General features: G+C 38.3%; 1 long non-coding RNA gene across 2 annotated transcripts; it reads right to left on the bottom strand.

The window, feature by feature from the left end:
• Nucleotides 1-23,731: 23,731 nt before the first annotated feature.
• On the bottom strand, nucleotides 23,732-44,483 carry LOC141578227 (uncharacterized). Of its 2 annotated transcripts, XR_012508379.1 has the most exons (12): nucleotides 44,303-44,483; nucleotides 42,737-42,822; nucleotides 42,336-42,451; nucleotides 42,143-42,230; nucleotides 40,777-40,842; nucleotides 39,902-39,965; nucleotides 38,490-38,557; nucleotides 36,325-36,529; nucleotides 34,923-35,030; nucleotides 32,944-33,058; nucleotides 32,501-32,563; nucleotides 23,732-30,270 (listed from the first exon to the last, which is right to left on the bottom strand). It is a non-coding gene; the product is annotated as an uncharacterized LOC141578227 (long non-coding RNA). The 2 variants fall into 2 exon arrangements; XR_012508378.1 differs by lacking the exon at nucleotides 44,303-44,483 and having other exon boundaries at nucleotides 42,737-43,440.
• Between the last annotated feature and the right edge of the window lie 27,606 nt (nucleotides 44,484-72,089).

Genomic DNA, 72,089 nt, shown 5'->3' with positions numbered 1-72,089 from the left:
AGCCCTGAAAGAAGACCCCAATCCTGCACCTGCAAGGGACCTAGGACTGGAACAAAATTGACTAGCCCTGTAGAGGGACCCTGAGCCTGCTTCTGCAAGAGAATCAGAGATTTGTCATATTCCATCAACCCAGCAGGGACAGTCTGAGCCTGCTCCTGCAGGTGATACAGAGTAGGGTGAAATTGCAAAACCTTGCAGGGACACCATGAATCTGCTGCTGCAGGAGAAAAAGGATGGGGTCTCATTCCACAAGTCTTACAAGGAGACCCTGAGCCTGGTCTTGCATGAGATCCTGAGCTGGATCCTGCATGAGACACAGGACTGGGTTCCATTCTACCAACTCTGCATGGGAACCCGAACCTGCACCTGCAAAAAACACAGAACCGTGTCACATCCCACCAGCTCTGCAGGGAGACTGTAAGACTAGCCCTACAGGAGACCTAGAGACAGGTTACTTTACCAGTCCTGCAGGGAGACCCTGAGCCTGATCTTGTAGCTCCTCCTGCACCTAAACACACACTTCTATGAGACCCAGAGCCAATTCAGGCATCACCACCCCTACGGGCTGAGATGCCTCTGCAAACACCAACACTGTCATCTAATTCTCAGAATCAACCCACTCCCAGACCCAAACTTTACTTCCCTTCTCCTGGCATCATTTTTGTTTGTTTTTTCTGTAATTTCCTTGTTTTCTTTCATGTCATTTAGAGTATCATCTATTTTTATGTTTTAAGTTTACAATAATAAAATTTACATGTTTTTCCATTTTAAATTGTGCAATTCAGGAGCATTAAGTGCATTCACAATGCTGTGTAACCATCATCACTGTCTAGTTTCAGACTGTTTCTTTCCTCATAATAAAACCCTGTATCCAAACCACACATTCTCTTTTCTCCCTCCCCTAGCCCCTGACAAGCCCTAATCCTATTTCTTTCTGTGTGTCTTTCCCTACCCTGGATGTTCCCTATCAATGAAATCATACAAAAGGTGGCTGTTTGTGTCTGCTCTCATATTTTAACAAGGGACTGTTTTTTTTTTTTTTTACTTAAAGTAGCATTTTGGTTATTTGAAAGGGAAACCCAGGTGGATTAAACATGAGATGTACAAAATGAAAATTTTTAGAAACTATGTGCATAATCTCGAGATAGGCACTGCTATTCTATATGTGAAACCAGAGCCAGAAGGGAGATGCTTAGCTCTTCCTGTGGCAAAACATAACCTACAAAATAAAAAATAATAATATTCAAAAGCCATGAAAGACAAACCACAACCTGGAAAAATCATTTTTCATAACCTAAAGTCAGAGAAAGGTTTCACATCCCTGTGGTCCAAAAACTTCTTGAAACACTGTGTTCTAAACAGAAACAGAACAAACACATGCAATTCCAACAAGAGGCAATGCAGGTGGCCAGTGTATATTAGAGGTGCTTGACCTCTCAAGTGAGGATGCATACAGATGTACACACTTTGGAGACAGCATTGGTCACCATCACACTGGCAGGACTTTAGCCTGGTGACAACCAGCTCTAGTGACAACATGAGGAGGCAGAGGCCACAGTAGATCCCCTGGAGGGAAGAGTGAGCAGACACTCCTCTCTGGGAGAACAGTATGCAGGATGAATTACAGTTCAACAAGTTCACCCCTTTCCGAGTAGTGCTGATGCTTAGTGTTGATCATACTAAAATTCTTGCACAATTTTTCAAAGACGTCTTTTCAAGGATGTTGATCACAGTTCTGGTTTAACTAGTAGGAGACTGGAAGCAACACTAATGTTCATGGAGATGGGGTGGGATTCATCAGTTCTGGTTCACATGGAGGAATGATTGTTGTGCAGCTGGAAAAATGAGTGCTAGGTCTTTACCTGATGTCAAGGAAGCCCTCAGTTTGGATGCTTGTTAATCCATCATCTACATCCCAGATGCCATCTATGACCACATATGTGTCAAATCATCATAGATGTAAATGAATCTTGTGGTGTGTGAGAGACAGAGGCAGAGAGAATAAGAGAGATAGAGACTGAGAGATGTTCACCAAGCCATTCATGACGGTCACTTCTGGGGGTGGGATTTGCAAATCTCTGCACTTTTCCTTTAGGCAACATTTCAAGTGTTCATAATGTATCTATATTGCTTTACTAATTCTAAGGTATTTAAAGCATATGTTACTTGAGATTCATTCATATTGAATCCACAGCATAAAGTTTATTATTTTTATTTTAAAGTATTTGTTACAAGTACAATCAGCATTTATGAGAGTAAAATGATAAATTCTAAAGAATGAAGAATCAGATAAAGAACAAAACCTTTTGGTGACTCAGACACAGGCCAGCTAGTTGGCAGCAAATGGCAGGGTGGGACAGGTTTCTCTAGAAGGTTGTGTATGTTCTGAATCAGCATCCAATAGAGGCAAGGAAAAATTACAAGACATGTACACTGGAAACTACAACAGCTTGTTGAGAGTAATTAAGAAAGACCTAGCCCTATTTTAAAATTTGAAGGAGCCAAAGTGACAGAGTAGACAGACTCACAGCTTGACCTCTCCCACAAATACACAAAGAATTACATCTACAAGAACATTGAATTGCACAGAAACCTCCTGAACTCTGGCACAGTGTCTCTCATTTTGAAATACAGGAAGATTCTCACAAAATATGGTAAGGAATAAAAAGAAGAAAGACAAATTCAGTGCAGGACTGATCCTGCAGGGAAAAAGTAGCATAGGAAGAAAGGCACCCTCACACTGGGACACAACCTCTCTAGCTGGGAGATCAGCTAGGAAAGAAGCAGAGCTTCCAAGGTTTGGAGGAGACAGTGGCAACTGCATGGCAGGCAGAACTGGGGAATACTGACACAGAGGGTCCCTGTGATGACCAGCCCTAGACATGAACTAGCAGGGATGAGCCAGGACTGGCTACTGGAGTCAGTGAAGAGCCCAGGCAGAGGGCTGGGTCACACTGCAGAGAGGCAGCATCAGGAAACTAGAGGTCAGTGTGAGCTCTGGCTGTGTGTGTGTGTGTGTGTGTGGAACAGAACAGACTGAAACTCTCATAAAAAAGCACCAATGTTGGTATAATGGGGGAGGAATGACGCATGGCTGGGCCAAAGTCAATTTCTCCACTTGGCTCCATTGTTGGTGTGTTCTCATGAGAAGAGAAATGGGGCTTGGTCATAGCCAACACTGCTGCACAAAGGCAGAGCTGAATGTTGAATCCATATCCTGTGCCATTGCAACTTCACAGGCGGGACTGAGATTTGTTTACAGCCCCAGGCAGAGAGGGTGGATTTGCTCTCTCTGGTCACTTTGTGGATCCACACCTCTGGGACTTACAGGCAGTGAGTGGAGTTCTGACTCAAGAAGGGTGGCCAGTGAGGGTATTTAAAACGGGGTGGTGTATGGTTCCATATGTGGATGCGGGATTGGGGTTTGAGCTGAACCTGTAGTGGACCACAAATTCATGTGTGTGACTACACACTTGCTAAGGCAGGTCCAAGGGACTGACACTGCTGGATCTGCACTGATGTTTCCTGGGGCTCAGAACCTGAGGGGCACCAGAGTAGGTGGCTGACATTCCCAAAGCTAAAGCAGGGATAAAGCCAACATCAACAAATAGTACTTTGTAAGTCTGCATAACAAGTGACAGACAACACCACAGAGGGAACTCCCCAGTGGAAATCTCCTGCCTATTTTTCTTCACAACTGAAGTGCTCCCACCCTGCCTACTACACACCACAGCTCAGAAACGGGTCTAGAAGAAATACATAGAGCCAGAGAAATATAAGTAAATAAAGAAGCCGAGGAACCACTTTCAATTAAAAGAACAAGAGAAATCCCCTGAAAGAACAAACAGTAAAATAGACTGATAGTCTACTAGACTTCAAAAAGGGAATGATCAACACACTGAAAGAACTAAAAGAGACTATCAATAGAGACAGAAAACTTTGAAAAGAAAATTTAAACTATAAAGAAGAGCTAGTTAAAAATACAAAATTCAACTACAGGCAATCAAAAACAGACTAGATAATGCAGAGGAATGAATAAATGACTTAGGAGACAAGATAAAAGAAATAACCCAATACAGCAGACATAAAAGCCAATAAAAACCAATTAAAGCAAGATAATATAAAGTGCGCCAGCCTATGCATAATAGTGGGTCCCAGAAGGAGAAGAAAGAGAAAAGGGGATTGAAAAGATAGTTAAAGAAATCATGACTGAAAACTTTCCAAACCTTAAGAAGGAAAGAATTATCCAAGTACAGGAGGCACAGAGGGTCCCAAACAAGAAGAAACCAAACAGACCTACACCAAGACATATTATAATTGAAATGGTTAAAGTTAAAGATAAAGAAAATATTCTAAAGGCAGTGAGAGAAAAACAAAATGTTATTTACAAGGGAGCCCCATAAGCATTCAGCAGATTTCTCTACATAAAAACTTCTGGCCAGAAGGGAGTGGAAAGATATATTCAAAGTCCTGAATGAGAAAAGGCTGCAAACTAGGATATTCTATCTAGAAAGACTCTCCTTTAGAACAGAGAGAGAAGGAATTTCACAGACAAGCAAAACTAAAAGAATTCAGCAGTACTAAATCTATGCTAAAAAAAATTGAAAGTTCTAATCTAAATAAAACATAAACAGGAAGCTATAGAAATTAGGAAACCATAATTGGAAATGCAATAAATACAGTGAATTGCAAGGGAAAACATGAAGATATAAATAAGTCAGTAAGTCAATAAAGAAAGCAAGAAAGAAAGAGAGAATAGCAAAATCATAAAAGGTGAAAGAGGAGAGCAAGAAAATATAGATTTTGTTCCCTTTCTTTTTTTTTTTCTTCTTTCTTTTTGTCTTCTTTCTTTTTAGGATGCACTTGAGCCTACATGACTATCAACTAAAACCAAACAGATGAAGTAAGGGGTTACCATACTTGAAAGACAAGATAACCACAAATCAGAAGTATATAAAGAGTCATAAAACCCAAAAAGAAACCAAGCTTATAGAAAAGAAATTTATCATATGACAAAAATGAAAAAAAAAATTAAAAGAAAGTAACAAATAAGAAATACCAAATCAACTGGAAAACAAATTTCAAAATGGCAATAAAACCACATCTATAAAATAACTACTATAAATGTCAATGGACTAAGTGTTCCAATCAAAAGAAAAAGTGAAGGAGGAGGAAAGATGGTGGAGTAAAAAAGATGCTCAGAGCTCACCCTCTCCCACAAATTCACCAAGAGTGACATCCACAGACACACCCACCACCCAGAACACCTGCTGAACTTTGACAGAATATTGCCTTCTTCAAAAGATAAAATTTTCCACAAATCTGGTAGGAGAAAAGAAGAAAAAGGAAAATAGTTCAGGACCATTCCAATGAGGAGGGAGCTGCAAAAGAGTAATAGCATTAATACACTGGGTCTACTCAACTCCAATGGCGAGTTCAGCAAGATGGAGAGGGAACATCTGTGGCTCGGATCTGTATAGAATAGCCTTTGACTGACAGAACTAAGTTAATTGGGCACAAAGAGTCCCAATGATCCCCAGCCCTAGACGTGAACCAGCAGAGGAGGGATGGGACAGGCTGTCTGAGTCGAGCAGAGGATTCGGGCTGACTGTACAGAGGAAACCTTGGGGGACTGCAATGTTCTGTGTGCCATGGCTGGGAGAGTATACAGATTAGAACAGCCTGGGTCCCCCATAAAATCCAAAAAAAAAAAAAAAGGCAAAGCAACACTGCTGGTGTGCCCTGGGGGGAAGGGGATCCGTAGCCTTTGTGTCCACAGACCCACAGTGCCATTATTGGAGACTTCTTGGGAGAAGAGTGTCAAGGCTCAGCCATAGCCACCATATTTTCTGGTTCATGGTTCCCAGGTGAAGGAGGGGTCAAAAGCCGAATCCCTACCTAGGGGCTCCACAACCTCATAGGTGGGACTGAGATTTGTTTACAGTCCCAAGCAGAGGGGACCATTACACACCGATGCCTCTCTGAATTGGCTTTTCTAAGACAAATGGACAAGAAGCAGTGTTCTGGAACAGAGCAGGGGTGACGGCTAGTGCAGCTGTTTTCTCTGAGTCCACCTATGATGCATGGACCTAATGTGGCAGGGGAGCTACCTGCCAACTACCTTGCACAAGTGTGGTGCTGGGACCAGGCATCTGGTGGGGGTGCAGACCACCCACAAACTGATGCTGGGACACAGACCAGGAGCACGACTGGAGGGCCTCTGGAACCAGCAAGTGGAGTTTTCACAGCAGGATATGGGCAGGAGTGTGACAACCACAGGAAAAAAAGGAGCTCCTGCTCAATAGCCAGGGCAGACTCAGGCCACCAGAACACCAGCCACACCACCAACAAAGGGGATAACAGGCAAAAGGCATGGAAGGAAGACTTGGCAACCACCCATAATTAAAAACAACCTTATGACAAAATTATTAAGAGTGCATATTCTTGGAGAAAGGCCAAGATAGTGGAGTAGAAGGATACTTGTATCTTATCCTCTCCAATAAATACACCAAGACTGACATTCACAGACACACCCATCCACTCAGAACATCTGCTGAACTTTGATAAAACATTGCCATTTTCAAGAGACAAAATGTGCCACCAATCTGGTAGGAGAAACGGAAAAAAGAAGGAAGAAATGCAAAATGGCTTGGGGTTGGTCCTTTGAAGAGGGAGCAGCAAACGAGGGATAGTGCTGGTTGGCTGGGTCTCCCCCTTTCCAACAGAGAGGTCAGCAGGATGGACAGGGAACCTCTGAGGCTCAGATGTGTACAGAACCGCCCTTGACTGACAGAATTAAGTTACATGGGCACAAAGTGTGTCAACAACCCCCAAACCTAGAAGTGAATTAGGGATGGGAAGGGACAGGCTGCTGGATCCAGGCAGACTCTGGTTGACTGTACAGAGGTAACCCTGGGGGACTACAGTGTGCTGTGGACAACTGCTTGGATTGTATACAGATCAGAACAGCCTGGGGCCCCCATAAAATAAGAAAAAAAATAAAGCAAAGCAACACTGCTGGCTTGCCTGAGGGAAGGGGAGATTTGTCCTTTGTCTCTGCTGACCCACAGCAACATAACTGGTGATTTCTCAGAAGAAGAGAGATGAGGCTCAGCCACAGCCATCATACCCACCCAGGCAGAGGCACGGTTGAAACCTGAATATGTACCTGGCAGTTCTGCAGCCTCATAGGTGGGACTGAGACTTGTTTACATCCCCAGACATATAGGAAGGTTCTGTCCTGGTGCGTCTATGAACTCGCACCTCTAAGACAAATGAACAAGGAGCAGAGTTCTGGCAAAGAGCAGGGACTAGGGCTGGTGTGGCCATTTGCCTCAAGCCCACCTACAGAGTGTGGAACAGATGTGGAGTGGGGAGTAGCACTGAACAGGGGAGCAACCAACCCAACTACTGTGCAGGACTGCTGCACCTGGACATGGCATTGGGAAGGTGCACACCCTGCCCACCTACCATGCAGGAGAGCAGCACCAAGATGCAGCATTGGGAGGAGATGTGACATGTCTACCTCCAGGCACTGGGAGCAGCACAGACCAAGGGTGTGACCAGAGGGTCTCTGGAACCAATGAGCTGAGTTCATGAAACAAGGCAGGGGCAGGAGCTGTGACAACCACAAAACAAATAGGAGTCCCCATTCAATAGCCAGGGTAGGCTCTGGTTAACAGGTTAACGGCCACATCCGTAACCAAAGGGATAACAGACAAAAGGCACAGAAGTAAGACTTGGCAACCACACTTATTTAAGAAAGACCTCTTGATAAAATTATTAAGGGCACACAATCTCCACGGGAACATCCTCTCTTCTTTTTCTGTTCCATTTTCTTTTACTTTTTAAATGTTACTTCTTAAATAATTTTTATATTTCTATTTTTAATCCCTTTTAAAATTTTCTTTTAAAATACTAATATTATTATCTTTCAATTTGTCCAATTTCATTTTTATCTTTGTTTTGTTCTTCTGTTATGATGATACTCTGTTCTCAAATATTTTTCTTCCTTTAATGTTTTAAAAATTCATCCCAACTCAATTGTTATCTTGTTTCAATATGTTCTTCTGTTATTGATTATACTGCTTTTAAAACTAATTTCTTTGTGCTTAGTTTTATTTCTGCATCCACTTTATATAAATAAATAAACTCCTAAAGGACGACAGTAGATAACTGATACTCCATAAGCCATAGTGCCAGAGAGATATAAGCAAGATGAAGAAGCAGAGCCACCTCTCTCAATTAAAAGAACAAGATAAATCCCCTGAAAGAACAATCAATGAAATAGACATTGATAGTCTACTAGATGATTTCAAGAAAGGAGTGATCAAAGTACTGAAGAAACTAAAAGAGATTGTCTATAGAGACAGAGAATATGTCAAAAAACGAAATTGAAACTCTAAAGAGGAGCCAGTGAAAATTGGAAAACTCATTTGCTGAGATGAGAGTTGAGCTAAAGGCTGTAAAATGTAGGCTAGATAATTGAGAGGAATGAATATGTGACTTAGAAGACAGGACAACAGAACAGCTGAGAGAAAACAAATAAAAACCAATGAAAGCAATATAAGGGACCTATGGAATAACATAAAGCATGCCAACCTACTCATAATGGGGGTCCCAGAAGGAGAAGAAAGAACAAAGGGGATTGAAAAGGTATTTGAAGAAATCATGACTGAAAACTTCCCAAACCTAAAGAAGGAATCAGATATCCAAGTACAGGAAGCACAGAGCGTCCCAAACAAGGAGGTCCCAAACAGACCCACACCAAGACATATTACATTTAGGATGACCAGGGTTGAGAATAGGAAATGATTCTAAAGGCAGCAAGAGAAAAACAAAGAATGAGATACAAGGGAACCCCCATAAGATTTTCAGCTGATTTCTCTACACAAACAGTACAGGCCAGAAGGGAGGGGCAAGGAATATTCAAAGTCCTGAATGAAAAAATGATGCAGCCTACGATACTTTATCCAGCAAGGCTATCCTTTAGAATAGAAGGAGAGATAAAGAACTTCACAGACAAGCAAAAACTAAAAGAATTTAGCAACACTAAACCTATGCTAAAGGAAATATTGAAAGACCTACTCTAAATAGAAAAGAAGCAGGATGGTACAAAAAGGAGAAAACCATGATTGGAAAGGTGATTGCTACAATGAATTACAACAGAATAAACATGAAATCATAAAAGAGGACATCTAAATCATTAAGGGTGGGGGAGGCGAACAAGAAAATGTACAGGTTTCTTTCTCTCTCTCTCTCTCTCTTTTGTTCTTGGTAGGATGAGTTTGAGCTTATATTACTATCTGTTTAAAACAAACAGATATAGTAATGGGTTAATATATGTACAAAGTAGGGTAACCACAAGCCAAAAAGTTACAACAGAGTCACAAAACTAAGAAGACACCAATATAATAAAAAGGAAAATTATCAAACCACAAAAAGAAAATGAAAGGAACAAAGAGGAAATACAAAATCAACTGCAAAACAAAGTTCAAAATATAATAAACACATATCTATCAATAATTATTATAAATGTCAATGGACTAAATGCTTTAATCAAAGGATATAGAGTGTAGAGTGGATAATAAAGCAAGTATCTACAATACACTGTATACAAGAGACCCACGTTAGGGAGAAGGACACACATAGATTGAAAGTGAGAGGATTGAAAAAGATATTCCACAAAAATGGAAATGACAAGAAAGCAGGAATATCAACAGTGATTTCAAATAAAATAGACTTTAAAACAAAGATTATAAAGAAAGATTAAGAAGGACATTTTATAATGATTAAAGGAGTCATAGATGAAGATATTACACTCATTAACATATATGAACCCAACATAGGAGCACCTAAATACATAACAGATAAAAAGGGAAAATTTGATCGGAATACAGTCATGGTAGAAGACTTTAACTATCCATTAACATCACTGGACAGATCTTCCATACATAAAATTAATAAGACAACATAGAAATTAAATGATAAAATAGAACAATTTGCCTTGGTTAATATTTTCAGAACATTATATTTCCCTAAAATAGAATATACATTCTTCCCAAGCGCACGTACCACATTTTCTAGGATAGATCATATACTTTGGCACAAAAGAAGCATTAACAATTTAAAGAAGATAGAAAATATTTGAAGCAACTTTTTCTGAACACAATACTATAAAACTAGAAATTAACTACAGAAAAATAAAGGAGAAATAAATGACACCATGGAGATTAAACAACATACTACTTTAAAAAAAAAATGGGTGGATGATGAAATCAAAGAAGAAATAAAAAAACACAGTGAGACAAATGATGATGAAAACACAACCACACAGAACCTATGGGATCCAGAAAAGGCAGTGCTTAGAAGGAAGTTTATAGCGAGAGAATCAGGTCTACCTCAAAAAAGAGGAAAAACTGCAATAAACAATCAAACTTACCACCTAAAAGAATTAGAAAAAGAAGAGCAAAAAATAACAAAAGTAAGCAGAAGGAAGGAAATAATAAAGATCAGGGAGGAAATAAATAAAATAGAGATATTAGAAACATTTGAAAAAATCAAGCCAAGAGATGGTTTCTTGAAAAAGTGAACACAATTGACAAAATTATGCTGTATGCTGGAAATTGACACAACAATGCAAACTGACTATAACTCAATAAAATAAAAATTAAAAAATAAATATATTAACAAAAGAACAAAGAAAAGGTAGTTTCTACTCACCAGACTGGAGGAGGGGACTGCACCCCATGCAGGGTCACACACCATGGGAAAGCCTGGGGTCAGGATTGGAGGAGCAGGGTGCTGTGGACAGGATCTGTCACAGGGTTTCTGCAGGAGGGGAGGGTGAGGCATGTGAGCAGGCTGAGGACTGGCCATTTGAGTAAGTTCATGGGCTCTAGGGTGGAGGGGCTCCCCCAAGTGTCTGGACTTGACTCTGGGTGAGTTGGGCAGGTGGAGAGTGGCTCAGTGTGAGTCCAAGTCCAGTGGAGGAGGTAGTGCGTTAGATCTAGAAGGACTCCTTCTGGGGTGGGAGGGCCCACAAGGGAGGCAGGAGGCCAAGTCCAGGTGACTGAGAAAAGGGTGTGTCTTGCATAGGCCTGCAGGGCAGACAAAAGAATCCAGTCTACAGAAGGTGGAAACACGGTCCATACAAGGGCTCAGCTCAGATGTCACCCCCTCAGAGGAGCCTTCCCTGCCTGCACAGTCTACAGGGACAGCCTCCTCCACGCACATCTCCCCAGCAGACACCTTCTCCATTTCCTGCATAGCATTCAGGACCCGGGCCCCTGCTCCACGCCCAGCCATGGTTCCGCTGCCCTGAGGAAAAGCCCTCACAGGAGCCATCAAGCCCTGCAAGACCTGGGCCCCACCTCTCTGTCTCTTCTGCCACCACTGTCTCCACCTGGCCCTCTTCTCCACTCCTGCACTCCTGACTTCCCCCAGCCCTGTGTGCTCTCCAGAGCACGTGTCCCTGCTAACATGAAGTGTGTGCTCACTGTGTCTCATCCACTGCATGCCTCCCACCCAGGTCAGTATCCAGTGCACAGTAGGGCTCAGTAAGTAGAGAATGAATGACTCTTACCATCACTGCTGGGAAGACTTTTGTCTGTGGCCTACAGTGATCACACACCCGTCACACATTCGCTGACGTCCTACTGTGTGTTGGGCGGGTTCCAGATACCGGGCACAGCAGGTAGTGAAGCAGGCAGGTCTCCATTCTCATGCAGCAGACAGCCTGGTGGGGGACACAGAGAAAATTAAGTAAAATATGCACAGTGTCCGGAGGTGATATGTTCCATGGAGAAAAATAAGGTCAGGGAGGACATTTGAGCAGATTCCTGGAGGTGTTTAAGAAGCAGGCAGAGAGAGATCCTGGCTGAAAGAGCAGCCAGCGCAAAGGCCCTGAGGCCACAGTGGGATGCGCATGGAGGGTCTTAGTTATCCGTGTGAGTTCTTAGTCCTGCCGTGAGTATGTATGTTGCTTTTATTTGTAAACTTTGATTTCACCTTTATAGGAAATTAACCTGCATCATCAATCTGCATAATTTAGCCAATTCTGTTTCAGGTGTTGTGGGCACAATGGCGGGCTAGTTACTTGGGTTGGTAAAGAATTACCAGCGTCTGAGAGGGGTTTAGGAAAGTTTAATAGGGACACTGCTATAGGCAACATCAGGCCACACAGGCAAGAGGTGCCTACACGAGGGCCAAGGTTGAGTGTGTGGGGTCTGTTATTGGGGGGGTGCTGTGCACACAAGGAGGAGGGGGCTGCATGATCAATTCTTGCACAGGTACCTGGTTGGTTGTGAGATCTGACAGGGGCTTCTCTGAACAACAGGCTTTACCACTTTAATAAGGGCAGGATGTGAGGCCTCTTCCTAGGGCAATGAGTTTTCATAGGGTAAACACACAGCAAGAGAAGATGTTTTATAGCTTGTGGAAATGCAGGTGTGCAAAGGGTCCTGCAGTGGGGAGTGGGAGGTAAGGTGCCACTGGGCTCTAGGCACACAGAGAGCCCAGGGGTGAGGGTGTATGTCTCTAAAGAGTGACAGCTGGTTTCACACCAGGGAATTTATGTGGAAACAGGAGACTCTAGGTTGTCAGCACGTGTCTACTCAGTGACCTCCCTAAGTCTAGCTCTGTCAGGCACCATGTGAAATGAACATGAAGGTCCCCACCCTGAGGACCCCAATGAATTAACATCTTGACATCCTCAAGCCCCTTACCCTGCACCACCGCCCCACCTCATCTGGGTCTCAGGCTCTGACCCTGATATCAGTGGCACCTTTGTTCCCTATATCCAGCTCCTCTGGACGTCTCTGTGATGAGCTGTTCCATGTCAGCGAGCCCCGAACTGAGCTCTGCCTTTACCCCATGAATGCTTCCTCCCTGTGAAGCCCCTTGAGAAGGAGCCACCTCTAGCAGGATCCTTCAGCCCTGAGTCTCTGCCTTCCCCACCCCTCCGATTTCCCCCAGCCCATGATCCCCTCTGGAGGTCCCTATTATCCTCTCCCTCCCACTTCAGTCTTGGGCTGCACACCAAATCCCTCTTCACAACCTCCCACAAGACAGGTCCAGGTACACTTGGGGACACTGAGGTGACACAGGTGGGTGTTGCTGGGAATGAAGAGCAGGATCCTGAAGCAGAGGAGAGGCAAGGGCTCCCAATCCACCAGAACACAGGCTAAAGTGGGGGCAAGACACCCATAAAGGGTGAGGCAGGCATCACACTGCAGCCCCGCCCTCTGTTCCCCCAGGGTGCCCTGTGTTTCCTGCTTTGGCCTGGGGGACTTCCCTCTCACTCTCTGTTAGAGGGGTGCCCATTCATTCATTCACACCCTCATTCACCATGTACATGGGTCCTGCTCAGTGCCAGGCCTCAGCTGGATGACAGCTCATCCTTGGGGACACAGCTCAGATCTCACTTCCTCCATGAAGCACTTCTGGATTCCCACCCCTCCTGAAGTTCCTCTGGCCTCAGTTGGGACCACTAGGGCTGAGACCACACTCTGATTACCTCCCAAGTCTGTGATCTCTGTGAAAGCCCTGGGCTCAATGTGGAAAGATACTCAGAAAAAATGGGGCGAAAATGGGCTAAGAAAAATGTTACTAGTTCTCTATTACAGAGAAGGGCACTGAGCAGAGAGAGGGCAGTGTCCAACCAAAGCCACAGAGGAGGGTCTCAGTGAGCCCTCCCATTGCCCTGTTACTAGTCCTCTGTTACAAATGAGGACAGTGAGCCACAGAGAGGGAGCAGAGCCCTGCTATAGCCTTGGCCCCACAGCCTGTGTCCTTTATGACTAGCTCCATACTGCCAGCAGGGGTATGGGCCTGGAATGGAGGTTGAAAGCAGCCTGACCCCCAGGACCCCTTCATACACAAAGTCAGTCTCAGGAAACACCCCTCAAGACCTACTCTACACCCCTGGGATTGGGACCTGATTGCTGTTAATGGAAGCTGGCTGGGCTTCCCTGTGAATTGGCCCAGGAGATGCTTGGGACAGACACAGGGCCCCTGAGGCTCCCTGTCCCCAGATGAGCAGCTCTGGTCCCCTTGACTGTCCCTGGCAGAGGCCTGATGACATAAGGTGTTGGCCGGGTAGCCAGCTGTGGAGATGAGGAAATGGGAGCAACATGCAGGTACATGCAGAGGTCCAGGTATTCACTCAACAATCATTGATTCAGGCCTTGCTGTGTGGCTGGCCTGGGCCCAGGCCTGGGTGTCCAATAGTGAATACAGTCAACCCCTTGAGCCTTCTGGGAAAGCAGTGCTCAGAGAAACGGGCCCTCAGTGCCCCCATCCTGCTCCCCTTGAACAATCACACTGAGATGAGGCTGCAGCCATGGGTCCCAGTGGAGGGTGAAGGGAGGAAGGAAACCCAGATTGGGCACTGACCATGAGCCTGGACACTGGAACCAGATGGCCTGGGCTCTGTAATCTGGGGTGGTCACCTCCCCTGTTCTCTCTGTGCCTCAGTTACTTCTTCTGCAGAAATGGTTGATAACGCCTGTCCCTGCCCCACAGATTTTCATGAGGAGTCAGTGATCTTCTCTTATGCATGTAGGACAGTGCCTGGCTATGGGTAAGGATCCTGCTCACCTCACAATAGTCTGTCCCACTTTAAAGATGAGAAAGCCAAGGCTAAGGGGGTTATGAGACCAGCCTGGGCTAGCCCCCTTCTCATGCTCTGCTGTCCAGGTCTCCTGCTTTTACATCATCCCTCTGCCCCCATATCCACCCAGCAAGGTAGGTGCTGAGAATCTGAGCAAATCAGAGTATGAATGGAGGCACACCGTCTCCCCAACTTGGGCTCTTGGGGCGGTGGGCAGGATGGGGATATCAGGCTCCCCCAGACTGTCCAGGAGGCCCAGCATGTCCGTCACCTCATTTCCACTCAACACGGAGTAGGTGTGTGTCCAAGGGCCAGAGGGCGATGGAGTAACCCAGGGTGGGTGGATGCTAGGTAGGTGTGGGAGGCACAGAGTGGCCCCTGGAAGACAGTGTCCAGGCAGCCAAGGTGTAGGGAATGAGGGTGCCCAGAAGGGGCAGAGGACAGAGTCCAGCCTGGACACCACCCCCTGCTGGACCCTGAACTGGGGTGAGAATTGGGACAAGCCAGGGCCCCGCTAGGACTCCTCATCCAGCAAAGAGGTGAGGAAAAGTTAAGGAGACAATGGAGGCTGACCCCACCGTGCTCCCTGTGTGAGGGCGCTGCTTCCAGGATCCTGGAGTTTCCTTAGACCTTTGTGAAGTGCCTGCTGTTTCCAGCCCCATGTGGGCAGAAGGACTGAGGCAGGGAGGACAGAGTGACTCAGGACAGAGCTAGGATTCATCCAAGAGTGTGTGCTGGGCCTCTCGCTGAGAGCAGCCTCTGGGCATCATGGACTCAGGAAGTGTCTTGTCCTCCCTCTTAAGGCTCCTGGCATGTTAGGCAGGAAAGGTCCCAGCGCCCGTACCTGGGCCTCTCTGGGTGATGCTGACATGTGGGATCATGATGGTCCTGGGAAAGGAGAGAGAATGTAGGCTGGGCGTCAGGTCTGCATCAGACCCTAATGATGCCCCTAATGTTGTGTGACCTGGAAACTCCCTGACCTCTCTGTGCCTGGCTTTCCAGCTCTGACTCAGAGGACTTCTGTGCTTGGCACACAGTAGGACCTCAATCAGAGGAAAAAGCCAGCCCTTCCCCAGGAACCTCTCCTCTTACATGCCCAAAGCTAAGCCCATGTGCCACACATCACCAGAGCTGATACTTGAGAAACAGGGCAAGTGAAATCCAGCAACCCCTCCCTCCTGCCTGAGGCCCTTCCCTCCTCAGTGACAGTGGCTCAGAGCAGGTCTCTGCATCCCAGAAGTCTGAACTGAGCCTTGTGACCTGGAGGAGTCCCTGTTCCACACAACTTTGTTTCCAGGTCCTTCCAACAAGACACAAGAGCACCTGGTAAGTCTCTTAGCTGCAAGGTCCTCCCTTTGCAAATTCCCCCATCACATCCGGGCTAGAAGATGTGAGTTCCAGGGCACATGACCATCCAAATGATGACTTCAGGGAAACATCCCTGCCCACACTGCACTCTTCAGAGCCCACCTTCTAAAAGAAGGGGTAGTGACCCACGGTTGTGCACAGTTTTATCACAACACAGCCCTCACCCACCCACCATTGGAAACATGTGAGAAGCAGAGATTCCCAAGTGCCTGGACCCCTGTCATCCAGAAAGCAGGTTAGGGTAACAGACAGAAGGGGAGAAAGTACTTTCATACTATGTATCTGATAAGGGGTTAACACCAAAAACATATAAATAACTCTTACAATTCAACAGCAAAAAAACAAGCAATCTGATTTAAAAAGTGGGCAGAGGAACTGAATAGACATTTTTCCAAAGAAGACACACAGATGTCTAACAGGTACATGAAAAGGTGCTCAACATCACTCACCATCAGGGAAATGCAAATCAAAACCACAATGAGATATCCCCTCCCACCTGTCAGGGTGGGTGTCATCAAAATACAAGAGATAACAAGTGATGGTGGTGGTGTGAAGAAAAGGGAAACTTCTGCAATGTTGGTGGGAATGTAAATTGGTGCCATCACTCTGGAAAAGAGTAAGAAGACTCCCCCAAAATTTAAAATTAGAACTTCCGTATGATCCAGCTAGTCCACTGCTGGGAATATATCCAAAGGAAATGAAATCACTATGTCAATGAGACAACTGCACCCTCACGTTCACTGTATCATTATTTACAATAACCAAGATATGTAAACAACCTAAGTGTCCATCAACAGATGAATGGATACAGAAAACGTGACGCATATATATGTATATATAATGGAATCTTATTCAGACATTAAAAAAATGAAATCCTGCCATTTGTGACAACTTGGATGGACCTTCAGGGTATTATGCTAAGTGAAATAAATAAGACAGAGAAAGACAAATACCTATGATCTCATTTATATGTGGAATCTACAAAATAAACCAAAACCCATAGAAACAGAGATCAGGTTGGTGGTTGCCAGAGGTGAGTCAGGGGGTGATTGAAATTAGGGAAGATAATCAAAATGTACAAACTTCCAGTTAGAAGATAAACAAGTCCTGGGGACATAATGTACTGCAAGGTGACTGTAGTTAACAATACTGCGCTGTGCATTTGATAGTTGTTAAGAGAGTACCTCTTAAAATTTCTGATCACAAGGAAAATAGTGTGTGACTATGGGTGATGACAGACGTCAAGTAAACTTAATGCAGTGATCATTTCACAATATGCACATGTAACAAGTCATTATGCTGCACACCTAAAGCCAACAAAGTTATGTGACAATTGTATCTCAGGAATACTTATCCCAGGAAGTGGGGGTGCGAGCCTGGATTACCTACTGCAGGAGATGCCTTTGCCCTCCAACAGCAGAGGGTGGTATTTGTGACAGGGACTGTAGGTCCCTCAAAGCCTAGAATGTTTACTGTCTGGACCTTCACAGGGAGAGTGTGCAGACCCTGCCCTGGAAGACGGTGGTCATGGAAGCAACAACGGCCTGCCTGTGTGCAGGCTCAGCCCAGACAGCTCCTGTGCTCTGCTGTCACCGCATTTACTTCCCTCCACACCCTCAGAGGGAGAGGGTTCAATGTTCCGATTTTACACATGAGAAAACTGAGGCTCATTTGCTTTGAATTATTGACCAAGTGGTGGGGGAAGCTTTGAACCCCAGTGTTCTGATTTCAAAGCCACATCTCAGTCCTGATTTTTAGAAGGTGGAGGTCCAGGCACTGGGGACCCTCCACCTTCCTCACTTGTAGTCTTACTCTAGGGCTGCCATCCCCGAGGTGTCTGGGTGAACACATTTAATCCGCTTACTCTGCACCAGCTGAGCCCTTGGCTGCCAGTCTGTTGTCGCTGCCTGACACCAGCTGAGTTTTACAAGTGAACCATCACCCCCTGCCAGCCTACCTGCCCTGCCATGTGGGGCAGACCACTCCTAGCCTGGTCATTCTAAACCCTTAGCTCACACATTTGCACAACTGCATCGAAAGGGCCCTACTCCCTGTGTGGAGGTATCGACAAGGGGAAGGGAGGGGAGTTTTGGGTGGCCCCTTACTCTGAAGGTGACACATGACAGGGACATATTCATGTCCATAATGGCACTCAATTTGAAGCTAAGAACATGGTCACAGCGAGGGGTAAAAGCTGAGAGGCTACAAGGCTGCTGAGAAAGGGGCTTGACTATTGAATTGTAAATGTGTAATTTAATTTAAAAATTAGCCCCCTGGGTGATAAGAATTTGCCCCTAAGGCCAGAATTGGCCACCTGACACCAGGGAACCCCTCAATTCCAGGATGTAATCATCTGAGCATGGAGGGGGCTTAAATTGGGGTGCTGTCCTCTCAGTCATGGTGCACCTGCCCACGTATGCACCCATGAACTGCAGTTCTCACACATCAAGGCACCTCTCATGCCCTGCCAAGGAGGTCCAGGTCATAAGGAAGGGATGACAGACTGTGAGGTCACACGTGTGCCCCTGCAGTGGTGAATGTTGTATAGGGAAGAGCCACCCCCCACTCTCACCTCCAGGAGGGGTGCTGGAGGGAGCAGGACTCCTGAGCCCCTAGGCTTAGCAAGCATCCTGGCTGAGGGTGGGGAGGCTGTCCACTCTGAAGTCATAGGTCAGATGGTAGATTGGGGTCCCACCCCCACAGCTCACCAGTGAGACCGTCTAGTCTGTTTTCTCTGTAAACTGGAACCCAGTCACCCTCACCCTCAGAAGTGGGGGCAGCCTGTGTAAATTAAAACACAAAGCCCTGGGCTGTTTCAGGTGCCCGGGGGTGTCCAGCCCCCCTAGGCCGGGCAGGTGGGAGAGGAGATGTATGAGTTAGCAGGTGTGAGAGCAGAGCTGAGACTTGGCTGAGTTCATGCACTCTAATATCCAGGAACTGCGAGCTACCACTAGCAAATCTGTTCACTGAGGCCATGTGTACTCTCCCTTGTCATTTACAATCCCCTGTTTGAACAGAGGCCTCTGGAGTCTACTAGCCACATTGTTGCCTGTCACCACACTGTTGCAGTTCCAGGGTCTCCATTTAGCCAGCTTGAAGGAATAGTCAATCTTTTTCTTAAAACCAGTGACAGAAAACCAAAGTGGCTTAAAGAAGCAAACAGGGCAGGAGAGAATGACTTACCTAACTGAGACATCCACAGGGAGATAGCTTCAGGCAGGGCTGTACCTTGTGCTCAGTGACATCAGCAGAAGTCATCCTTCCCCACCTCTGGGCTCTGCCACTGGTGTCATCTTCACATGGCTCTGCCTTTATGAGAGCAAGATAGTCACCAACTGCCACAGGCTGACATCATCACCCCTCAACTCCCAACTGAAATAGAACTTCTCTGCTCCCAGGATTCCAGTAACTAGGCCTGACCTCTATGGAGCCTGATTGGGCTGGTGCCCAGCCCTGAGCCAATCACAGTGGCCAGGGAGGATGGAAAATGCTGATTGGCCAGATCAAGGCCATGTGACCATCCTCTCCAGGAAACCTGTGAGCTGTTCACCTGTTTTCAGGTTGGGAGAGTGTGATGTCTCCCAGAGGATCCTGCTACTAGTACAACCTGCAGGTGGCACAATGAGCTGAAATGAGCCTGTCTGCTTGGTGACAAGTGACAGGTCACTTAGTGGTTCCCTGCTCCAGGGAGGGAGGCATGTCCAAACAGTATTGGGGCTTCAGAGCCAGAATGTAGTAGAAAAGCCTCCCAGTCTCCCAAAAGGTGGGAAAGTGAGCAGTGACACTGGAAAGGCACTCCTCTCTGTGGCCCTTGGCTTTCTCCTTGTTACAGTGGAGAGTGCAGTGTTGCCCCTGACAGCCCACTTCCCTGCTGGGAGGCCTTTGCAAAAGGTGGAGAGTGCTTGGAAAAGCCCACTTATTCTGAGGAACTGTTATTGCTCCTGGTGGCATTATTAATTTCATGTCACTTGTGAGGTGGGCCCTGAGGGGTCCCTGATCTGGGGGCACAGACACCCACAGAAACTTGGCCCAGTATTGCTGTTCATTCAACAATGACTTACCGAGCACCTACTGTGTGTCAGATTCCCAGGGTAGAGTAGTGGTGTTGACAGCACAAGCCCCTGCCTCACCTCATCTCTGCATCCCAGGTGGGGTCACCAGAATGGGAGTTCAGGAAGCAGAGGACATGGCCGAAGCCTTGTGGGAACCCCTGGGTTTTTCTCTGTGCTGAGGGCACTAGCAGCACACCGATTGTGGGACTCAGTACCCACAGGACCTAGCATTGATGGTTAAAGGAGAGAGGCATTTCTACAAGCCCATCCTCACTAACCCCAGGCTCTGGAGGGCAGCTCCAGTCTGCTCAACCTCAGGGGGCATCTTCCACCATCCTGATCACCCTCTGGTATTACTCCCCGCTCAGATACACTTTTCCCTGTGGCAGCTACACTCAGAATATGTGTTTGTTTCTCTCCCATGTGGTTAAGTGGACTTCAGACACATGATAGTGATGGAGTGGCTAAGCCTCTGGGCAGATTGCTGGGTGACCCGCGGAAATTGCTGCACATGGTGAGCTCCCTTCTGCCAACCAATGGGCCAGGCCCCACCACTGTTCTGTCTGTTCTACCTCACTTAATCTGCACAGACACTCTGTGCAGGACATCCTGTTATCCCCCATCTCTGATGACCTTGGGTGGACAAAGCTTGGGTTTGAGAAAGTTGCCCAGGTCACATTGTTGACAAGTGGGGAGCTGGGGATTTGCACCCTGGTCCCAGGAGTCTGGATCATGGAAAGGCTTGGGTGGGGCAGCTTATTGCCAAGGGAAGTCCTGCCCAAGCCTCTCCCATGAGAGCCCACCCAACAGCACATCTAGCAGAGTCAGCATTTCCTGGACCAGATGGACAGAACCTCAAAACTTCTTTGCAAACAGATTGTTTCCATGTTCTTTTGCAAACACAGAAAGGCCACAGGCCAGGGAAGGATAAGGCCAAGAGTGTTTTCATTGGGGAGAGTGAAGGACAAGTGTGAAGACACACAGCACTCCCAGCAGCCTTCTCGGCAGAGCCTGCCACTGGGTGAGCAGCTACCATGACTACCTATCATAACACTGTGAGGTTCATGCCTGTACAACCCTGCCTGTGAGAAGAGCAAAGTGAAGCTCAGAGAGGTGTGGGGACACTCCAAAGACAAACAGATAAGGTGGGATCATCACCACCATGCTGTGCCGGGACAGGCAGTCACCTGTCACACTGCTCATGCATGGCCTGCTGGGAGTAGTGAAGGCCTGATAGGAGCACAGGAACACTGTGGTGAAGGTGATGTTTCTACCTGGGACAGCTGGTACCGGGGGCTCTAGCTGATTCTTCATTGTGCCTGCTTTGAGTGTCAGAATGTTGCAGCCTCATGTAGGGGAAGGGCTGTCTCCTTTCCACACCGGTGCACAAGGAAGAGCATGCACACACTGGCATCACCATAGACCACCGGAAGGATCAGGATCTGGAGCTCAGAGCAGAAACTGCCAACACCAGGAACTGGTGCAAGAGGAGGACCTGAGTGCTCCCTGAAACATTTCTAATTTTAAAAACATACTTAATTAGGGGGAAGTGATAAAAAGTTGATCCCTTCAAAATATTCTGTTTTCCAAGGAACAATAGCACCTCAGCATTGTAAGAGGATTAACTCAGTCGTCAATAACCATCACTATAGGTATGAGAAAACAGTGTTAGGAGTTACAAAAGGGTCTCAAAATCATGCAGGTCAGAACTGAGAACCGTCCAAAGCATGTGCTGCATGATAGCCTCTCTAAGCTACCTGAGGCTTGGTCTGCTCCTGACACAGGGCAGATGGTTCTGAGAAAACCAGACTCCTCAGGGGACCCCAGGGAGTTGACAGAGTTGAGTTTGGGTTCCTGATCATCTTCTAAGTCTGGAATTTTGAGATTCTTCTGCACCTGTCCTTCCTCCAGAACAGAATCTGATTCAGGCGGGATTCCAAAGACTGAGGCATGTGCCAGGCAAGAGAGCAGGCATGGCTGGATGAGCGCATCGCCAGTGCCATCAACAAAGAGGCCAGGGCACTGAGATTTCCAGTGATTTAGCATCCTGGCTGGGAGGGGTCATGTGTTCTACAGTGAGTTCTGAGTATCCTGCACCGCCCTCGAGGAAATGCAGGGGGCGCGCGAAGCCAGCGTGTCTTAGGTGGCGGTGCGCATGCGCAGATCGCGTAAGCAGCCAGCGTCTTCCCTGGGGGCGGAGCTTGTTTTCCTCAGGACTGAGCGGGCGGCGCCATGGAGGCTCCAGGACAGCGCTGCCTGCGTGTCCGCGGGAGGAGGACGCTCCCCGCCCGCTGTCTGAAGTTACGCCGGTTTCCCACTGCCTGCGCCCGCTTCCTGCCGGGGTGTGTGTGGACCTGACCGAGCTGGGGCCCCGGCCGGCTGGGCAGGAGGGGATGGGTGCGCTGGCGGGCCCGCTTCGACTATTCTCGCCCGCAGGGAGCAGGTGAGTGTCCGCGTCCCTGGTCTTCACCGCCCGGGTCCCCCCCCACCGTGTGAACAGTGGTGTGTACACCGCGCGGGTCAGGAGCGGGGACGCAGGTGTAATGGGAAAGGGGCTGAGAAAGTACTGAAAGAGTTAAAGAGAAGTGTGTAAATCACATTATGTTAATTTTTATATTTTAAGTGTGTCAAAGTCAGATTTTATCGTGCTTTTACTTTCTTGTCTTTAAAGGCATGCAATAATTTATTTTATACTTAAAATATGCTTCTCAGCTTATCTCGTTTTCAAGTCAAAATACTGCCATGGTTGACATTTTCTCATAATATTGTGACAATCTTCAACATGTGTGAATATAAACTCATCGAAAAACTCTTGCACCATTCCATGGTGAGTAGTCTTGTTAAAAATAATATCCGGGCCATTACTAAATTATTACAAAAATATAAATTTTTTGAATCAGTTTTAGAAGTTCCACACACAGTGGTATTTTTAAAACACCAACCACTGCATAGTGCTTAAGACCATTTAAGATGAAATATATTCAAACCTAAAACTTTAGAATACTCAAAAGGCAGGATAATGGCTGTTTTTTCATTGCAAATATATTTTTTCTTCGTAAGTGCAAAATACGAAGGTATTCAGCTAAATTTTGTATATCTTTATTCAAAAGGTGAAATTAGAATATAATCTCATTTTTTATTTTAAGGCTATATTTCCCATAAAAATTGGTATTTTTATCTGTAGGATCTTAATTGTCCATTCATTTGTTTTTTCTTTTGGTTTATTTTCTTTAACAGAGAGTGCATTTTTGTGTCTTGTTAAGAGTTTTTAATGCTCCTAACTTATTCCAAGAGACTTTCTCACATTGATAGTAAATAAGGGGAGAGGCCTTATAGTAACTGTGCATCTTTTCATGTAGTCAGGATTTTTTTTTTTTTTGGATGACTTTTTTTTTACAACTTCCACTTGGTTCACAATATTCCCATTATGACAACTCAATAAAAAATTGTAATCTATTTACACCAAGATACTTATGTCAGCACAGTGCTTTTGCTGATATGATTTTACATTAGATTATATTTTATTTGATTTACATATATACTAATACATATTTTACATATGTACACACATATATGAATATCTCCTAAATGCCATTAATTTGCATGGGGTGGTAGCTGGTAACATGTGATCTTTCTGACCATTGGTTATTCTTATGTGTGTCTAACGTACTTCTTAGAACAGATACTAGAACATCACACCTCTCATTATACAGTATTTTAAAGGTTATATTTTATTTTACTTATTTTTAAACATTTTTTATTGAGTAATAGTCATTTTACAATGTTATGACAAATTCCAGTGTAGAGCACAATTTTTCATTTATACATGAACGTACATACATTCATTGCCACTTTTTTTTTTTGCTGTGAGTTACCACAAGACATTGCATATATTTAAGATTCCACACATGAGTGATCTCATATGGTATTCCTCTTTCTCTTTCTGTTCTGCTCCACCTAGAATAACATTCTCCAGGAGCATCCATGTCTCTGCAAATGGCGTTATGTTGTCAGTTTTCGTGGCTGAATAGTATCCCATCATATAAATATCCCACATCTTTATCCAGTCATCTGTTGATGGACATTTTAGGTCGTTTCCATGTCTTAGCTGTTGTAAATAGTGTAGAGAAATCAGCTGAAAACCTTATGGGGGTTCCCTTGTAACTCACTCTGTTTTTCTCTTGCTTCCTTTAGGATCATTTCTTTATCCTTGACTCTGGCTATCTTGATTAGGATGTGCCTTGGTGTGGGTCTGTTTGGGTTCTTCCTGTTTGGGACCCTCTGAGCCTCCTGTGCTTGGATATGATTCCTTCTTTAGGTTTGGGAAGTTTTCAGTCATGAGTCCTTCCCATACCTTTTCAATCCCCTTTGTTCTTTTTCCCCTTCTGGAACTCCTATTATGCATAGATTGGCACACTTTATATTACCCCATAGGTCCCATATATTGTTTTCATTGTTTTTTATTTGTTTTTCTCTCAGCTGTTGTGATTGGTTGCTTCCTGTTGTCCTGTCTTCTAGATCACATACTTGTTCTTCTGTATTTTCTAGTCTGCTTTGCACAGCCTTTAGGTCAGCTCTCATCTCAGACAATGAGTTTACTAATTCTACTTGGTTCTTCTCTATAGTTTCTATTTCATTTTTGACATATTTTATATCCCTAAACACTATTTTTTTTAGTTCCTTCAGTATTTTGATCACTCTTTTTTGGAAACCTTGATCTAGTAGGCCATCAATGTCTATTTCCTTGATCATGCTTTCAGGGGATTTCTCATGATCTTTTAATTGGGAGTGGTTTCTCTGCTTCTTCGCATTGCTCATATCTCTCTGGCACCGTGGCTTAAGGAGTATCAGTTACCTAATTAACCTGGAGATGGTGTGCCCTTAATGATTTGATCGACAGGTCTTTGTATCTTCACCCTGCTTCGTGAACTCAGCTTGCTGTTTCATAGGCCTTCTGTTGGCGCCCTCATCTGTGCTGCTCTCAGTGGCTGTTGGCTAGCAGATTGTGTCCCCTCCTAACACTAGGTCAGGAGCTGAGCTCTTACCCGGTGGGCGGGCAGGTCACTCCCCCTCCTGATGCCACAGTCAGATGCTGTGATCAGGGGGAGGCAGGTGGGCAGATCACACCCCGTCCCAGCACCGTGGTCAGGTGCTGTGTTCCTGCCAGGAAGGTGGGTGGCTGCCCACCTGCTCTCTCCTCGTGCTGGTCACTCTGCTGCTCTGTGCAGCTGCCTGCTCTGCCTCGGGTAGGCGGTCTGTAGGTGGGCTCGGGGAAGACTGCGGAACAGCCCCACCTATGCTCTGTGCCAAATCTGAGCTCCTTGTTTCTCTTGGCAGCACAAGTTCTCTGAGGTGTCAGGGTAGAAAGATCCTCTCTGCCTCAGGCTATAAACAAGTCTCAGTCCTGCCTAGGAGGTTGTGGAGCCCCCACGTGCAGATTCAGGCCTCAGCCCCGCCCCCGCCCAGGCACTATGCACAGGAGGAGATGGTAGCTGTGGCTGAGCCCTGCCTCTCTTCTTGCGAGATGTGCCAGTAATGGCACAGGTCTGAGGAGACAAAGGCTACAGCACCCCTCCCCCCAGGGCACATGCCTGTTTACAGTTTTGTTTACCTTCTGAGTTAAAATTTACCTAACAATGAAATGTATAAATTAGGCTTTTGAGGTTCATCCTTCTATCAGTAGTTGGTTCTTTTTTATTGTTGAGTAGTATTCCATTGTTTGAATATACTATCATTTGTTTTATCCATTCTCCTACTGATAAATACTTGGGCTTTGGATATCTTTTTTTGCAAGCAAACTTTTTTTTAAAAATGCAAATATAGTATACATGCTTAAATGTGAACACATCTTAAGTATACAGCGCAGTGATTTTTCACAAAGTAAACACATCTATGTAACCTTCATCCAGTCAAGAAACAGGACATTGCTGTTCCACTTTGGGTTTCTTCCCAGTTACTACGGCACCCCTTTGATGGACTCACCATCCTAAATTCAGCCACCATGGATTGGTTTTTTTGCTTTTGAAATTTTTGGTCCCGTACTTTCCACTCAACATTATGTAAGATTCATCCACTAGTGTTTTCTGTAAACTAGTATATTTTTTATTGCTTTAAAGTATACAACTTGTATGCATGTGCCACCACTTATGGTTATGTATTTATTGTTGACAAGTGTTTGGGTCATTTTCTATTTGGGGGTATAACAAATAGTGATTATGAGAATTTTCTGGATGTCCTTTGGTGCTCAGATGTAGAAGTTTCTGAAGGGTACACACATGGCTTACCCTTGGTAATAGGGTGTGGGTCTGTGTGTATGTGTATGTGTGTGTGTGTACATATACACACACACACACACACACATATATAACTTTCATTCAAAAAGCCTATTTCCAAAGTATTTGTAAGAATTTATATTCCCACTGGCCATGTGTAAGAGTCCCCATTGCTTGTTGCCCTCACCAATGCTTCATATCACTTAACAACTAACTATTCTAGTGGATGTCTAATGGTGTTCCAAGTGTGGTTTTAGTACGTATTTCCATTATTACTAAAGAGGTCAGCCCCTTTTCATAGCTTATGTGGATTTTTTTTTGTGTGTGTGAAGCACCTGTTCAATTATTTTGCATATTTTAATATTGAGGTTCTGCCTTTTTCTCCACTGGTTTTTGTTCTTTATATGCCCTAGATACAAGTCTTTTGTTGGATATAGGTATAGCAAATATATTTTCCCACCGTGTGGCTTAGCTTTTCACTTTCTTAATGGTATCTCTTGATAAAAATAATTCTTAATTTTACTGAAGTCCAACTTAAAACTCTTCTTTTATGTTTCATGCTTTGTCCGGTTTAAGAACTCTTTGCCACTTCAAAGTCATTAAAATATCTCCTACACTATTTTCTAGATGCTTTATTTTGTTGGGGGATTAGGTTATTTATTTTAATGGAGGTACTGGGAGTTGAACCCAAGACCTTATGCATGCTAAGCACACATTCCACCTGAGCTTTACCCTCCCCCAGATGCTTTGCTTTATGTTTCAAATATATTAGATTTATAACCTATCTAAAGTTACTGTTCATGTATGGTACAGGGTTTAATTCAATGCTGTTCCATTGGTCTATATGTCTAACTTTAGGTAGTTATCACATAGACTTAATATTGTTTTATAAGTCCTTTAACATTGTTCTTTAATATCATCTTGGCTATTGTTGGCCCTTCACGCTTCTCTATGTATTTAGAATCAGCTTGTCAAGTTCTACAAAAAAACAGTAACAACAATTAACTGTTGGGGATTTTGATGTGCACATATAAATCTTTGAATCAGTTGAAGGGGAACTGACATCTTTAAAATGCTGAGCCCTCCAATCCATAAAGTTGGATTACCTCCCCTATATTTATTTTTATCACTGCTGTAACAAATTATCACAAATTTTGCAGCTTAAAGCAACACAAACTTATTATTTTATGGTTCTGTAGGTCAAGTCAGGAACAGGTATCATTTGGCTAAAAATCAAGATGTCAGCAGGGCTGTATGCCCTTCTGTAGGTCAAAGGAAGAATATATTTCCTTGTCTTTTCCAGCTTCTAGAGTTCACCCACATTTCTTTACCCATGGCCCTTCCTCTATCTTCAAAGCTAACAGCTTTACAGCTTTCTAATCCTTCTTCCAAAGTCATATCTTTCTGACCACAGCTGGGAAAGATTTTCAATTTTTAAGGACTCCTGTTGTTAGACTAGGCCCATGTAGATAATCCAGGCTAATCTCCCTGTCTCAGAGTCCTTAACCTGATACATCTGCAAAATCCCCTTTGCCATGTAAAATAACATACTCACAGATTTCAGGATTAGAGCATGGGTATAGGTAGGGGTCAGTGTGGTGCACTATTCTGTTTTTCAAACTGTTTAACATTTGACGCTTTCTGACAAACATACAAGATAGAAGATCCTGATCATGTTTAGAATGCTTCCTCTGCAAAATATTGGGCACTGAGTTTATTTGAAAGGACTGAAAATAATATTACCACAGGAATGGTTTCCTAATTCTACTGACATTTACTTACTTTATACTTAAATACCCAAAATGGTCAGCCAGGAGTGGGATCTTGGCAAATAAAATAAAAGTATAATTCAAGCTTTTATCACTGAATTTACTAGCTAATTCTATTTTAGAAACAGACAGAAAATAAAACAATTTAGAGTAAGTCTGATTACTTATATATTAAGTGAAAATTAAGTTTTAAAAGCATGTCTGAATATGGGATAAAGTAAGCATCATAAAATGTAATGTTAATATTTAGTACCTGCAAATCTCAAACTCCCAATTTATAAACAAGTTCATACTGTATAGTACAAGGAACTATATCCAATACTGTTTTGTAGTAACTTATGGTGAAAAAGAGTATGAAAATTAATATATGTATGTTCATGTATGACTGAAGCATTGTGCTGTACACCAGAAATTGACACATTGTAAACTGACTACATATATATTTGAAAGGGCTGAAAGGACTATATATACCAAGAAAAAAAATTAGATTGATAACCAACAAAAAAATCTGTCAGTAATATAATGCTAGAAACACAGACACAAAAGAAAATCTCAGGCATACATCTGTTTATAGAGTCCTAGAAAAAATAGTGCCTATGCAAGTCCTTGATAAACATGAGAAAATAGGAAAGGCAATATAAAAGTTCAAAATGCTTTGCTATGTAAGAGCTGCAAGGTGACTCAGACACAAACTTAAGTGGTCAAAATGTTTATATAATTAATGATAACAAAGTAATTGAGGACATCATTTTAAATGAGATAAAAATAGCTGCTCAATTTTCATATTACTAAGCAAGACATTTCTGTTTATAGTAGGTTTATATTATTTTTATATGTATTTATATTTTATAAAGACATCAACTTAGATCCTGGCTGATAACTGACAGTGGAGCAACTGATTGATTTAAATGGGTATCATAGACTTATCAGATTTCATATGCTTTAAATATACATTAATTATTAGCTGTCAGGAAGAGTCCAATTTTCATTTATTCTAACATAGCTGTGTCACAGGCAGGTTACTCTATTTACAATGGAGAATCATGATAGATATAAAGATATCAAGTCTTATTGATCTTCATAGGGGTGCTTTTATAAGAAAAGGAGAATAAAATAAGAAGAATCTAAAATACTATTTTTTATAGTGTTCTAACAGTTTTATCTTATTTTTATTTTTTTACTGAGTTATAGTCCGTTTACAATGTTGTGTCAATTTCTGGTGTACAGCACAATTTTTCAGTACTTTACGAATATACGTATATTTGTTTTCATATTTTTTCCCCATGAGCTACTACAAAATTTTGAATATAATTCCCTGTGCTATACAGTATAAACTTGTTTATCTATTCTATATATACCTGTCAGTATTTACAAATCTTGAACTTCCAGTCTGTCCCTACTCACACCCTGTAAAATACTATTAAATCAACATATATTTATGAAGAACTATGAAAAATGGGAAACTATAAGTTGTTTCTTTAAATTGGAGCAAAGAGAACTACTTTAACTGGAAAATAGTTAAAATCTGGCAAGTTTTATGATTTCATGTTCACCCCTGACAGCTTTTTTTCCTCCTTTCTCCTTCAATCTTTTTTGGACCTTCTAAAGAATTAAATTAAAAAAAAGAAAAAAAAAAGAAAGAAAGAAAGAATAAAAGAAAATTAAGAAACAGATTTGCATCTAAAATAACCTCCTAACTGGAAAGATTGTATACTTTGTGAAAAATTTACAGCTGCCGACTTATGATCTATGTCTCTGTCCACACTGCCTTACTTGTTAGGAAGGGTCTTAAAAAAAAAAAAAAAGGTAAAAAAAAATAGCAAATTATAATGGCTTTTACATTTTAAATTCTTTTCTTTGTGTCTACAATCTGCTCTATCATGAGTTATTAAGATAAACATTATCAGCTATACTCTACTTTCCTATCATGCACATTGTGACTCTGAGAAGCATGCACGCTCTAACTTACCATCTGCAGGTGGTGTACAGGTTAATGCAGTTCTTTTGACAATATATGGTTTTGTAGTCTAGTTGTCTAACTACTACATAATGGAAAAGATGTAGAACTACTGGTACCACTGCCCTCGGTCTCTGTCATTTACCTTAAACATACCTGGAAAAGTAGATTCAAAAACTCATTGGCAAGAACATTTTTCACACTCCAGATATGATATTCCTCTAGAGTTAAGATGGCCATTCTGAAAGAGAAACAATATTTAAGTATATCTTAAATCTTCATCTTCTTATATTATTTGAATAAAATGTTTTATTAAACTTGCAATGGTCATTTGTCTGAAAGAAAACTAATGATTTAACGTAGATGCTATGTGTTCATCTGAAAGTAGGCCAGCAAGAATAAGTTCAAAAGTAACCAAACTCTGAAGTAGTCAGTCACAACGTGGGCAATTTATCACCAAAAATCTTCTTCCTCCAGTAAGACCTGGGAAATAACTCACAGTATCTTCTGGTTCAAGGTGAAGTTTACTAACAGAACCCACAAAAGGTTCTGGTTAGAGAAAAAGGACTATTTACTAACTTTGAAAGCATCTTTCCAAACTCTCTGGATTATGCCCTTTGACCCTAACAATTTTCTAAGATCTTCTTTAAAACATCTGGCAATATTATTAGACTTCTTAAGAGATTTAAAAAAACTAAATATATATAATAAATGAGTATCTATATTAACATTTCCTCAAAATAAAATTTAACATTACTTTCACAAGTTGAATAAAGCAGTATTTTTTTTTTTTTGGTGTCAAAGTGTACCAAAAATTACATTTATATACAGTAGACAATATTTCTTGGCAGGCAAAAATATAACCAAATGCTTCTTACTTCATGTTTTGAACAATCACCTTAACAATCCTAGATGAATAATAATGTTCTTAGCTTTTATTACTTAATTATATTTTTATTATCTAATGATTTATTATTTAATGATATTTAATAATTATTATTAATGATATTCATGTATTCATTCAATATATAATACCACGTATTATAAGAAAAGATTTTAAAGCACTATGATGGTAATTATTGGCTTTCATGATGCAACTTCCATAAAAGTATATTAATACCAATGTAATGGTACAAAATAATGGGTAATACTGTCACAGTCTAGTCACCAGTGAATATGGGTAATAGGTTTGGTTGAAAGGTCCAAATTCTATTCTAAATTTTTACCATTTCATTATTATGGTTACACGGAGATGGAGCAGCTAAATGATCTTTTTTTTTAATGTTCAAAAGTACAGCCATAAGAAGAAACACGGTCTTACATAAAAATAGACAGCGATGATAACCTCCATACTTATCAAACACCCAGAAAAAAGGCAATGGAAATTGTATCTCTACATAAGGTATTTCCTAACAGAAACTTTCCTATGTTTCTGTTTTCATATATACCAAATAGAAATGGCTACCTTAGTTTTGGGCAGAAAAGTAAATGAAGATGGTTATCTGAGTTGCCAAACAAAGATCAAGCCCTGAAAAATTCATTTCTATTATTTATTTCTGTTGAGTGTCAGTTAATAAGACTATGATGATTTCTTCTGGATTTGTGATTGAAAAAAAAAAGTTACTTATTTTTCTAAGCCTGTATAAGACCACTATGGTCTACATCCTACCATCTGCTACTTGGTACATGTCAACATTTGAATACAAAGGGTCAAATTAACTCATATGTGTCTCACATATATGAATTATCTTCAGTTTCACAGGGATACATAGACATTAAGGCAAACCTATTATAATATCTTTAATAAATGTTGTGAAACTAAAAAAAATTCAAGGCTTTATTCTTTGTAAAGTACATGCTTGTTTCTGCTATTATACACTTATTCTGGCTGCTATTAAAAAACTTAGAACAGACCCTCACCAATATTATTGAAAAAAAAAATTTTAAAACTATATACACCACCCAGATTGAGATAAAAAATAATTTCCATCATCCCAGGTATCCTATGGTCCTTCCCAGTTAAATGACCCATCTCCAAAATCACTATTGTAACAATTATTAACATGAGTTGTCTCTGTTCTAGAACTTCATATAAATTGAATTGTACAATGTGTTCTTTTATTCTGTGGCTTCTTTTGCTCAATATAAGCTTTGTTTTACCATAATGTATTAAAATGGGAGAAGTAAAGATTATAAACTACAGATGTCAAGGGCTGTCTCTACTTAATTTTTATAAAATGCCTAGCTTATAAAATATAATATTTTTATGTAAATAACACTTAATGGAGTTGTTTAAAGGTGGAATGGGCTTTCCTTAGGGACAACTTGGAGGTATTGTAACCACAGGTCCAAATAAGCATTTAGCAGGGATGATGTAGAAGAGATTCAAGTATGTATACGTAAGGTATGTATAGCAATTCAGAATATAATGTATTTTTAGAAAAGAATAAATTAGTCTCTGCTAGACTCACCTTTGTGGTGTCATGTGCATTCTATGTGTCTTCTACAATGTTGGATACATCCACATGTAATTCCTTTAAAACCAGAAACCCAAATCAGTAGTTAGGATAGAGAAGGTATCATTTTTATTAGCCAGTAGCTGAAGTATAAAGTATTTTCGGTCAACTTTTTTTTTCTTTTTTTAATTACAGAAATAGATTGCTTGTTTGCCTTAAAAATTTATGACAATTTTCCAGTGGTTTCATTTTTTTAATATAATACATTCAGCTTATTAAATTTTCTAAGGCAAATTCTCTTCCCAATTTTGCATCTTTGGCTATGAATATTTTGAGTAGCATAATATAGAACCTAGAAGTAGTAAGAAATCTTTTTCTTAACCTGTTTTAAAAAATTCTTCACTCTATGTTCCTGTTGGAAGTTTACATTCAAGAAGATGTATACAATCAGACTTTACCAGGGTATCATCGGTGCAGTTGTCCTTCCAGACCTCTACATGTGCAACCACGTGTCTCTCAGTTCAACCCTAGAGAGAACTCCATCACCGTCAACATCAAATACCTTGAAGCAAACTAAAGAAAAGAAACTCTTATGGAGGGAAATTACTTTCATATTCTGAAGTATAATACATTTTATTACAAGCCGCCCTAGTAAAATTACTTAGTTCCTCAAACAATTACATTCTGGATTAAGTTCTTATTTGGAGGAGATTGTGTCATTAAAGTCCTTTGAACTTGTAGGAATTCCTGTACACTTCACAAGTCTCTCTCCTTATATCATTAGCCAGCTTAGAGAACTCTATCCTTCACCTAAATCTAAAGTTAAATTTCTTGCAAACTGAAAAAGAAGGGCCAAGTTACTATACAATATCTCACAGATTTTGAGAAGGTAATTCAAGCTTTTAAATTAATTTCTAATATTTAAAACTGATCACTTCAGAGTTGATTCTTACAATGTTGAAAATATTCCATCTACATTAAGAATCAACAAAAAGCTGGTACAGTCAGCCCCCTGTATCCATTGGTTCTGCATTCACAGGTATAAACAATAGGTCAAAAATTATATAAATATATATATATAAATTTTCCCAGAAAGTTCTCAAAAGCAAAACTTGAATTTGCTATTCACTAACAACTATTTACATATCATTTACATTGTATTTACAAATAATTACATTGTATTAGGTATTACAAGTAACCTAGAGATGATTGAAAGTATACAAGAGGATGTGCATAGGTTATATGCAAATACTATGCCATTTTACATAAGGACTTGAGCATCCATGGATTTGGTATCTGAGGGGGTCTCAGAACCAATCCTCAGCAGATAATGAGAGATGACTGTATAAAGATTTTGCCTCTCCAGTGTAATTAATGTGCACCCAATATTTTTGCCTAAGAACAATCTCAAATCTTCAATGAAGTTTATATACAACAAGCTAAAAATCCGAAATATCAGCACTTTGCTAATTAACATCAATATCAGCAAAATTGCTAGTTAGTCTAGTTGGTTAACTTCCACTAGTCCACTGGCAAAAAATAAATTAAAAAAAATTTAAGACAATAATTAACCTCAATTGAGAAACAAAGACTTCAGCCTCTTTAATACCAGAACTTTAATGTGAACAAATTATCACAAAGCCAGGTTAGAGTAATGGTATACTATCAGGGAAGATAAAAGAAATCTAAATTTTTAAGATTAAATAATTATCTACTTCACACACCCGTGTGTGTAATAATTATGTATTAATTATGCTATTAAATTAACTGAGTACATCACAGTACAACATTACTAAAGAATATTGAACTAATAAGTATCATACCCAAAATACGCAGTATTTGTGAAGCTGTATTTTAGAAATATGCAGAGATAATGACCCTAGTGAATATATAAGAATTAGGTTCCAATTAAATGTAAACTGCTGCATTTTCCTAACCAAATATGGTTAAGATTTATTAATGTAATATGCTTATAAATTACGCTATAATATTTTAGCTAGGTTTAAAAGATAAATTTAGTATTTAATAAAATTGTTTTATCATAAATTTAATTTTGCCAATATCAATATACACAGTGCTAGAAAATAAGTTGGAATTCAAGTTAAGCAAGACAAATTTTCTATATAGACTACCAGAAAATATTTTCTATATGCTTAACATTTTCAAACACATCATGAATGATGTAGTTCATTTATCATGAATTGTACATTCATCTGGAAAATCAACCATTATTAATAACAAAGATCTTAAATTACTCCACAGTAAAAAAGAATAGATGATTGAACCTTTACACTGACCTCAGTAAAACCTCAGCAAGAGATTGCTATTTGCCAAAGGGATGAAAATTCAAGCCTTAATCAGATGATTTTTTACATGAATGGATGCTAATTTTTTTCTCTGTATAGCTTCCAAATTTTGTGATGTTTAACACACTTACATTTCTGTCTTTCAGCCAGAGGTCCTCTGCAACAAGCTGATAACCCACAGGATATCTCCTTAAAATCTATGTGGCTGTCATGATTTTCACCAAAAGCATTAAATAAACCTGTAAAATAGGAACACAGAATAAATCACAGCCAACAAACTTCCTGTTAATAATGACATGCTTATGAAAGGAGGCATGACTCGCATAAACTGACTTAGTTTTTAAAAGTTATCAGTAGTTTCCACTGTCTTAGGAAGTTTTTTTTTTCCCCCTGGAATAATTATAACCAAAATTTAACTTCCTAGAAGAAAATACTATCATTTAGTGTTTGGTTTTGTCTGCCTACCTGTCTCTATCTTATATTAATTCCAAAAGTCAAAAGTGATTGTAGAATGTAAAAAATTAAAATATATTTTAAAAATTTAACTGGAAAAAAGTCAGAGACCACAATTATCCTAATTTGGAAAGACTAAGAAGAAAAAAGAAAAAAGAAGAAGAAAAGTTGAACTCTATCAAAGATATACTGTGTTGTTATTAACAAGCTTCATACAACTCCTTCATGAAGCAAAGAAAACTAACACACTATATTATAAGAGAAAGAAATTCTGTACTGCAGTCTTCATTGTACCACTTAATCTGTATAAATAAATATATTAAATTTCAGAAATAAAGGGCAATTTATAATCTAATCTTGTGGTTTTTAAACTTTTCATAAAAAATAAATGGAATCATTTTGTTTTCAAATGAAATGATTTCTCAATCTCTAATTCTAAAAAGGTAAAAACATAACTGCACTGCTGAAGTGGAAGCCCTGTCTGTTCTAGCTCCCCTAACAAATATTACTAAAACACACTAGAAACCTGAAGAATACAGACTGTCTATTTCAAGAATCTAATTCTGTGCCCTCAAAGAGCAGAAAATTGAAGCTAAGAAGTAGTTAAATGACTTGCTAAAAGTAAGAAATTTTTTTAAAAAGGTCTGAATCAGAAGCAGAACCCAAGCTTTCAGATTTCAAATACAGTTTTTGTGATTATCAGCCACAACTACTCCTTGTAAACCCCATTTAATATATATATATATATATATATATATATATATAGTAGTGAAAAGTTTAGAGCTAAGTGGGGACCTTAGAGATGGTCTAGTCCAGTGGTTTCTTAATTTTTTAAGGGTGGGGGAAGGATACAGCAGTGGAACCTTCTTCTATATAAAAGAAATACAATAGACACTACTCAGCTGAGGAAGAGGTGAGGTCACGTGTGGAAGCTAGAGCTTTGCCTATTCAGTGTCCACCACCCTGACCTTGCACCAGATGCTGAGGCACCGCACTGGAGCACAGTTTCATAATGATTGTCTTGGTCAAACTGATTTTACATATGAGAATATTCAGGTGCAGAAAGGTAAACCGACTTACACAAGGCTCCAAAGGTGGAACAAGGCTCACGTGTTTACCAAAGAACATTTGTAGAAAATAGAAGGATTCCCACCTTCACTCAGAGATGGACAAATTGGCGGTGAAGCCAATGGGCCAAATGTCTCTAAGTCAAATCATCCAGTTCGGGATTGAGCCCTCAGCAACCAACAGCATTTCTCCAGATGAATGATGTCTGATTCCTCCACTGACAATCAAATCAAAAAAGATTATAAAATCTCACTCTTCTCTTCTGGACAATTAATTAGTTCATCCTGATAATGTAACTTCTAAAGATACATTTTAATTTCCCAGTTAAACTGTTAAAAAACTACCTAAAACAAAAACTCTGAAAGACAAATGTATTGTATCTAATACAAGTGGCATGCAAATTAAATTCAAATTAACATAAAAGAGGCTTTAAAATTGGAAAAAAATTTGCAATTTCCCATTAAGCAGGCTGTTTAATTCCAACATGTAAAATAATAAACTAAGATATTTATTTTTTGCTTCCCACACTTTTATCTGTATTCACTTTGGTGATTTTAATCTCTATCTTGGATTTGAAAATTCTTGATCATAGTCTCTCCTGGCTACACAGGTAACACACTAATAGCAGAATCTCTGTTTGATTTATCCTGTCATTATGGTAACCACTTACACATTTAATACTTATTAAATAAATGTACAAAGGGGATAGACCTAAGCTTCTCCTTCTTGGTCCTAAAATTCTTACTACCCCTCCTATAAAGGCAGGAGCCTCCTCTGTAGGACAGAGTGTAAATGTATCTCGGGAGAAGGATTCCCCAACAAGGGCTGTCTTTACAGCGTGCTTTTAGATAAGATGTTTTTATGGGACATTTCAATAAAAGGATCAAGGACCTAAGCTTCCCAGTATGGTGGGAGTTGTGATGGGCATGGGAGGATGCTCACTTGGGATGAGATGTTAAAGACACTAACAGTGAAAAGGACAGGGCAAGATGAAGGGCAATTGGGAAACAGGACCACAGAGATGTGACAGATACTTCCCACTGTCATCTAAGTGATACCTACTTGAAAGAAACATTTCTACAGTTAAATTCTATAATGGGGGGTTATTTAAATGAAGCACACATATTCTCAAAGAGTAGATCACATAACCTTTAGAGATTCAGAGTGCATTAGCATTTTCAGAGTACTTTTTACATCAATAACTAGTATTTATAAATTCCTGTGCGCTAAATAAGTATGTGGAATTATTTCCATTTTGCTTTTAGACTTACTACAGCTTAACCTATTCACTGCACTGATACAGAGTAATTTTTCTAATGAATAAAAATGATAATGTACAAACTTGTTAAAGATTCTTTAATTTCTCCATCACCAGATTTATGAACATTTAGGCCTATGTGTCAGGCCCCGTTTCTTACCAGCTTTTTCACCAACACCTTACATTTAGGTTATATTGCATTACCCAGAGGTCAGGAAATGTTCTTTCACACATCCATGTCTTTATTAGCTCTTGTGTCCTCTGAGGAGAAACCTTCTCCCCACTTTCACATCCTTCCATTTTACAGCCTAACCACTAATCCTTCTGTAAACACCTTCTAATGCTTTCCAACCTCACCAGCTACCCCAGGGTCTTAGCTTCTCTCTTCCGCAATTGTCCTCCACTGTATATAGTATCCAATATTCAAGTGAAGTATGAGTCCTCATTTACAGGTCTGTGGCCTCTCTAGATTACAAAGTATTTGGATTCAGTAACCTTGTCCTTTTATCACTGTTGCTGCTAGAATTCATTTCATAGGACCTGATACACAGTAACCACACAATAAATACTTGCTGAATGAATGAATGAATGAATAGCCAAGGCAATCTTCACAGCCAAGGCTTCCCCATCCCAGCTCAGTATTCTTTCTGTTACATCAAAGAGACTCTGCCCCATGAAACAACAGACCCTGCACATTTTAACAAATGTATACAATTATTAGGAACTATTATTAGAACAGAGACTAGCACTACTGTTCTCATAGTTATGTCACATAAGAAGTGTATTAAAGCTCGTGCTGATTTGTTATTTATACAAATCAGCTATGTCTGTCACCAGTTTAAATATTAGTAATTTAGAAAACAAAAGTTATTGACTTATCTACTCATCAGAAAACATTATGACAGATCTATTTACATACCTCTTTTGTCAGTTTATATACCAACTGGAAAAGAAGAGGTGTACAGTCAACTCTGAGGGTATAATTGCCTGCAAAATAAATAAGAGAGTATTTTAATACCTCCAAATGGACTTCAAACCTGTATTTAATTCTAACTTTATTTTCTAATTATAAACAAGATATAACAGATTTCAAATTGAAGGCATCATTCCTGGAGAATTAAAAATAGGGTGGACCCTACAGATTATCATATTCAGTGAAGTATGTCAGACAGAGAAAGGCAAATATCAAATTATATCACTTATATGTGGAATGTAAACAAACAAAAAAATGATACAAATGAACTTATTTACAAACCAGAAATAGATTCACGACATAGAAAAGAAACTATGTTTACCCAAGGAGAAAGGGGGAAGGGAAGAGAGATGTTAGGAGTTCAGGATTAACAGATATACACTATTATATATGAAACAGATAAACAAGGATCTACTGTATAGCACAGGGAATTATATTCAGTATCTTATTATAACCTATAATGGAAAAGAATCTAAAAATGTATATGTATATGTATATGTATATGTATATGTATATGTATATAACTGTGTAACTTTGCTGTACACCTGAAACTAATATTATAAATCAAATGTACTTCAGTAAAAACAAATAAATAAGATTTTAGAATAGATAGATAGGTAGGTAGATAAATAGACAGACAGACAAACAGTCTGGCTAAAACTAAAACACAAGGTGGAAATAACTCTTCAGGAGCCAGAGAGGCTGCAGCACACACTCGGGATAGGAGACTGCAGAGGCAGACTCTGCTGCTAAGGCCGCAGCTCCTGCAGTAACAGTAAGGGCCATTGCTCATTACGGCAGCAGTACCTAGGGGTCTTTGGCAAAGGAAGTGGTAAGGCCATAATGTTCATGTTTTTATTCATTCATTCAATTCAATATCAAGACTTTAGACTAGAGCATGTCAGTAACTAACATGTGTCCTGTGACACTTACCTAGAAATAACCATAATATGATGAAAGCCTACAGATGCACATGCCACATGTCAGGGTCAAAAGGAAGTCTGTAGTGGGTGCTTATTTCAGAGTTGGTCCAATACATACAGGAACTATTTCTGTATGAAATATTTTACCCCAACTTTTAAAAATAGCTCCACAGGAAGAATGTCAAAAGTACTAAAGTTTTAAGTAGTAATCCAAGATAGGCAAATGGTAAATATTCTAAAGAAATTAGGATCAATAGCTTAGTTATGAATCATATTGATTCATTTGAATCATAATAATGTTCTCTCTGGTAAAATGGAGAAATGGAGGTATTATTGAGGCATCTCATAGAAAGAGAATAATCCTAGTTTATGAGTTGGAGTTGATAGACTTAAATACTGGTATACTATTTAATGACAATCTGAAATAAAATTTACCTTCTGTGTATGAGTCTGCATTGATATATGCAACCTCTCTCTCCTGGAGTGTTTTCACATTCTCCTGTAGTTGAAGCAAAGCAGTCACTTAACTCACAGCATTTACAATTGTGGAAATACAAGCAAAACAAACAAATTAATTCAGTAAAAGAGTGGTTTGCAGATACCATTATAAATCAAACGCCTATGCCTTTGACCATAATTTTAAGAAAATGCTATTAACTGCTTCATAATATTAATGCAATTAAAACAAGAAAGAAAAATATTAGTGATGCTGTAGCCACTTTTCATAGCAACAGCACGGAGACCCAGAGGAAAACTGCCCCTGATCCCCTGCACCATAATATGAAGGGGGAAGGCTCGGAGATGCTCAGCCTCACCCTGGATCTACTGGAAGAGAACTGCTCAAAGTAAGGCCTGGAAATCTGTACTTTTAAAAGGTGTCCCTGGCAATCCTTACAGACATTAAAGTATGAGATCCCTTGACATTGGGGATCCAAGTAACTTTACCATATTAAAAGTGAGGAAGTTGGAAATTTGATTTATCAAGAATTTTTTGAAAGAGAAGGTATTGATGAAAAAGAAAAAGAAAGGAGGGGAGGATAGAGAAAAAACTAGAGGGAGAGAAGAGTGGCTATTAGGACAAAGACAAGACATTTCTCTCTCACACATACATGCACACACGCACACACATTCTAGAAAAATACAGCAGAAGAAGACTAATGCCATCACACACATGGGAATATGCAGAGAGAACTCTTTTCTTCTCTCTGTTTCTCTCTCTCTCTCTCTCTCTAGCCTGCTACCTTATAAGAGCAGTTACAGTAAAAACATTTAAAGCTGTGAGTGGTCATCCCACAAATGAGAATTCTCACCTCTGCACTTGGCCACACGGGATAGATGACAGCTGATTCTGCTGCAGAGTTTCCATTATGACAGAGCTACAGTAGAAATAAAAAAGATTCCTTAACTATATGTAAAGGTAAATGTGCTGCTGAATATGATCAAGAAGCTAGTAGAAAATGGGAAACAATATTCAAATTGTCTTTTAACACACATGAATTTAAATTAATGCAAGGCATATTATCTTGTATCTTGGATTTATTTTATCTGTATTCTAAGCTGCTTAAATTATAGAAAGACACATGTATTTCTATATACATGTATTCACAAGAAATTACATATTTCTAAAAGTAAATGACCTTAATGAATAAGATCTGATTCATCTAAATAAGTGTATTATGAAATGCATGTTCATAACACCAACATAATAATAAGACTTTGCAATATAAATGGAATCAAATGTGATACAAGTAACTGTGATTTTATTCCCATACTTATTTGATTCATATTATTATTTTAAAGTATGCAGAAATGAGTCAGAAGGAAAGCATTTTAAAAACCAGACACAATGATAAGAAAGATATGACATTCTTCAAATCAATTCTATAAAATTTGGACTCATAAATGATGAACAAAACAGAGGATAGTCACAGGAAAGTGCTTTTTGGTGCACCTGCCTTTAAAAAAAACACACAAGCCTACCATGAACATGTAAGAACTTAGAGTTACTGGACAGAGAGCCTAAGGGAAGAAGACGAAAGAAGGGGGCCTATGAAAGACACTTTAAAATAAAGCATTAAGAGCCAGTGACAAATGAAAATTAATCATAATTGAATTAAAAATAAATCCTTGAAATTTTAGAGTAATTCAATTTACAAAATGATTGTATTATACTTCCCAATCAGGCACTTTTGTAAATGGTAAAATATACCTATGGTTACAATTTAGTACGGAATCCATAAAGGAGAGACTATAATCAGAGTATAGTCATCTTAAAAGAGCATGTTGTTTTCCTAGATAGAAGAAATCCAAGGAAACTGTAAAAACTTGAAAATTAATGCCAAGGATCTATATCAGATTTTCAATAAGCTAATTCACTTGTCAGAAGCAGCTTCCTAGGTTTGACTATTTTCTGAGCTTACAGATTTTACTTACTTATCACAAAACAAATACAAATAGAAACTAAAATATTTTTAAAATAATGAAAAACTTGGTTTGTACTTAGTAATTAAGAGGTTGTTCTGTTTTACCAAACTGATGTAAAAGCAAAAGCAAACTCTATTTCTTAAATTTTCTTGAGTATTTATCCAAATTAAAACAATATCAGGTAATGGAACACATCTGTGATTACCCTGAGATACATGTTGACCAAGAAGATACGTTTTCTGTCTTAGTTACCTCAGCCCATTTGTGGAACCCAGAGGTCCAAATTTTTCTGCATCCCAGCTGGCAAAAATAAAAATGGTAGTTCTTCTCGGTCTCCAGCCTGTAATCATTGTTAACATACATGGTTAGGTACATCTGCCTAAAAACAAAGGAAAATTCACTCAAGTCACTTTCTGTCATCACTTGCCAAGGAAATATTATTTACCTCTACTAATCAGTTTTCCAAAATTCTGGACAACTTCTTATAAATCAGCAGTTCCACTGGTTAGGTCAGTACCTCCAAATACCCAGAAGTCCTGATGATCTCCCAGAATAACACACCTGTTTGGAAAGGAAGGCATTCAAAAGAATGACAACTTAGAATGTATTATAAAGAGCAGTAATTTATGTTTTTAAATTAAACTTCCTCCTGCTTGAGTTTCCTCCATAGAAAACCATCAAGGTAGTGTCTCCTTTTAGAATTTACCTTTTTTTCCCCACATTTAATTATATCACATCAACCAGGAAAAAAATATTAAGAGTTGATTAAAATTTATCTTCTCTTACTCCTGTAATCTTTGTAAAAACAAAATGTTTTAAGACATTTTAAAAAATCCACCAACTCACCAAGTTTCACAGATCCTCAGGTAGTTCTGATTACATCGTAAATGCTTGTGATTTTCTTGATGTTATGAACATGCAATTTAACCTTCCTAGAATTTCACAAAGGGAACAAATTACTTCACATAGAGCATTATGTCTAACAGGTTCCTTCCAATGTTTTATTCTAAGTCTCAGAAGTACAGAAAACTGTTTAATAGGATGATAAATTCCCATATGCCCACCATCTAAATTCAATCATTGTTAATACTGTTGAACTATTTGCAAGCGAGTTGCGCAAATCATGACAGTTCTCTCCTATGTATTTAAGAATGCACCTTACGGTGAGATTAAAAAAAAAAATCAGTATTTTATATTTTTCCTCCCTCATAGCTCTATTGTTGGTATTTATTTAAACTCCAAAATCATTATTCAACGTGAAAAAGAATCTTGTTCTTAGCAATTAAAAAAAAAAAATTGTGTATTTGTCCATTTAGAGCTCAAATCAATTAAAGGATATAAGCCCCAGATGCTTTTTTTGATATTTTGACCAGGGAAAATTTCTGTTTCTGACTTTTCTCTTAAACTGTTACTGAAGCTACATACTCTGTTTTCCTTGTGTCTGTATGTGTCTGTTTATAAATCACATTTTTCATTGTGTACCTCTAGAGGGTATTAATACATGAGATAATAAAGTCTATGTTAAAGGAACTCAGTTCTAATTGAGTTAAATAAACACTTTTTTAAAAATTCTTATAAAATAAAACTGAACTTCTAATATCTTAAGACTTTTGAAATTTTAAAACAAGCTTCTTACAGAACTTATACAATACTTGCAGAATCCAAATTCACATTGCTAAGGCAAATCATTAACCAACAAGGCTCATTTAACCATTTTAGTTTAATAAAAACAGCTATCTCCTCTCTGATTCATCAGTGTGAAGTTTCCCTTTCCCTCTACATTTCAAGCCAGTCAAACTAAAGTTCTGATCATGCCATGCTGTTCCCCAACCCTGCACAAGCTGTCCTCTGCAGCTGGCGTTTACTGCCTGTCTTGATTCTGTGGAAATCTTAGTTTGTGTAAAATTAAGCTCAATGAGCACCTGTTCCGTAGTCATGCCTCCTTAACACCAGTGCTGTCCGGGGTTAGTAACAGTAACGACTATGCTGGTAAGCGCACAGGGCCATGTAGCAGTTAAGCGTTCACCACTGTGACCATCTAACCCACCCCCACAGAAGTGACCAGTGAACTTCGCTCCTTCCCCTCTTCTCTCCTACTCCTTCCCTTAAGTTAACCTAGGGTTTTGCATGCATAGCGTTTTGACAGTTATCTGAAACACTGTTTTAAACCCTCAGTTGAAAAGGGAAGACAAAATGTTACACCTGGCCCGGAGAAGGAGAGGGGTGGGGAGTGGCCCAGAGGAAGCCGAACGGGACGCGCGGCCTCGGATCACAACACAGCCCCGTTCCTTCCCGAGTTTCGCAGCCGGGAAAGCAGAGGCCTGGGGCCCGGACCGCCTCGGGGCCTTCGGGGGAGGCCGAGGGAGGGACGGAGACCCGCGCAGGGCTGGGGAGGGACCCGCAGGGACTCACCGTCTGTGCAGCGGCTCCTGACCCACGGTGGACGGGCGGCGGTGGCGGTTGAATCTGCGGGGCCGGCTGAGGCGGCGGCGGCGGCGGCGGCGGTACCGGCTGAGGGGGCTGAGGCGGCGGCGGTACAGGCTGAGGCGGCGGCGGCTGCGGTGCCGGCTGAGGGGGCTGAGGCGGCGGCGGCGGCGGCGGTACCGGCTGAGGCGGCGGCGGTAACGGCTGAGGCGGCGGCGGCGGCGGTTCAGGCTGCGGTGCCGGCTGAGGCGGCGGCGGCGGCGGTGGTACCGGCTTAGGGGGCTGAGGCGGCGGCGGCGGTTGAGGCGGCGGCGGCGGTTGAGGCTGCGGTGCCGGCTGAGGCGGCGGCGGCGGCGGTACCGGCTGAGGGGGCTGAGGCGGCGGCAGCTGCGGTGCTGGCTGAGGGGGCTGAGGCGGCGGCGGCTGCGGTGCTGGCTGAGGGGGCTGAGGCGGCGGCGGCACCGGGTGAGGCGGCGGCAGCTGCGGTGCCGGCTGAGGGGGCTGAGGCGGCGGCGGTACAGGCTGAGGGGGCTGAGGCGGCGGCGGCACCGGGTGAGGCGGCGGCAGCTGCGGTGCCGGCTGAGGGGGCTGAGGCGGCGGCGGCGGCGGTACCGGCTGAGGGGGCGGCGGCTGCGGTGCCGGCTGAGGCGACGGCGGCTGTGGTGCTGGCTGACGGGGCTGAGGCGGCGGCGGTACCGGCTGAGGGGGCTGAGGCGGCGGCCGCTGGAAGGACTTGAGGGACTCGAAGGCCTTCGCCTGCTTTTCCAGGGTCGCCATGGCGGCCTCCCGCCCCGCGGGGACAGCCCAAGGAGTCGCCAGGCCGACTGGCGGCTCCGGTCAGCAGCGGTGGCAGTTAACGGGGCTCGAGGCCGCCAGCAGGTGCGGACCCCAAGCGCGCGGCCATCTTGGAGCCGTCCCGACAGCCCCCGCGGCCCTGCGTCCTGCCACGCTCCGCCGGTGGGGCGGGGCCGGGCCGCGGGATTGACAGCCGGAGGCAGCGGCCTCCGCCAATGGCTGCCGCGCCCGCCCCTTGGGCCCAAAGAGCCGCCACGGCTGCTGGAGTCACTTCTTCCCGGCGAGGGGCGAGGGGTACTGCACGGAGATCGGGAGGGCGGTTCGGGGGCGGGGTTGCGTGGCACGGCGAGGAGGGTGGGGAGGGCGGGGTGACTTGTGATTGAGGGTCTCTCTCGGCAAGGGGCGTCCCCGGACGACGCCTAGCGGGTGGCGGGGAGGCGGGGCAGTGGGCTGGGAGCCCGAGACCCCCGCGGGGCGCTAGCCCACCCCGCGGCGCGGGCGGAGGGCCGGCTCGCCGGACAGCCTGCTGTAATATGCTGACTGTTATATATTTGGCCTTACCCTTGTTAGTTGCCTCAAATCACTCCTTGTTCACCTTCATGATCATTACCATAGATATACGTCTTACAATCCTCGTACTTACTATGTTCCCTCATGCTACAGGGCCATACACATGCTATTCTCACTCTCAGAAATAATCTTTTACACATCAATGCCCTACTCCCCTCAAGAGATTTGCCTATCTAATTCCAATCACTCTCAGTGCTCAGCTAATTTGTGAATTCATAAAGCCCATTACATTAACATAATTTCTTAACACCATGTCATTCTCCTTTATCACATTATTAAAGTATACGTTATAATAACATAAAAACTCTTCCATGCATGAAGGTAGATATTAAACAATTAAGTTCACAGTATAAAGTTGTAAGTACATATACTGTATATTATGAAAAATGTTAAGGAATAACATACTATAGTTAAATGCATTCATAATTTTTCATAGAAATATGGGAATATTTATTCCAAGTTGGATCATCACTATATGTGTGTGTGTATATATGTATATATCTCTCATCCTTCATTCACATTAAAAGTTCTGATAAAATATTGCCAACAATTAACTTTTATACCCCAAATTACCAATAAAGGAATAGGAAAGAAGGGAGAAAAGAAGAAAGGAAAGAAGGAAAGAGGAAGGAAGGAAAGAAGGAAATTGAGGGGTTTTAGAACTCTTGAGATTGAGACATATTAGATAAAGACTCAGATGTGTACATTTATATACGATAATTATTTTCCTGAAATTATATAAAAACACATAAAGAAAACTGAAAGCTAAATATAAAATTATTTACAACCCAAATTTGAGGTTAATTTATATCTTCAATTGATATGCATTTTTTAAAATTTAATATTACACTGTTCCATTGCTATAATATAATCAAATTCATAAACAGAAAACTATATATGATATATACATCCTCTCACCATTTATACAATCTCTGAAAGCATTTTTGAAGTAGAATATTTTATGTTTAAAGTTTTTATCATTAGAAAGGCTTAGAATGTTTTCACACTACTGGATTTAATTTACTTCATCGTATAATTTTTTTCCAATACATGAGAAATAATATCTTATATGGTTTTGATTCATTCTTTAAGCAGTTTGTTAATATTGTGTAATAAGTGAATTCATGGAATATTGTTATAGAGTTAGACATTTTTTGTTTGAAGATGTCATCTTTTGAGTATAATAATAAGGCCATTATTGTAGGAATGTGAAGGAGTCAGACATTGCTTTTAGTAAAAACATCACTCTAAAGGGCATATTGGCAATAGCAGCATGTGGTTAAGATCATGTCAATTTTTTGTAAATCTTTAACAAATTCTGAAATCACTCTGGTTGCTTACAAATTTATAAAACACAATTACTTACAGGAAGAACAAGGCTATAGTCACTGCATGACAAAGGAATGCTGCTTAATAAATAAGTGAGGAGAAGAATTAAGTTTAATTCAAGGAAAGCAGCATTCTTAAAATATTTTGAATTGATTAGAGAAACAGGGATTTTATGATTATTTATTTAGTAGAGTTTATATAGACATTTATGTGTGTGTGTGTATCCTTCATCTCTGTATCAATTCAAATAAGATTTTGCCAAAAAAATAAACTTTAGAGCAAAAAATACCAATCAAAAAGAAAGAAAAGAAGAGGGAAGGAAAGCAGGAAGGCAATTTAACATCAAAAAATTTCATCATTATTTAGAGTAAAGATCTATATCAACTAAACATGTGTATTGTGACCTCCACATTCCACTAAAACTTATGCCATTTACCTATAAATATAAGCTTTTATTTGCTTCTACAATAAATAATACATAAATTTAATGAAACTGCAGCTCAAAAGAAGGAAATAACATTAGAAATTCAGTCATCCAGTGCAGTTGCTAAAGTATGGGTATGACCTGACTCTTAGCAATCAGAGAACAACCAAGAAAATGTGCCAAACTGTTGGATACCCAGATCTGTTCCCAGGGCAGGGAAATAGGCATATCAACATAAGTAAAAGAATATACCATGTTTAAAGCTTAATTATAATGCAAAATAGATATTTATCTATATCTATTTCAAAATGTTAAATTTAAAAGTGGACCAGAAAAAAAATAAACAAAATTACTTCTCTAGAGAAAACAAAGAATAGCCTTGTCTTCTTCTATTAAAGACTGACTAGCCACAATATATTATGGAAATAGCTATAAAGCTTTGAGGAAAATATTATAATTCTATAATTGTGTTACCACTAAGGTTGTTATGTTTGTAGTTATGCCAAAGTAATACTAAGACATTCAAAGAATCAGAAGGAATGGTAACTATATATTTATCCTAAAAAAATAATAGTAAGTACTAAGAAAAGGATACATTTTTTAAAATGTAAGAAGTAAGACAAGATTATATAAATGCTATGTTAAAGGGTATTGAATCTACAGGTACACAAAGTGAGGATCACGTCTATTTTGAAAATATTTCAAAATAAATGCCAATAAATAAAAATAATTCTTAAAATGATATTTCAGTCTAACTTGTTTGATTTTGTAAATGCATGTTACTTTATATCAATTTGCATTATTGATTATTATATGGTTAATAACACAGATACAATTAAAAGAAAATGTATAAAAATGTTGAGATAGCAAAAATAACTTTCTTTTCTAATATTTACAAATAAAAGATTTAACAGTGAATTTTTATCAATCATAAGTCTTTATATTTTCAAGTAAAATATAAAATTATAATGGAGAAAAAAGTAATCAAAAATAATTCAAATAAAAATGTTAAGGAGAATAATCATTTATACCATTTGCCATCTACCTCTGCTTGGTACTGTAACCAATCACGAGCCACTGTAGCCGCTGACCTCCAACACTCCCTGAAAGTTCACGGTGGAGATTAGGAATGGGGCACTTTGTGCTGTGGGAAAACTGACAAAATAGAGATTCAGATAGATGTTTTCAGGAGAAAATTTTATGAGCCCCAATTCTTGCATCTCCTTATATCTAGAAGAACACTAAATTCATTAACAGTGATGTCTGCTCCTCATAACTGGCAAAAGAACTCAATGTGTGTTTGACTGCACATACTCCCCTTCACTAAAATTACATATATAATACTGAATTTCCCCCTGCCTCTTCAGAAAAGTTCCTCAGAGCCACCTGAGGTGCTGTCTCCTAGATTATAGTCCTCATTTAGCCCCAAATAAAACTTAACCCACAACTCTTACGTTATACAATTTTATTTCAGTAAACAGCATGTATATTAAAATTGTTCAAAACATTGATGTCACAATTGATGAAAAGATACCTCTGCCTATATAATTTCGAATTGAAATAAAAAAAAAAAAAACTGGGCCACCGTGATAATGAATCTGTGTAAGGAGAGACATTTTCATCATGATGAATGGAAGATAAATCACTCTAAGCTTAAAACTATGCATCTGGACAAATTAGGAGTTGTGAGAGTGATAACCAAATATACTTCTAGAAATAAAAAGGATGCCAAAAAATTTACACCCAGACATCTTCACAGAGAGAATTGCTGGAGGATGTACTTCAGCCCAGTCTGCTTGATGATCCACGAACTGGTCCAACACAGAGGGGAAGGAGAGACCATAGGAAGAAGCAGAGCACTGCAGTTTAGTGGGTGGCAGGTCTTTTCAGCAAGATAACTTACTTATGAGACTTGTCTTGAGCAGCCACAAGAGTCTCCTCGCAACCCCACCAGAATCTTAAAAGTTTATATAGAAGCCTTAAAATACTGTCCAGGTAGTCTTGGCAACAAGCACATTACTGTCACAAGGCTGAGTACTTGGTGGGGCTTCTTCAGAGAAGGCAAGTGAAACACATTCCAGCAGTCATGTCCTCTTGATGATCCCTTCAAGACTGATCCATATCAGGTATAAGTAGTGGGGAAAAAGAAGAAAAGGAAAACAGAGTTAATGACATCTTGGATATGTAAAACATTTTAAAATTTCTGTGCAAAATTTATGATTACAATATTGAGTATATTTTTAATGATTCCGTTCTGGAAGTCTCTATATCAAAGATTAAATTTAGTTAATTATGGGCTTGTGAGTAATATTTTTTCTGTCTCTAAATTTCATAACTTATATTATTCACTAAAGATTTTTGAGAATTTAATTACAAAGTTAAAGTCGTTTCAAATGCATAAATAAAGAGATATTAGAATGGTTATTTTAATAGAAAAATGCCAGTGTGAAGCATTAAAAACAATGTAACAGCATCAGTAAAGCTGAGTAATTATATTTCTTATGGTTTTCACAAATAAAAATTTACTTTGTTATTAATTATATTTAAAGTCTTTTAAAACCATAAGGGATTCTCAATATAGAATGTCTAATGTTCATAGAGCAAAATTGTGTGCATAATTTGATTCTAGGACAAAAACATTCATATATATAACATACACACACATAACTAATACCCAGGAATTACATGCAAAAAAATGTTTAATTATTTGTTACATTACAGTAAGATTTGATTATATTTTTTTATTTGCATTTCTAAATTATGAAACATTTGATACATACAGGTTATGATTATAAAATATATATCCATTACTCTACCACCCAAACTGAGAAATAAAACACGACATTTCCAATATATTTACCCTTGCTCTTTTATGTTGCTTAAATCTAAAACTGATATAACTACTTTTTATAGTAATAGGTATTTCTTTCTGGTGTTTCTTTTTCCATATTTTATTTTCAATAATTTTTGTAGCATGTTTAAGTGTTCCTCTTCCAAATATCATAGAGATTCCCCCCAAATATCTGAGAATCTATGCATTTTAATGTCTTTTAATAGGAAAATTGACTCAATTTAGGCTTATCCATATGTATTATTGACTAATTTATTTATGACTGTCTATTTTGTTTTCCACATAAAACTTTGTTCATTTATTTTCATTTTTTTGTGTGACTTTCTTTTGTTTTTCCTTCAGATGTGTTTTTCAGGCATTAAACCCCTCATTCTTTATATCACTGAAGATAACTTCATTTATTTCATACTTGTATAATATTTTGGCTATTTCTAGAATATAAAATTCAGGATGACTTTTCCACAAAACATAAATTTCAAGAAGCTGTCTTCTTTAATCCAGTTTTGCCAATATTATATAAAAAACAACCTGTTTGTTGTTTTTTCCTGATAGTTATTATTCTGTAGTTAAATTTTTTCTAATTATATATTTTTATGTATTTTCTACTTTATATCAAGAAACTAGTCATTTTAACTGGTTTTTATATTATAGGTACATTATGGTATTTTGCTCCATCTTTGGAAATTTGGTTCTGTTATTTAAAGGATTATCTAGTCCATATTTTGACTTTGTTCACTTTTCTTTTTGATAAAGCACCAAAGGCATGATCAACGAAAGGAATAATTTCAAAGCTGAACTTTTAAAAAAATCACAATTTGTTTTCTTTGCAAAAGACATTGTCAAAAGGATGATAAGACATGCCACAGATTGGGAGGATGTATTTGCAAAAAATATATCTGATAAAAGACTATTAGCCAAAATATACAAAGAATTCTAAAAAGCTCAACAATAGAACATTAAACAACCTGATTTAAAAAATGAGCAATTTACCTGAGCAGACACCTAACCAAAGAAGATAACAGATAGCAAGCAAACATATGAAAATATGTTCAGCATTATATGTCATTAGGAAGCTACAAATTAAAACAAGAAGTTACTACTACATACCTATTAGACTAACCAAATCTAGAACACTGACAACACCAAACATCCTGCCAAGATGTAGAGCAACAGGAAATCTTATTTATTGCTGATGGAAATACAAAATGATTAAAACAGTTTGGAAGATAGTTTGGCAGTTTCTTACAGAACTAAATGTGCTCTTACCATAAAATCCTTCAAGTCAACTCTTTGCAGTTTACATAAAGGAGCTGAAAACTATGTCCACATGAAAACCTACACAAGGATATTTACATCAGGTTTGTTTGTAATTATCAAAACATGGAAGCAACAAAAATATCCTTCAGTAGGAGAATGGATAAACCATAGTACAATCAGACAATGGATTATTATTCAGTTCTGAAAAGAAATGAGCTATTAAGCCATAGAAAGATAATATAGATCCTTAAATGTATAATGATAAGTGAAAGAAGCCAATCTACAAAGGCTATGTATTATATGGTTCCAACCTCATGATATTCTGGAAAAAACAATACTATGGAGATAATAAAAAGATGAAAAATTGCTAAGTGTTATGAGAAAGGGAAGATTGATTAGGTAAAGCACAGAGGATTTTTAGGGCAGTGAAACAATTGTGTGTGGTACTGTAATAATGGATAAATACCATTGTACACTTGTCCAGACATATAGAGTATTCAACACCAAAAGTGAGTCCAAAGGTAATTATGAGTGATTATAATGTGCCAGTGTAGATAAATATATATTTATATATGCTGCTGGGTCCTATAGATCCCAGGACATGGGCTTCCTCTGGGAAGAATGATTGTGGCATCAGGGTCTTGGTCCTCTCATATATGTAGATATAGGGTAGACTGATAAAAAAGAATGTCGGGATATTGAGAAACTCAAAATTAAAGTGAGAGGATTTACAGTAATAAAAACAAACAAATCCCTTGAAACTTTCTAGATTAATTAGACAAAAAAAAGTATAGAGAGGATTTTCTTATAGAGTTTCCAACTTTTGTCTAACAATTTGTACACCTCACAGAATATATATTTTTAAAGGTACATATAAAAATGACAATAAGTAACTATGTAGTAAGTCAGAAAGGAAGTGTCCACAAATTTCCTAAGGCTAAAGTTGTACTATTTTCACAAAAATAAGTAAGATAAAATTTAAACAACAAAAGTGGATAATTGTCTGGCTAACTGAAATTTATGAACCTTCTTTTTGAAATTAACTAAAGCATGTACTTTATTATTAAAGCCCCTAATGTGCTTTTATTTTTATCCTATTTACTTCTCTTTCTTCACTATGGAGGTATCCTGAGATTTTAAAATGCATTCTCCTGCTTTTCTTTATAATTTCTTGAACACACATATATATCAATAAAATGATATCATTTAGTTTAAGTTGCCATTTATATTTATTAAATGTTATATTTTTGTTCAATTTCCCCTGAAACATTCACTTTACTACAATTTTTATATTTAGAATTATTAGTTTTTATAAAACTGAAATTTTTAGAATGCAACTTAGAAATTACTCCATTAATCCATTTTCCAAAAAGTGGATATTTGAGTTATTTACAATGTTTGATTACTATAAGCAATGATGTTATGAACATACTTGTATATTTATCTTGGTGAACACAGAACACATGCAGAAGGTTGAAGGTAACTTAGGAAAAAAATTGCTGGAGTTCGTGTGTGTACACCTTTAATTTATAAGGATATTATAATTTTCTGAAGTTAATGTAATAGAGGAGAACAAATCTGACTCTTTATTAGATCTGTTCCTTTAGTTTTGACCACTGTGCCCTGTTTCCTAGGCTTAGTCTTGCTAGCTCTGCACTCACATAAAGATAAGAAGCTGCAGAATAGAGAATAACACTTGTTTGTTGGAGGTTTACAGGGACACCATGAACTGACCCACATGGACAGCTGTAAGAACAAAGAATTTCTACAGCAAGAAGTTTGCAACAACCAACCATACACCCTCCCTTGTTTTTGTTGTTTGTTTTTTGTTTTTGTTTTTGTTTTGTATAAAAGAAGCCTGTATTGTGACTGGATCTGGATGGTTCTCCAAGACATTAGTCAGCCATCCTCTCGGTCTGCCAGCTTTCCAAATAAAGTCGCTATTCCTTGCCCCAACACCACATCTCTTGTACTTAAAGTTTAAAGTTTAAACTTAAAGTTTCACATTTGTGTGTTTTTCTATCTTTTCTGCTGTGTTACTGGCTAATATTTATGGCTGGAATTTACACTCAGCTAATTTTCTTCAAGAATAACTTGACTATTATTGGCTGTGTCTTTTTCCATATAAATTTTAGAGTAAGTTTGTTGAGTACCATTCAAACCTCTGCCAGAATTTAATCATAGAGATTAAATCTGAATCACTTTGGTAAGATTTTATATGGTTAAGATATTGGCTTTCCATATTCATGAAGAAGCTATATTTATCCAGTTACTTTTGTATCTTTAATGCATTTCCACACAGTCATATTTTTTTTTTCGGATGGCATGCAAGACTTTTATTTGGTGAATTTCTTTTCTTCATATTTTTCTGTGTTTAAAATTGTATGTGTTTATTGCATTTCTAACATTTTGTTTCTAGGCATAGAAATACACCTGATACTTAGTCTCTGAAAACTACTCTTTTTATACCTATCTTTTTGGTTTTTTTAACATAAACAGTTTAGATTACTTCATTCAGATTCTAGTAAATAATACACTTGATTCTGTTTCTTACTAAGGTCTTAAGTACCTCCCTTACAATGATGAATGGAAGAGGTCATAGAGGTTATTGTTAACTTGTTTCTAATTTTGAAGTTAATATTTTTACCTTTTTTGTATTCATCACAATAGTTTACTTTGTTGTTTTTTTTTTTTCAGGTATTCTTTGTCAGAATAAAGAAGTTCTTTCATTTCTTGTTTTCTAAGAGCTTTTTATTAGGACCAGTATTGGACTTTAATCACGTATTTTCTCTGCATCTTCTGAAATGATCAATTGCTTTTCCCCTTGTAGTTTTGTAATCTATTAATGTGCCATACTACATTAATTTATTGTATACAGGCAAACTAATTTGCATTGTTGGAATAATCCCATTTATTTTTACAGGTCAATTTTGCCTACAGATTTATATTTTTCTACTGTATTTACCTATTTTTGTTCTGTTCTTTTGTGTGATAGTAAATATGAGACAGTTTACACTTTAAGAGTTAAATATGCAATGCTGAATCTCGCTTTTTTCATAAGGCGTACATGAGCTCAAACTATTTAAATTTTGAGTTGTGAACAAGTCACATTTAGTCAACCTGAGGTGAAAGAGTCACGGTGAAAAAACGCCCACTATAAAAGTATGTAGAGTGAACGCTAGGGCCTTGCTTCACCTAATCCACACAACTGGATATTTACATTTGCTTTTCTCACAGGAGGGTACGTCCTTCTTTCAATTTTATATTTATATATAATGTGCTGAAAGAAGCATTTTCTTGTCAGAGATTTTACAGCTACTAATAATTTAATCTAGTTTTTAAAAGGTCCATGTCAAAGTGTACCAAATAACTGCTTCCAGAGATTTGAGGTGTGACTATAATCACTGAAAATACAGTTAATTTATGCCAGATGACTTTCTATTATTAATGTACATATGTACATGAAAAGGTTGTTTTAGTAAATTTAGTAACTTATACAAGGACTAACAATACAAAGGTCCCTAAACATTTAACTTTTCATTAGTAATATATTTATGTGTGATCATTGAGTCACATAATACTATTTATTGCTCATACATGATATACCAACATCATGAAAGACATAGCTCTAAGGACTAGAGGTGTATAATATAAAATAAGAGTGTGCTTTATTTTAAGGAGTTAACAATTGCATATTAATGGCTTTAAGTCTAGCACATATTTCTTTCTCTTAGTGTCCTTGAATTTTTATATTTATGTTGCCTATTTGTCATTTTTTGAGCCAACTCAGATGAAACACAAACACAACTCTAAAAAATTACCTAAACACGCTGACAGAACTTTTTTTTAAATCAAGAAGCAACTCCATCACTGTCTTCCATGTTTATGTAAGCTGGTTAACTACACAGGGAGCTTACAGAGCCTTCTGAGGAGAATAATTTGCCTATACTTTGATGCTCACTTAAGAAATTGTCATGGATACATTTGGCAGAATAGAATCATTCATATTATTACATTTATACCATTGATGTTTTCACTGTTTCTGCCTTTGTTGCTTGGTTCTTAAATTGTAGTTAAATAATGATGAAGCCTCTGTTTCCTTAAAACAGAGAACACATATTTATACTCTTGTAAATATTTTTAAATACAAGATCTAAAAAGAAAAACAGATCTGTTATTGCAATCACTATAAACCACAGATTCATTTGTGTCTGTCAGCTATGGGTCTGCAACAAAACATCCCAAAGCTTAGAGGCTTATAAAGCTAAGTATTCTTATGCACTGACTAATTGTTCATCTGGGGTTCTACCTCAAACTGCTGACCCACTGGGCCAGCTCTGCTGAGAACTCTGATGCCCTCACTTAGGTTTAGTTCCAGGACATGGTTTCAGTTCAGGTCTAATCTTAAGTGCCTTTGAATTGTTTGAGGCCAATCAGTCTACTCAGCATGTCCTCATGGTAGAGGTAGAGTACAAGACAGAAAGCCCAGTGCATAAGCACATTTCAAGCCTTGGCTTGCATCACGTCATATCTGCTGATAGCCTACGGGCCAAAGCAAGTTACAAGTTCAAGCCCAAAAGTAGGAGAAGATAAATACTCCTCATTTGGAAATAGAATGTCAAAGGATATTCTAATACACACCATAACCTTCTCTGAATTCCACTCAAAAGTTCCCCACTGAAAATTAGAAGCTTAAGTTAATTATAATGGTTAGTAATTTAAGAAAAGATCCTTTTGAGAAAAAGGTCTCTATATTAACACTTTCTATATCACTAACATTTAACACAGTGCTGGTCACATATTAGGCACTCTCTAAATGTTTACTGGCTAAGCTGACTGGGTGACCTGGTGTAAGACATCAATATAATAATGTCCAACTAAAAGAAAGTTACATTACTGTACCAAGAACTGGATTGTCTTGCCCACACAGTTTTTAAAAAATATGCATATAAAGTATAATATACACTATAATTCACACAATTCACAATATGAAACACAACAATGAAGGTAATATTCCCAATGGATATTCCCCATTGACATTCTCTAATGTATTAACTCTCCTGGAAGGAGTTGCATTAATTATTAGATATTTAATTAGATTTTCACTAATGGTGTAAACACAATATGAAAATTCACTTTGATTTGCATTGTCATTTAGAATTACTAATCAACTGAGAGGTATGAACAATCATGGCAGGAGACTGAAACTTCAGCATTGAGGGGTTTTTAAAATATGCTTGGCATCATTAGATGAACATATAGTCTCAATTACAGAATGTGAAATTCCATTAAATTATCCCATATGAGCCAATGTCCAGAGGACCATTTCTGATCAGGGTAGAATAACTCATTTTTGAGGACCTTAAGATGGAAAATTTCATATTTTAATGAAAAGTCACATCATGAATACTCTTTATTCCTTCACTGTAAAAGGCAGGAACTGTTATTCCCCTTCACTAAGAATAACAGTAGCTTGAAAAAATAAACAGATTTTGGATTTAAAAACTAGAAAAACTCTGTAATTTTTACTTATTTTGCCAGTGTTTTTCTTTAGAATTATTAATAGTAAAAATCACAAAGTCACTTGGGATCTATGTCCCACCCCTTGTTTTTAGTATTGGCTAAACGAGCTAACCCTGCCAATAACACATACCTTTGCCCACAACAGGCATGTGTGTGTGTGCCCCCACATGCACAACACAATGTATCCACACATCCTCCTTACTACTATTTATTGTAGTATAAAATCTCCTAAGTTTAGGACCAAAGTCATTGTTTTGAACTCTATGTCTCTGATGAAAACACAGAAATGAATTCTTCACTGCCTCTCCTATGAAACAGTCATTGTCAAATACTTCCACTGCTCTGTAACTACTGACTACATGTCTTTCACTATCTTAATAAGACCACATACTCCCAACATCAGGCACTGTGGTTTGAACCTCAGTCTATATACCATGTACATAACAAGGCCTAGCCCAGATTTGTTAAAATCTGTTTTCTGCAATAGGGCCATAGGTTTGATTGGGATAGTATCTTGCAAGGTCTCCTTTGATTTTTGTTTAAAATGAATTTCTAATTCCTCAGTTGTTTTAGTTATGATTAGGTTTGCAAATCCAAATGAATTTGGAACAAACCATAATCAACATTTGTATGACTGAATCATAGAAATATGTGCACAATTGGTAACATATATACCAATTGGTGGTTCGTGTAAGTAGTCAGTTGTATTACAAAAAGCAATAATAAAACAAAGCAGGCACATGAAAAGTTCAGTAACATATACAAAAAGTTTATTTATGATCTATATAATTTTTCTTACTTTATCTGGGTAATTTTCTTTTTTTATCTATCAAATGATAGGATTAAGAAAGATAATTTTGAAAGTTCTCTTCATTTCCAAGAAAAATATAGTAGAACTTTAAAAATATATACATTAATGGCATTTGCATTTATTTATACACAGTTCCTATGTGTTTCTGGCCAGAAGTAGAAATTACCAGCTTAAATGTGTGTTGGTCTCCACTGTTCATTAGCTAAAATTGAAGTAAATAAGTATTAAAAATCATAACTATTAAAAACTGAAAGCACTGAATTTCCTTCCAACTAATTTTATCAGAGCAGCAGTTACATAAAATTCAAATCTATATTTATAATTTTCTTGGTAGTATAAGAACTTCAGAATTCCATGTAATAGATTTTGTAAGCTATCCACCTCTTTGTCTGTATGTGTCATGAACATTTAATTATTAATGTATTATCTTATAAGTCACAAGTAAAGATTCAGTTAACAGATGATTATTGAATTTTTTATGTAAATTGTGCATACTGCACTGTAAAAATTTGAAATCTACAATCATAGACTATAGAACAAGCAGATATACACAAGACAAGTTAAGCCCACACTGTTTCAAGAGGCTTCTATTTTTAAAATGTATGAAATATTTATTTTCACAGATTGATGTGTTTAGGCAAATCATTTTAAAATATGTTGTCACAATTACTTTGAAACAACAATAATTTTTATCATTATTGTAATTTTCAGTGTATATTCACATGTGATTCCAACAACTATGACACTGAGTTGCTGAAGCAAAATCAAGCATTTTAGAAATAAAGAAATTAAAGGACAGGAAAATTAATTGACTTGCAGCAATTTTTTTATACTGTCATCTTGGCTAAGCTAGAATAGTTTACAAGAATCCCCTATCCTGTATGATAGTTTGTTAACTGGCCCAAATAAGAAATTCTTTTTACAAATTTTGGAAGGGGAAAATAAAGCAGCTCATCTGAAATCTGTTAATTTAGAGGTACGAGTAACAAAGAGATACATGTGGATTCTAGCTAGTTCTTGCTGTCTTTGGCTCCACACCCACATCATCTTCCCAAATGAAAATCTTGCTGACCAAGAGCCACTGAGACCCAACAGATATGTGGAGACAGCAGCTTTCCATAATCTTTTGCACCAGGTCTCCTTTGCAGACCCACTTGGGCAGCCCAAACTGCTTTACTTCAAAGGGTTGGTTATTGTCTTTTCCATGAGCCTCCAATTCTCCCTTTTAGAAATTTATGACCCCAGCAATACACACAATTTGGGGAAGTGCTATCACATATCTAACCCCTTTTCACATAATACTCATATTTGTTTTCATTTTCAGATTGAATCTGACTGAGACATAACTTCGATGAGATCACACTGCTATTAAACATCAGTATTGAAAATCAAATATTTCATACTATTTCTCAATCTTGAAAGAAAGAGTATTTCCAAAAAAAAAAAAAAGAGGAGTTGTTAAGGTATGTATTTACTGAAAAAAGAAGTTGGGAGCAAGAAATAAGAGGTTTCAAGAGAGATAGAAGTGAGAAAAAAGGAGATAATCTAGCAGGAGAGAATGATTCATGCTTAAGAATATTTTTATGGTAGCCAATGCTAACTACCAGGTGGCTGGTTATATCAGGAAATACTGGTATAATTGATAACATGGAAAACTTTCAAAGCTTCATGCCCTTAACTTTCATTGAAGATGAAAATGTCCTGATTTTGTATATAGGCTAAATGTCCTCATATATGTGTGTGTGTGGATTTAATCCAAATTTCAGTGGATTAAACAACAAAGATTTAGAATTTACTCTAGCAAAGTCTGTATCCAGATAAGAAGCAAGATGAACTGTCCCAAAACCAGCAACTCAGTGATTCAGAATAAAAGGAAAGTACCACCATCTTGAAGCAACATCATATGGAGCTTACTGCCTCCTGATGGGCATCTCAGAAAAAGAGGCACCTGCAGAGCCATTGCTGGTTTTTCCATTCTTTGTGCCAAAATTTATACATGTAAATTTGACTCATGGCCATTGGACAAAGCTAATCACATGACCTTAATGATCTTCAAGTGGATAAATAATGTAGTCTTGCTGGTGCACATAAAGGATACTGATGAACACTGATAATATTCTTTCCATAAAGCTTAATATTTGAAATAATTGACTTTGGCATAGGGCTTTATGATATTGGTCATATTAGTTAAATTATCTTTTCCTCAATTTTCTCATTAATAAAATGGAAGGCAGTAATATTCCCCTATTAGAACAATTAGGGAATCAAATGCAGGCATATAACACTCAATAATATTAGACATTATCAAAATCATCATTATCATCATCATCATTCTCTATATCTCTAGTCTTTGACAACATGTATCACTGAGGCTGATAGATTTTGACAAAAAAAAAATATTAGAGCTGGAAATAATTTTAGAAATTACCTACTCTGATCCTGTCCTTTCATTTATGAGAAAAGAGATGTCCATCAGTTAAGTGACCTACCTGGGCCCAAATCTCCTTAACAGCAAAATTGGAAACAGATGTCTAAGTCCAGTGTCCTTTGTTCTCAAGATAGGGAAATTAGAACTTTCTATCAAGCATAGACTGAAGATATCCAACTCTTTCATATACTGCTAAATCTGTTCCATGTTACCTTTGTTCATTTTACTCCATCAATTAATTGACATTTTGTAATTAATTAAAATCTTCCCAAAGGTGTCAGCTTAATGATTTTATAAGCATGGCAGAAATATGTAGATATAGTAAAGCCCTTATTGCCTGAGCAAATGCATTTTCCAATTTCTAAGATCTAGTCACCCAAGGAAATTTTGCTTACTGTGCTAAAAATTAGGGATTTTCATGGTGGGAAATGAACAAGAAAAAATTAAAAAGTTAAACTGTTAATAGGTCAGTTTACTTAAAATATTTAATTATTGAAAGAAAGTAGTATTTGACTTATAATGATACAAATGATTTTTTATTCTCCCATTTCCACCAAAAAAGAAAAAAGATGCTATTAGAATTGTATGGTTCAATAAAACCTTACAGAACACAAAATCAAGAATATAACTAAGATTCTTGCCATTATGAACTTTCTTTGGGGAAGAAATTTGTACCATCTGGAAATATATGAATAAGACAGAAAAGGCCAGGTGACAAAAACACATTAAATTGCTTAATAAATGGATAAAACTTAAAATGTTAAATGCCAAAATGTCAAAATTCCACTTCAAGTTTAGGAATGCTATTTTGAAAGACTTTCCAAAGCATTTTACCACTTTTTCTATGAAATCAAAAATTTCTTTTTAATCAATCACTTACAGATGCATAAGAACCTCATTCAGACTCACAAAAAGACCAACCAAGAAATATGTTTGCTATATCCATGGCATGTTGCTGACACAATTGAGAAAAAAAGAGAGAGTGATGACTCTGTGTGTGTGTGTGTGTGTGTGTATGTTTATGCATGTTTTTGGGGAGGGGCAGGAGGTTTGAAGGTGAAGTAGACAGGGAAAAAAGAGGCTTTGTTTATGGTGTTTTAAACTTAACACATAATAAAAACACTGATGTAAATTTATTTAAATCTGCAATGTTTCATCATTACAAAGAATGGAAATCAAAATGCATTAAGGTTAAAGAAACCTAGATGCTAAAAATAGAAAGATGTGTTGCATAAATGAACTGCATCTAAAAACTGTTATTCTCATTAATGTGTATTAAGAATCACAATTTCTGAATGACGGCCATTCTGACTGGTGTGAGGTGATACCTCATTGTAGTTTTGATTTGCATTTCTCTGATAATTAGTGATATTGAGCATTTTTTCATGTGCATATTGATCATTTGTATGTCTTCCTTCGAGAATTGCTTGTCTAGGTATTCTGCCCATTTTTGGATTGGGTTGTTTATTTTTTTTCTTATTGAGTCATATGAGCTGCTTATATATCCTGGAGATCAAGCCTTTGTCGGTTTCACTTGCAAAAATTTTCTCCCATTCCATAGGTTTTCTTCTTGTTTTATTTTTGGTTTCCTTTGCTGTGCAGAAGCTTGTAAGTTTCATTAGGTCCCATTTGTTTATTCTTGCTTTGATTTCTTCTAGGAGAAAATTTTTTAAATGTATGTCAGATAATATTTTGCCTATGTTTTCCTCTAGGAGGTTTATTGTATCTTGTCTCATGATTAAGTCTTTAATCCATTTTGAGTTGATTTTTGTATATGGTGTAAGGGAGTATTCTAGCTTCATTGTTTTACATGCTGCTGTCCAGTTTTCCCAACACCATTTGCTGAAGAGACTGTCTTTATTCCAATGTATATTCTTGCCTCCTTTGTCAAAGATGAGTTGACCAAAAGTTTGTGGGTTCATTTCTGGGCTTTCTATTCTGTTCCATTGGTCTATATGTCTGTTTTGGTACCAATACCATGTGTCTTGATGACTGTAGCTCTATAGTATTGTCTGAAGTCTGGGAGAGTTATTCCTCCAGCCTCTTTCTTTCTCTTCAGTAATGCTTTAAACAACAACAAACAAACAAACAAAAACAAAGCGTAAGTAAAGGACAGAAATAGACTCACAGACAGAGAATACAGACTTGTGGTTACCAGGGGGGTGGAGGGTGGGAAGGGATAGACTGGGATTTCAAAATTGTAGAATAGACAACACTGTATAGCACAGGGAAATATACACAAAATGTTATGATAACTCACAGAGAAAAAAAATGTGACAATGAGTGTGTATATGTCCATGAATAACTGAAAAATTGTGCTGAACACTGGTAAAAATAAAAAATAAATAAATAAAAAAAAGAATCACAATTTCAATTTATTTGTCAATTATTCCTGAGTTAAATGAAAAATAAAATTAAAAAGTCACAATACACTGTATTATAACTTACAGAACAGAATGGGTCTTTAAACAGAACAGCAATGAGTTGGGGGAAGTACACAAGGCAGAAGTCAGAAAGGCTAGCTAGGAAAGTACTGAAGTTGACCAGGAGAGAATGTAAAGGGTTATAAAAAGGTGGATTTATTCAAGAATTATTAAGGAGATAGAATTGATGGGCTTATGTACTATTTAAAAGTAGGACATGAAGTTGGCAAATATAGATTGACCTTCATTCAAGATTCTTGCTGGAGTAACTGAGTCAAAGGAGTGACTTACAGCAATAGAGAGTGGGGAAGAGATAAGAAGATAGGGAAATGCACCAAGTGTACTGAATTCAGTTTTAGATATGTTGGGTAGTCTGTGCCTGATTTTAGAAGACATATGCAATTTTGGTATATAAATGAGTACTAGTTTAAACCACAGCTTTTGATATTATTCCAAAACTGTATATAAAGGACGATCCTTAAGAAGACCAGCATTTTAGGCATTATAGGGGATGGTAAATCCAAATTTTTTAGAGACATAATAAAGATGAAAGAGCCTGACAAGAATACTGGATTTGATAAAGAAAGGATAAGGCTATGTATTAAACGATGAGGCCTGTATAATACCACAAACTAGATGGCTTAAGCAGCGATTTATTGATTAGGATGCTAAAAGTCTGAGATCTAGGTGTTAGTGGGGCTGATTCCTTCTAGGGTTTCTCCCCTAGTTTCTGGTGCTTTTCTGGCAGTCCTTAGCGTTCCTTGGTGTGAAGAAGCATTGCCCTGATCTCTACCTTCATTTCCACGTGGCATTCTCCCTGTGTCCATGTGTATCCATGCTCTAATATTCCCTTTTCACAGGGACTCCGTTCGTATTAGGTTACAGACCCACACTAGCCCACCATGATTTCATCTTCACTAATCACACCTTCAACAGCTCTATTCCATATAAGGTCACATTCTGAGGCAGCCAAGTTTTAGACTTCAGCATACAAATTATACAGGGACACAGTTCATTCTATAACAAAATTCTAGATCAATGGTAGAGTGCATGCTTAGTATACAGAGGATCCTGGGTTCAATCCCCAGTATCTTCATTTAAATAAACAAACAAACAAACAAATAATAAATAGATAGATAGATAGATAGATAGATAGATAGATAGATAGATAGATAGAAAGATACCTCCCCATAAAAACAAAATTTAAAAAATATGACCACAAGGAAAGTCATATTTACTAACCAGTTTCAATTGGTAGTAGAGGCTGATGTTGAAAATTATTTACTTAGTTTAAAAGATAAACTAGAGACAATAAATTTAAACTCATTTAAAAAGGCACTTGGATTTGAAGTGAAGGTCAAATATAAAGACACATTTAGAAGAGGGAGTTTGATCTTGAATTAAATATGAGAAAAAAATAGATGTTCAATTTTTTATTTAATTTGGCCTACCTGAAATTTCTTTTGAGAAAGTAAACTGTGGAGATAGATCTGGGCTGCCTGGATCTATTTCTGGAAGTAACATGGTCTAGCAGAACGAGTAAGAGATTTGGAGTCACAAGATTCACTGTGTGGTTCTGAATCTGAAATCTAAAATGTGCAACTTTGAACATGTTTACTGACCTCTCGGACTCACTTCTCTTCAATTGTAGATAATAGCATTCCTGCACCAGAATGTTATGAAAATTAAATATTATTATGTTGTCTAAATGCACTTTTTATCAAAATATTATATGTGTATACTATTTTTTATATTGTCAGCATCATTTTATTCTGTCTTATGTTCCCTCATATTAAAATTATTTGTGGTAGCTATAAAGCTTTTATAAACATTTAGAAAATGCAGAATTTGACTTCCTCTGATTGCCAGAGCATAGGAAGGATTGTTAGAAACATAACCATATTTCCAAAATACTACATCTTTTTGTCTTAAAATACGAAAGGAATGTATTACTATAAAAATGTGTTGTATTGTGGCAATGGCAGAAACAAATCTTAAGAAAACTTTATGAACATCACTCAAGACACAGAATGTGCAAACCAAATGGCAGCAAAAACAGAAACATTTTTGAATTTAATAAAATAGTACAATTGCATTCTGGTGCATGGACATCAACCCACAGGAAATATTAATAGCTATTTTACTCACATTTATAATTCAATAAAATATAATTTTATATCCTTTTTAATATCAGAAAACACTAATAAGATGGATTGATTAAATTAGATTTGAATAATGACAATATGTCATAGAGAAAATGGGAAACCACGTTGTTTCAATCACAAAAGCCCTCATTGTTTGCTTCCCCAAGCTAAAAGCAGATAGTGGCCTTTAAAGATTCATATGAAAATTTTGAAATTGTGAATTTTCTCATGTTAAAATGTTCTATTTTTTCTACACAGGGAATTAAAATGTGTTAAATTTGTATTCTATTTACCTGTAACATCAGGTTTTCTGACAGACTATAACACTGCATAATTTGTCCAAAAGTTTAATTGAATTAAACTAAATACCTAAGGAGATATATTATATATATCTATAATACTATTATATATATAATACTAAAAAGTAGCTTATTTTGGGGGGGTACACATTGTAAGAGGAGTAGTGATCTATCGTGTCATATTCCAGAGCATTCTGTGCCCACCATCCCCTCCAGCCATCCACAGGTAGTGTGATTGCCCTGATCACCTACTCCAATTACCTCGCAAGCATGCTGCATGTAAGAAGAATGACCTCAGTGTTTCACATACAAAAGGGAAACTTAAATCGTCTTAGTGCTGTGCTTAGACATTTACACTGAATCTGTCATTCTAGCCAGTGGCAGAATTCTCCAGTTGAGTATGCTATGGAGTTTCCTATTGAAACACTTATCTTCACCCAGCATCTTCATGATATGTATATGTTAGTGATCAAAATGCTCAAGTACACTTCTGCAAGAAAGTACATGTATTGAGGAACACATAAAAAAAGGAAGTACCCTCAAATCATTTGTCTTATTGATTGAGTATATTTACACCTTGTCTCTTTCCCAAAACAAGTGGAAACATTTCTTCTTCTACTTACCCTTTGAATGCAAATTACTAAGGATTTATCTCCTGGAAAATGGGAAGAATGTATTACTCACCTCTACAGTAAAGTGTATAGTATAATACACTATAGTATAATATAATATGTAGCATATATGTTGTAGCATGTATAACATAACATATTCTATATGTGGCATGTGTATGTGTGGTAAAGTTGTTCATGCTGGTTGTTGAAATACTTGTCATTTTCTCATTGTACTATGAGTGTCTGGGGGTCTGTAACACATCACAATTTGATCTATATTTTGTTCTCTTCTAAAGGAATTATCAGGACTAACACAGATCTTGATATGCATTAAGTCCGACCAACATTTACTCAATGAATAGCATCATCCAAATATATTTAAAATGAAATACAGCTACCTGTCCCATGCTCTAAGCACAAACTTAAAGGAACCAAAAATAATTATAACAATCACAAAACATCCTGAAGGCCTTCAGTTTCGAGGACTGAGCAGTGTCTAAAGTTTCTTTAGAACACACTTCAACTCTTTCACAATAGATCAATTTTGCTTTTGGCATCTGAGAAATATTTTCTCCTCTGAATGAGCAGCTGACTTACTGAGAGCAAGTGACGTTAGAGCAGAGGAAAGCAGGACACAAATGCTTACTCTTGATTCTGAAACTCACTTTTCTTTTCTGTGAGACAAGGGTTGAGAGTCATAAAACTACAGGTTTATAAGAGGATTTACACTGATTCTTTATTAAAGGAGATGTGGGCCAGACTGCCAGTTATCTATCATTCAATGTCCACTGCTCCTTTCCTGGGTAGAAATGATACTTGTACTTATCTGGGAACATTTCCCAGCATGACTTGTAGCCAGATTTAGTGACTAAATTGTAGTCAGTCACATATAAAAGTAAGTGTCACTTGTTCTTTGAGTACAATTTTAAAGGGTTTCAATGCCCTTGTTCATTCTTCTCCTTTTCAGCTGCCCCAGATACATATGCACTGGCTTGAGGACCAGCATATTGAAGGAACTTGAAAATGGAAGACCACCTCCACCCTACTGCCCTCTTCAACAGAAAAGCAATGGGACTGGTTCCTGACATTGTGCCCTGTGGAGCTGTCATTACAGCTTAATCACTCCACTCACCAGAGAACTCGACATATCACATCACACGTCTTAAGACTATTTAGGATGATGGCACACATTCCAAGCCAACTTTATGATTTCCTTTTTGGTGATCTCCTCCTGTTGAAAAGTAAAATGTCATCCCAAAAGTTGTTTTCTGACGTTGGTTATTTTAAGTGTCCACTATCAGATTTCCATTCTCCCCTCTCTTTTCTCATGTTCTCCTCTGAATGGATATCCATCCCTTTGTCATCATTTTGTCTAGTTTTCTGATATCCTAACCATTCTCTTAATTTCCAGTTCCACCTCCTGTATACAAGGAACATTATTCTGGAAGACACTTCCCTGAAACCTGAGTTTCAACAGAAACTTGGGGGCAAGGGTTCTGCCCATACAGTGAGAACAAGCAATTATAACCTTAAGAGAGTATGGGAATTCTGATGTCACTACTCCGTGATTCTTTATTTTCAGTCAATAAATAACATGTACCTCTGATGATGGCTGTATGGTCAGGCAACTCAAGATGGCTTCTCTCTATACATCTCCTGCTTGACTGGTGCCTGCTTCACCTACACACAACTCATAAGACTGATCTTCCTTCATGTTCACCCCAGGCCCCAGCTAATGACTGTTCTAGATTTAGATCAGAACTCACCACTATGCTTATCCAAGGGGTGGTGAGAGGCATGACCCTGTGCTGATTACCCTCGTAACCAATGAGCCAACCTGACATCAACTCCCCTATGACTGGTAACCACTTCTTCCCCACCAGGAGCAAAGACTGCCATCATGTCCTGCCCTCCAGCTCCCACACATGGCAGGATGTTGCTCCAGGACTTTGCTTCAGATGTGTAAGATCACCCTAATCATTAAACTATTGATTATCTCTGTTGCTGACTCTGGGATCTTTCTCAGGTCTTGAAGCTGGGCAAGTACAGGGCTTGTAGACCTGCAGGGTGCAGTCCAGTGCTGACATAGCTAATTAATACCCTCACATAAAACACTTCATTTATATAAACATAATGTAACTAGTAGCCAAATTGGGTTCAAAAGAATGGAAATACATGGAGATCAGAAGCAACCTTAGCTCTAGGGTCCTCAGAAAGCCCAGATTCAGTGGGATATCATGGTACAGCACAAGGCTTGTGGGGAGAAATGAATAGCAGGCACAGCTTTGCCCATCTCTTATCTAATTCTCAATAGTTCCTTCTGCTATTGGACCAACCTGGGATGTGTCTATGTCCATTCAAATACTATCCCTTTCTGAAACTCTTATGAAAATTTCAGTGCACATCATGTTAATTATGATGTTTCACTCATGATGCCACTTAAACTTATCATCATCTTGCATTGTTTCAAAATATTGAATGTATGTAATTACTCTAATTATTTATGTTGCCTTATTTTAGTTGTGATGGTTATATATTTTTCCAGGTTTATTTTCTTCTCTTGTAAAACTGTGCTCAAGCAAAGTAGATCTACCCAATGTTTCACAATGATACCCTGTACATTTTGCCTTCCCAAAATGTCACTTTAAATATTCTATTTGAAGAGTTTTCTCTCTCTTCTCACTCTGTGTGAATAGTGTTCATCCTTCAAAAACCAGTCAATGCCAGTGACTTCAAAAGGGTCATTCCTCTCACAAAAGTGTATCTGACCTTGTGAGTATGCTTTTTCTCAGAAAAAAAGAATCATGAATTTGCATAATTTGTTTGGCAGTTTCTATATGCAGGTATATCTTATTTTATTGTGCTTCACTTAACTGTACTTTGCAGATACTGAGTTTTTTCTTTACAAATTGAAAGTTTGTGGCAACCTGGTCTCTGGCAAGTCTATCACTGCCATTTTTCCACATTGTATCTCTCTGTCACACTTTGGTAATTTTCCCAGTATTTCAAACTTTTTCATTATTATTATATTTGTTATGGTGACCTGTGATCTTTGATGTTAATATTGTAATTGTTTCAGAGTGCCATGAACCCCACTCACATGAGATGAAAACCAGATTCACAGATGCTGTGTGTGTTCTGACTGCTCCATTGACTTGACTGTTCCCCCATCTCTCTTTCTTTCCTTGGGCCTCACTATTCCCTGAGACACAATAATATTTAAATTAGATGAGTTGATAACCCTACAATGGCCTCTAAGTGTTCAAGTGAAAGAGGAATCAATCAATATTTTGCTATCAATTATTATTTATTGTTATTTTAAGAAATTGCCAGACATCTCGACTTTCAGCAACTGTTAGCCTGATCTGTCAGCATCGAGGCAAGACCCTTCACAAGTAAAAAAATTATGACTCACTGAAGGCTCAGATGATGGCTAACAGTTTTTAAAGTATTTTTAATTGAGGTATGTGTATTGTTTTTTTAGATATAATAGTATTGCAAGCTAAATAGTCTACAATGTAGTATAACATAAATTTTATATGCACTTGGAAACCAAAAACATTATGTGGCTCATTTTACTGTGATATGTGCTTTATCGTAGTTGTCTGGAATTGAACATGCAATATCTTTGAGATATGCCTGTATACCTCTTTCTATCATGTATCTAATTATGTCCCTATGAATCTACTTTCATATCTACACATATATCACTTAGTTTGTAAATGCTAAGAAAGTTAATACAATTTGAGGTACCACTTCACACCTACCAGGATGGCTATCATTAAAAAAAAAAAAAAAGACAGGCAATAACAGAAAAGAATGTGAAGAAATTGGAAAATTCATACATTGCTTGGAGTCGGGGGAGATGTAAAATGGTGAAGCCAATTTGTAAGGCAGCTAGTTCTTCAAAAAGTTAAAGAAAGAATTATCATATGATCCAGCAACTCCACTGTCATGCCCAAGAAAATTTTAAAAATACATTCAAAAATTTGTACACAAATTTTCACAGCATCAGTATTCATGATAGCCCCAAAATGGAAACAAGCCAAAGTCTATCAACAAGTAATTGTGTAAATAAAATATGGTACATCCATAGAATACAATATTATTTGGCCATAAAAAGAATGTAGTTCTGATTATGCTAAGTGAAAGGAGTCATACACAAAAAGTCACATATTGGATACAATTTATATGAAATGTTTAGAATAAGTAGGATGATAGAGACAGAAAGTAGGTCAGTGAATGTCAGGGGCAATAACCAACTGATATATGGTTGAATAGAGGACTGACTAAATTATAAATAATAAGATAAAGGGGTACTTTGAAACAATCCAATCCAATTTTCCTCTTTTTGTTTATTATATTTGTTGGCCATCTTTTTCTTTTTTAAATTTTTTAGTTTCTTTCTTTCTTTCTTTCTTTCTTTCTTTCTTTCTTTCTTTCTTTCTTTCTTTCTTTCTTTCTTTCTTTCTTATCTTTCAATTGAAGTAAAGTCAGTTTACAAAGTTGTGTCAATTTCTGGTGCACAGCATAATGTTTCGGTCATATATGTATTCATACATATATTTGTTTTGATATTATTCTTCATTATAGGTTACTACAAAATACTGAACATACTTCCCTGTGCTATACAGAAGAAACTTGTTGCTTATATATTATATATATAATAGTACATATATCTACAAACTCCTAATTTATTCATTCCCACCTCCTTTCACCCTAGTAACCATAAGTTTTTTCTATGTCTGTGAGTCTATTTCTGCTTTGTAAAGAAGTTCATTTGTGTCTTTATTTTTAATTTGTTTTAGATTCCACATATGAGTGATATCATATATAATTTTCTTTTTCTTTCTGGCTTACTTCACTTAGAATGATAACCTCCAGGTCCATCCATATTGCTGCAAATGATATTCTTTTATTCTTTTTATGGCTGAGTAGCATTCCATTGTATAAATATTCCAGTTTCTTTATCCAGCCATCTGTCAATGGACACTTAGGCTGCTTCCATATCTTGGCTATTGTATATAGTGCTGCTATGAATATTGGGGTGCATGTATCTTTTTGAATTAGAGTTATCTCCAGATATATGCCCAGGAGTGGGATTGCTGGATAATATTGTAAGTTTATTTTTAGTTTTTGTTAAGGAATCTCCATATTGTTTTCCATAATAGCTGCACCAAACTACATTCTCACCAGCAGTGTGTGAAGGCTCCCTTTTCTCCACACTCTCTCTTCCGTTTATCATTCATGGACTTTTTAATGATTGCTTTTGGTAGTGTGGCCATTTTAACAATATTAATGTCTCCAATCCAAGACCATGGGATATCTTTCTATTTCTTTGAGTTATCTTTAATTTCCTTAATTAATGTTTTGTAGTCCTCCTGATACAAATCTTTCTCCTCCTTGGTCAGATTTATTCCTAAGAATTTTTTTTTAATTGGATGAGATTTTAAGAGATTGTTTCTTTATTTTCCTTTTCTGATATTTCATTGTTAGTGTGAAGAAATGCAACTGAATTGTCAATGCTAATCTTGTATCCTGCAATCTTGCCAAATTTTTTTATCAGATTTATTAGAATTGTGTGGAGCCTTTAAGGTTTTCTATATATAGTATCATGTAATCCACATTTAGTGACAATTTTACTTCTTCTCTTTGAATTTAGATTCCTTTTATTTCTTTTTCTTGTCTGATTGCTGTGGCCAGGACTTCCACTACTCTGTTGAATAGAAGTGATGAGAATGGGTATCTTTGTCTTGTTCCAGATTTTAGAGGGAAGGTTTTCACCTTTTCACTGTTGAGTATTATGCTGGCTGTGGGTTTGTTATAAATAGCTTTCATTATGTTGAGATATGTTCCTTCTATGCCCACTTAGGTAAGAATTTTTATCATAAATGAGTTTTGAATTTTATCAAATGCTTTGTCTGCATCTATTGAGATGATCATGTGATTTTTGTCCTTTCTTTTGTTGATGTGGTGTATCACATTGTTTGATTTGTGTATATTGAACCATCCCTGGGATGAATCCAAATTGATCATTGTGTATGATCTTTTTTATGTGTTGTTGGAGTCTGTTTGCTAATACTTTGTGAGGGATTTTTGCATCTATGTTTATCAATGATATTGGCCTATAGTTTTCTTTTTTGGTAGTATATTTACCTGGTTTTGATATTGGGGTGATGATGACTTTGTAGAATGAGTTTGGTAGTATTTCCTCCTCTTCAATCTTTTGGAAGAGTTTGAGAAGGATCAATATGTGTTCTTCTCTGTATGTTTGATAGAATTCCCCAGTGAAACCAAATGTAAATTTTCT

Source organism: Camelus bactrianus, chromosome 7 (assembly GCF_048773025.1).
Source record: "Camelus bactrianus isolate YW-2024 breed Bactrian camel chromosome 7, ASM4877302v1, whole genome shotgun sequence".
In the NCBI taxonomy this organism is placed as follows: Eukaryota; Metazoa; Chordata; class Mammalia; order Artiodactyla; family Camelidae; genus Camelus; species Camelus bactrianus.
The sequence above is the reverse complement of the archived record's forward strand: the minus strand, read 5'-3'. Positions and strand labels throughout refer to the sequence as shown.